Source organism: Coptis chinensis, chromosome 6 (genome assembly GCF_015680905.1).
Source record: "Coptis chinensis isolate HL-2020 chromosome 6, ASM1568090v1, whole genome shotgun sequence".
NCBI lineage: Eukaryota > Viridiplantae > Streptophyta > Magnoliopsida > Ranunculales > Ranunculaceae > Coptis > Coptis chinensis.
Window position 1 is genome coordinate 36,031,897 of NC_141461.1, and position 72,089 is coordinate 36,103,985.

At 35.7% G+C, this 72,089-nt stretch overlaps 4 protein-coding genes and 4 long non-coding RNA genes across 8 annotated transcripts in view; 4 read left to right on the plus strand and 4 right to left on the minus strand.

The window, feature by feature from the left end:
• The window catches only part of LOC147492764 (uncharacterized), a 2,469-nt gene extending 2,256 nt beyond the window's left edge, over window positions 1-213 (plus strand). The window contains exon 3 of the long non-coding RNA XR_015198744.1: window positions 1-213. This exon is cut by the window's left edge and continues 4 nt beyond it. This is a non-coding gene — a long non-coding RNA (uncharacterized LOC147492764).
• Window positions 214-3,832: 3,619 nt separating this feature from the next.
• LOC147492765 (Pentatricopeptide repeat (PPR) superfamily protein) lies at window positions 3,833-6,505 on the plus strand. The gene has a single exon (XM_086566520.1). The coding sequence runs from the start codon at window positions 3,982-3,984 to the stop codon at window positions 6,067-6,069; it is 2,088 nt and encodes a 695-aa protein (XP_086422646.1). The 5' UTR covers window positions 3,833-3,981; the 3' UTR covers window positions 6,070-6,505.
• Window positions 6,506-14,871: 8,366 nt separating this feature from the next.
• On the minus strand, window positions 14,872-21,924 carry LOC147492766 (choline-phosphate cytidylyltransferase 1-like). The gene is given in 11 exon segments (XM_086565215.1): window positions 14,872-15,263; window positions 15,355-15,465; window positions 17,775-17,855; window positions 17,954-18,109; window positions 18,222-18,264; window positions 18,459-18,554; window positions 18,685-18,721; window positions 18,724-18,797; window positions 19,336-19,490; window positions 21,337-21,409; window positions 21,792-21,924. Coding segments are annotated over 9 exon segments (900 nt in total). The 5' UTR covers window positions 19,476-19,490; window positions 21,337-21,409; window positions 21,792-21,924; the 3' UTR covers window positions 14,872-15,101.
• Window positions 21,925-28,165: 6,241 nt separating this feature from the next.
• On the minus strand, window positions 28,166-28,688 carry LOC147492767 (uncharacterized). Its single transcript, XR_015197666.1, has 3 exons — window positions 28,495-28,688; window positions 28,265-28,419; window positions 28,166-28,188 (listed from the first exon to the last, which is right to left on the minus strand). It is a non-coding gene; the product is annotated as an uncharacterized LOC147492767 (long non-coding RNA).
• Window positions 28,689-28,719: 31 nt separating this feature from the next.
• Window positions 28,720-29,489, minus strand: LOC147492768 (replication factor A protein 1-like). Its single transcript, XM_086567637.1, has 4 exons — window positions 29,225-29,489; window positions 29,084-29,159; window positions 28,893-29,011; window positions 28,720-28,796 (listed from the first exon to the last, which is right to left on the minus strand). Exons 1-4 carry the CDS (start codon window positions 29,457-29,459, stop codon window positions 28,720-28,722), a joined length of 507 nt encoding a protein of 168 aa, XP_086423763.1. The 5' UTR covers window positions 29,460-29,489.
• Window positions 29,490-35,513: 6,024 nt separating this feature from the next.
• Window positions 35,514-36,428, minus strand: LOC147492769 (uncharacterized). The gene has a single exon (XM_086567638.1). It carries the CDS (start codon window positions 36,426-36,428, stop codon window positions 35,514-35,516), a length of 915 nt encoding a protein of 304 aa, XP_086423764.1.
• Window positions 36,429-42,747: 6,319 nt separating this feature from the next.
• On the plus strand, window positions 42,748-44,242 carry LOC147492770 (uncharacterized). The gene is made up of 4 exons (XR_015200120.1): window positions 42,748-42,811; window positions 42,905-43,123; window positions 43,550-43,714; window positions 43,845-44,242. It is a non-coding gene; the product is annotated as an uncharacterized LOC147492770 (long non-coding RNA).
• A 15,277-nt stretch (window positions 44,243-59,519) lies between these two features.
• LOC147492771 (uncharacterized) lies at window positions 59,520-62,104 on the plus strand. The gene is made up of 3 exons (XR_015198137.1): window positions 59,520-59,642; window positions 59,790-59,840; window positions 62,037-62,104. It is a non-coding gene; the product is annotated as an uncharacterized LOC147492771 (long non-coding RNA).
• The last annotated feature ends 9,985 nt before the right edge of the window (window positions 62,105-72,089 follow it).

Consider the following 72,089-nt stretch of genomic DNA (forward strand, 5'->3'; position numbering starts at 1 on the left):
AAAGGGACTTTTCTGATGATATCATCCCAAAATCATTCCCTGATGCTTGCAACTACTGAAGGTGCTAGTTCTATACAAATGACGTGAGAGTTTGAGTTTAAAGACAAGTCCCATTGATTTGGAAAGCAGTGTGTATTTCATTCGTGACAAGTCCTATTTATGAAAGATGTTTTGGTGATGTTATTTTAATAAAAGGTTATATGATTGGATGTACTTGTGAGATTAATTTCTTGTTTATGTTATAGACGATTGTAGAATACCCAATAAGTGGGGGCATCTTTATGCAGGTTCAGTAGTCTCCCAAAAAGGGTGGTTTTGGGGGAAATTATTTTTTTTACATATGAAATAATTTTGTAATGGTGGAAAACCGTAACTAAGCTTTGAAATGAGTAACACTTACGAAGCAGCAAAACCGTTACCAAAAGAAAATTAATCGTTACAAATTTTATAAATCAGTAACACAAAAAAGCGTTACTGAGGTTAGAAAAGAGTAACACAAAAAAGCGTTACTAATTTTATAAAACCGTTACTAATGTTAGAAAAGAGTAACACAAAAAAAAACGTTACTAACTTTATAAAACTGTTACTGAAGAGTAATACAATTGAGCAAAAAAAACCGTTAGCAAATATTTTAAGTTACGGAAAAAACCGTTAGCAAAATAATACTTTGTAACAATTTTAAACCGTTACAAATATTTGTAACAGATTACCCACGCCCAAACTGTTACGGATAAAAAGCGTTACAAATATTTTTTGTAACGGTTTTTGACTGTTAGTAATAGCCTATTATGGTATAGTGGAAGAAAGTTTTTAATAAAGTGATAGTTGAGGAATTTGGAGATTTTTGTTGTTAAGTTTATCCTGTTATGATGTGGGTTTTAGGTTTTGACATATGTTGTATCACCCCGTCATAGCCTAGGTTTTTAGACAATTGAATATAGTGATGTTTGAGATATTTATATTTCAAATATTCATTATTTTAATTGTTTAGAAAATCGGGCTGTGACAGAACTCTTCCTTGCACATGTAAAAATGTTTGGGTTAAAGAGGATGTGATTATGCTAAGAACACTTTGATGGTTTAATGAATAAACGTGCAGTGCATTCTTTCCAGATCGATTGCATTCTCATTATACTGTTTATCATCTCATATGTATGTCAGTAGGGTTGACTGGTTCACTCACATGAACAGTCACTTCCATTTTAAACAGTGGGAGTTTAGCTTGACAAGTCATTAAATCTTATGGGAAGGGTGGACCTAGTGCCGAGTTATGCCCCTTCTTATAATTGGATAAGAAGAAACAGGTTTCATAGAGAAGATTCTGTCTAAACCTACAAACGGTTGTTGCCAAGTGGGAGCAAAGTATCCTTGGAATTGTCATTAGGGATGACAACACTTGCATGGTATGAGTGGACATACAGATATCTATTGTTGAGTAAACAAATTAGATACTCTTGCCATGACATGTTTTCACACAACATGTGTATAGTTGACCACCTGAGAGCAAGAAAATAAATATCCCTAAAAATTCTTGTTATGTGAGCTTTATTGATATGTTTTTTGTTTAAGACATATCGAATGGTACCCTCCTTGAACTTTTGACCTTGTCAAGAAAATAAGAGGACTACTCGTAACTTTGGTTTGCTCCCCACAAGCTCTTACTAAAAGGCTGACTGGATGCATCTTGGGAAGTTGGTAGAACTCGACGACAATGACTTGCGTGCAAAGGGTAAAAGAACTGAAGGTTTATCACACAATCACTGGGATTCTACCTGGCCAGGACAATTGATGATAATTGTGAATCATGTGATACGTTTTTTGATTTTATGGTGTGCATGGACTCATAGGGATGAGTGCTATTTGTTAAAGTGATGAAACAAATAGATCTTGGGGTATACACACACTCTTCGGATATTAGGTTTCCGGATTCGTCTTCTTTAAGATCACTTTCATGGTAGATCATTGTGTCGTGCTTTTCATTGCGACTTGCTACTTCACAGATATCATAATACGTGTGCTAGGGTCACACGAACCATTTGCCGTGTGAGACACACAAATGGTCGAAAGCATTCTACTTAAATGCTTCTCTTAGAAACCTTCTTGGCCGTTGTTGGCGAGTGGGAGATGTTGGAAATAAGGTTTGGATAAACGCCACCGGGATAAGGATAAACCACCAAGATAAGGATAACCACGAAGTATTAGGATGAGTGTAGGACTCTATCCTATATCGATATTAGATGAGTATAGGACTCTATCCTATCCAATATTGAGGAGGTGGGAGAGCTCTATAAATAGACCCCCCACCCCTCACATATTGATCATCCTAACAAAGAAAAGCTCTCTCTCCTTTAATGGTGGCCTCCAACATTTTCTAAAGAAGAAGCTAGTAATTTGTGGAGATTCCATAGGTGGTAACCTCCCTAGCCATTGTCGGTTCTTGGTTCGTGAACAAAGGTTGCTTCCCGTTCATGGTTGGAACTTGACTTCAGCTAAGTTGAGAAGAAGAAGATCTTGAGTGTACCAAGAACATCATCTTCTCCTGTGGATCAAAGCTTGGAACTTCAAATTGAAAGCTGTGACCAAGGTACGATCTTCTGTTTCCGCTGCACTATTTTCTGCATGTGATATAGTGTAATTATACATATCGTAGGAATCATGCATGAGAGATCGGTAAAAACCCTACAGATGGAATGTTTGAAGGAGACTAAAAACTCTATAACAAAGTTTATCTTAGTCTCGTTGATATTCCCACTAATAGAGAAATCAGATTCGAGATAATCGAAACACTTTGACAAATTAAGCGGCTCAGCCCCTCCAATATTTTCTTTAACACGTTATAAAGTATAAACCAAAATAAAATAACAAAAAAACATGTTAGAAATTTTGTTAAGAACATAGAGATGAAAAAAAAAAGGCTTTGAATCATGTATTTTATCGGTTTAGAGTTTCACTTACAAATTCTCGGCATAAAAACTTGAAAATCAATAGTAAAATGTATAACATCCCGTCCACATCTGTGATTTTCTCCCAACTTCAACTTTAAACAACTCAACTTTGGTTTTTTTATTGCCTTCATACTACAATTCAATACTTCGAATTAAGAACTTAACATGGTGATTATGATACTCCTCACATTTTGGCTTCTCCTTTTAATTTCACATTGATTTTTTTTTCTTAAGGGATTTTAATATAATTTCTTAATTGCAACAAACATGCATCCACATTGCTAGGATTTTTCTTGAAAATGTGGCTTTATTGGTTTCTTCATTGAGATTATCATTTTTAATTGCCCATATTACAAAACATCCAATATTTGTTATTTTTAGTTATTTGTTTTATTTTTGTATAAAACAAGTAGTGACAATAAGAAAGGAACCATAAAAAGAAATATTACGAAAAAAAATCAACTGACAACAAATATTGTAAATGGACATAAATTCACTTGGCGTGAACTTTTTAGATGTCTAATGCGTGATTTTGGGACTGCTCGGCTGAAGGAGATTTTGCATTTCAATTATAGAAAAGCTTCCACCAAAACTCTAACTCCTCCGCCACCACCTCCAAAAGCTATACCACAACTCTCCAAATCCTCTCTACCCTAATCTGCAAATGTTTAATTTGCGATAAGTAAGTCTTATGCGTAACATAATGGATAATATAAAATACATGTGAAGTAAACACGATTGCTAACAAAGTTTTTAATTAGGGTGATGATATTAGCACTTGCTATTATGCACTAGACCCATTTTATTATTAAACCCACTAACTAAAAATGTGCACCCACTTTGATCAAGACTTCTCTCTCTCACTCTCTACTATTGGCTATTGGCTATCGGCTATCATTAACAGACACATGCTCCAGATCCGCGAAAAATTCCACCGACATTTCAAATCTATCGTCTACAAAAACGATATCTCAAATTTCCCAGTCTTTCATCGGTATAAATGTCGAGATTTTGAACTAACAAAAATTATATATCCATGTCCTTGTTTTCATGCACAACACTTGTTCAAAACTGCACTTCAATAACTTCACTAACAAAAGCCCGCCAACTTCACGCCCTCCTCATTTTAACCACCACATTTCAAACTCCATACATCAACAACAATCTTATTTCCATGTATGCAAAATGTGGGTCACTTGTAGATTCTCGTAATGTATTTGATCATATGCCTGAAAGAAACATTATTTCATACAATGCAATCATTTCAGCTTATTCTAAACAACCCCAACAAGCTATTTATGCTTTTGAACTGTTACCCAAGTTGTTACTTGAAGAACACAGGCCAAATAATACTACTTTGTCAAATTTGGTTCAAGCAGCTTATTCTGTTGGAGATATGTTAATGGGATCAGCTTTGCATTCTATGGTTGTAAAGTATGGTTTTTGTAATGATATTGTTGTTCAGACTTCTTTACTTGGTATGTACTCGAGTTGTGGGAATTTGGAATATGGTGTACAAGTGTTTAATGGTATGGTTGTTAAAGATGCTATTGCTTGGAATTCTGTGATATTTGGAAGCATGAAGAATGATAGGATAAGACAAGGGCTTACATTTTTTTCTAATATGGTAAGGGCTGGTTTTGGGCCAACCCAGTTTACTTATACGATGATCTTGAATGCTTGTAGTAGATTGAGATATTATATTAGTGGACAAGTTATTCATGCCCAAGTGATAAAAAACAATGAACCACCTGATACGCCGTTGCAAAATGCACTTGTTGATATGTATTCGAGTTGTGGTGATAATGAGGCTGCATATTTAGTATTTAGGAAGATCGAGTTCCCAGACTTGGTCTCATGGAATTCAGTTATAGCTGGGTATATGGAGAATAGTGATGGAGAGACGGCAATGTCTGTGTTCATCCAATTATGCCAAATGGCTGTAATAAAGCCAGATGAATATACTTTTGCGACCACCATTTCTGCAGTCCGAGACTTACCATCTTTGGATTATGGTAGCCCCCTTCATGCCCATGTTGAGAAAGCCGGATTCGGGAGTAGTATTTTTGTAGGAAGTACACTAATATCTATGTATTTGAAACATGGGGAGATAGATTCTGCAGAAAAACTTTTGAATTCAATAACGGAGAAGGATGTGATTGTTTGGACAGAAATGATATCGGGTATTTCGAAATTAGGTGATAGTGAAAATGCACTCAAGTACTTCTACCAAGTGCTAGCAGAAGGCCACAAGGTTGACAGCTTTGTTTTAAGCTGTGTTCTGAGTTCATGTGCTGATCTTGCAAGTCTAAAGCAAGGAGAAATGATTCATTCACAGGCAGTAAAAACAGGATATGAGGAGGATATGTGTGTTTGTGGGAGTCTGGTGGATATGTATGTAAAAACGGGTAACCTTCCTGCAGCTGAATTAATATTCTTCATGGTTCCAGATCCAGATTTGAAGTGCTGGAATTCATTACTTGGAGGATACAGTAACCATGGCAAAGCAGAGGAGGCTATCAACTTATTTGATGAGATCTTAAAACAAGGTTTGAGACCAGATCAAGTTACTTTCATCTCTATGCTCTCAGCTTGCAGCCACTGCGGCCTAGTTGAAGGAGGAAAGTTCTTTTGGAATTACATGAAGAGAGAGGGTTTAGAGCCTGGGCTAAAGCACTACTCGTGCATGGTAAGCCTGCTTAGTCGAGCCGGATTATTGCAGGAGGCAAAAATTTTGATTGATGAATCCCCATGTGGCAAAGATTCTCTTGATTTATGGAGAACCCTACTAAGCTCATGCATAACATATCGAACTCTGGAACTCGGAGTCTATGCAGCAGAGCAAGTACTAACTATGGATGCGGAAGATACTGCAACTCTTGTAATGCTTTCAAATCTTTATGCTGGTTTAAGGGAATGGGATGCTGTTAGGGAAATGAGAAGGAAGGTCAGATCAATGATGTTGGAAAAGGATCCTGGGCTTAGTTGGATTGACATTATGAGTGAGATTCATGTTTTTGCATCGGATGATCAATCTCATCCACAACTTGTTGATGCCCAATTCGAGTTACAAAGATTGTCAGGGAACATGATCAAATCAGAAGCACCTGAACTTTACGCATAATGCCTGTTGGACTTCTCCTACAATGCCCATTGAGGCTGTAGACCATGCAAGGGGGTGGGAAAATTTTGATATAAGAATTTGATTGAATCTGAAGTACAAGACGTGATTTAAACTTTTGGGTTTCCTCGTCTCAAACAAGCTGTCCCGCTCCAACCTTCGTTAAATATGAAAGCAATTCAGAGTAGATAAACAAATATGCTTAGACTCTACTAAGCAGTGCAGATTGCGAAAGGTGTTGTTGAACCTCCATGGTACAGTAGTGTGTCTATTGGGATGAAAGTTGCTGAATTAGAGCATTGTAGCTTTAGCCATTGTTATAGGGAAACTAATCGTGCTGTGGATTACCTTGCTAAGATTTTGCTGGACATCAATTTGGTGTTGTACTTAAAAAATAATAATTTTCTGTTGTGCCTAAGGATATCAATTTTTGATGTCTTAAATCATCCCATTTAAAGCTGGGTCAGACTAAAGTTGCCCAACTTGGGCTAGTTTTTGCTGTTGCCGGACCATCAACGTGGTGTTATATTTTGGAACTCTTAACACTATGCTTTTTAAATTTCATTGTTTTTAAGGATTGAAATAAATATATTTAATAAAAAATTCAAAATAAAATATTAGCTGTGTCCCGTGTGTCTGATATTTTAGAGCTTGCCGTGTCCGAACTGTCGTACCCGTGTCCAAACCAGACACTTGTACCTGTACCCATGCAACAGGCGTGGCATCACACCCTTGAGTATAATGAGGTGTCGCCAGTGCCTGTGCTTTTAACTGCATAGTGAGTTCCATTTAAGCAACTTAATGATTATGATTATTGTTGGATTGTCATCGTTTATTTGTGATTTGGATGATGCAAATCAGAAAAAGACTCATTTTCAGTAAAAGTGTGGTAGATTTGCCAAATTGAAGGAATGCTGATTTGCAATAGAGGATAGTTGAATGAAGGTGCTGTTGCAGTTTTTGAAAATCAGAGGAATGGAATGGTTAGAACTGGTGAAGTATGGTAAAGATGCTTGATAAATGGAGAGTATATGCGAAGGGCGAGGCAGATGCTTAAATGAGTCACTGCAAGTGTAAAGACATCAGAGAGGCATCCGTGCTCAACTTTGGAATGCCACGACACATCAATAATCCATTTCTCAATGGTGCAACAAGTAAAAGATGGACATGGCACAACAACAATCAGAATTCAGCCTAGGTTTTTGGAAAATTTAATGAGTCTTGGACAGATGATAATAGTGTTGTAAGGTTCCTAAAAAAGAGTATCAAATTCATGTGTAGTACTGTAGTACTGTGTGGAGAATGGATCCTTCTCTTTGTTGGGGAAGCAACTTTGCTTCTTCACTGATAGTTTACAGTCCAACTTAGGCTGTGTTGATGCAGAACTAAGATTCCAAGACAATTCGTTGATCCCTTGAAAACCAAAATTCTGTATTTGTAATGAACAAATGGCTGCTATATATATATTTTTTGTAATTTATGCAAACCAGGAGCCAAAACTGATATGCTGGATTTGGATGCAATCTTGATAATTTGGAGGTAATGTTCTGATTCTAACACAGTTTAGCAACTGTTTACCATCCACGCTATGTACATCAATACGTATCTCATGACACCCAACAACATAGTCCAACTGGTCAAGAAGGTCGTTGGTGCACCTACCCGCCATGAGTTCTCTCAACTTGGAGTCTCATGATGTGGGATCTGTTCCTAACAGGCATGGGTGGTGCCCTCCAGGCTGGGTATGGGTGATCCGTTCCAACCACCCAAGAACACACATACCCCTTTGGCGGTCAGTAAGGCTGCGGCCGTCGAACTCAAAATATAAGAGCGGAAACACGTACTTAGAAATACAAGGATTCCCTTAACTAGACGTTTACTTTTAATTGTTTTTGGTCAGTGTTTCAAGGACTGAAAAAGTGAAAAACAATAAGTTTTTTTTTGGTGCAAATCATACTATTTTATATATATCAATCTTAAGCAACCCACCCTCACACCCATAAAGGAACACAATTTGTATCAACCATACAATTCGAAGATCGAGTTACCTAGCTCCGATAGGCCCAAGCAGCTAGGGAGTCTGCATCCCCATTGAAAGCCCTACTAATCCATTTAAACTCTACAGAGCTACTAACAGGTACTAGAGAGGTAATATAGTTTGTCATGGCTTCCCATTCCCATCGACATAGGTGACCTTGTAGTGATCTGATCACCTCCTTGTTATCGCCTATACACACAAAATGTGGCTTCCCAAGCCTCCTTGTTAAAGAAAAACCGAAACCTTTTGCTTTCGGCTCGATCACCGCTCTCAGTAGTTCTAAATCTTCTGACAGCTGCCCCAATGACGCATCCTTCACTGTCCGATGCTACTGCCCCAGCTCCTGCCCATCCCAATTCCCTGTGAAAAGATGCATCAAAGCTTATTATAATACTATCATTTGGAATAAGGGGAAAAAGTTCCTCAAAACTATGTTTAAGTATAGCTGAGCTAAGATTCGGGGTGAGATGTTCTTCTCTGAAGGCCTTGTAGCACTTGTCTGCCTGTCTGCTGCTTTCCCTGAGAATTCTTTCTCTGTTGGCTTTTCTGTTCTCAAATTTGAGCTCATTTCTGGAAGTCCATATGTGATATAGAATAAAAGCCATGTGTATCCCAGCCAGCGCTTGATCTTTGGCCTTACTGCAGCTCCACAAGATCAGCATATCCAATCTCTGTCTTAGAAGGAAGATCTTTGTGGTGTCCCGGCCCTAGTATAGAGCTATACCACCACGTTCTTGTCCATTCACAAGTGAATAGCGGATGTTCAAATTTGTTTCCAACTCCCTTAAGCAAAATGGACATGATAAATCCCTTTTATCTTTCTTTTACGCGAATGTCTCCCATTGGAAGCATATGCATGTATAGCTTCCATAGGAACATCTGAATAAAAGCCGGTAGTAGTGGGGATTTCCACACCTGGGTGAGGGAGTGGGAGTTTGAACTTGAACTTTGTCCCAACTTCGGCCTCCGGTTTTAAGGAACCTATATCTTTTGATTTAGCGGTTAGGTGCCCATACTTGTCCCCATTCCACTTCATCTTGTACCAAGGCTTGCTCAGTCTAACTTTGATAGTCGGGGATGTGGTTGCTTTCGGGTAAGGATCAAAATGATTCCTTATCTTAGTTTCATCCCACCCACTTTTATCACTCAAGAACGACTCGAGACTACCTTGTTCGCAAACTAGGGTTTTCCACCCTGATTCTTCCAGGTTCTTGGTTTATTCTTACATTTTAGCCATGGGTCTTTGAAGCGAGAAGTTGTTTCCCCATTCCCAATCCCCATATTAAGCCCCCACTAATGGCATTGAAGGCTTTGTGTATGCCTTTCCAAAAGTAGGAGGCTTTGTCGTGGGTTTGTCTACATCTCCGATCCGCTTCTTCCCATATATCTTTGAACAAGGTTCTTGTCCATAAGGAAGAAACATCGTTGGTGACCTTCCATGGTAGCTTTGCAAGGATAGCCATATTCATGTCCCTAGCCTTCCTTAACCCCAAACCTCCAACTTGTTTTGGTTGACGGATAGAGTCCCACCCTTTGGTATGGACACTTTTGTTTGTTCCTTCCCGGACCACTGAAATCTCTACATGCTCATCAATCTTATTGCAAGTAGCCACGGGGAGCGAGATAAGTTGACATAGCATATAGGGGTATGGTGCGAGCCTTTGCTGGATAAGAGTTGTTCTCCCGGCTTGGGATAACACCTTTGCTTTCCAACCTTTTATCTTGGTATGAATCTTGTCTACGGGTAGTCAAAGTCCTCGGACTTTTTCTTGATAGCATAATAGGCACTCCCGGATATTTTTCTTTTGGAGAATTTTCGATTTTCCAATACCTCTTGAGTTTCATCTTTTGTCTATAGTTGACATTCCTACTGAAGAAGACACTAGACTTTTCATAATTTATTTTTTGCCCTGAGGCAGCACAGTAATCATCCAGAATTTTCTTCAGATTTCCACTCTCTACCACATTTGCTTTAGTGAAGAGGATCAAGTCATCTGCATATAGCAGATGAGTGAGAGCAGGGGAATGTCTTTTGATTTTAATCCCATGAACCCTTTCCTCTTGTTCAGCCTTGGCCACCATTCTAGATAAAGCTTCTGAGACCAAAATGAACAAATATGGGGATATGGGATCCCTTTTGCCTAACTCTTTTCGAGGGGTGAACTTCTCCAGAGGGGACCCATTGAGCATGACTTTGAATGAGACAGTAGATACACACTGGTATATCATATGTCTCCATTTCTCATTGAATCCAAGTTTTTCAAAGATTTTGTCTACAAAGCCCCATTCCACCCTGTCATAGGCCTTGGCCATGTCAAGCTTAAGAGCAATCCAACCCTCTCTCTTAGATTTCATGTTTTTCATGTTGTGAAAAACCTCACAAGCCAGGCCAACATTATCCCCAATGCTTCTGCCCTTGATAAAAGCCCCTTGGAATGGGGATATGATGTTGTTAATCAGACCTTTCAGTCTGTTGGCCAGAATTTTGGAGATAATCTTGTACCCAAAGTTACAGAGGCTAATAGGCCTGAATTTAAAAGCATGGTCTGGGTTAGCAACCTTTGGAATCAAAGCTATAAAGGTCTCATTTACCTCTGGGTTCAGGGATCCCAGGTTAAAGAAATCCTGAACAAAATCAACCACAGTTGGCCCTATGGTATCCCAGCACTTCTGATAAAAAATGCCTTGGAACCCATCAGGTCCAGGGGACTTAAGGCTCCCCATCTTTTTGACCACAGTCCAAATCTCCTCAGAAGTAGGAATAGCAGTGAGCCTTTCATTTTCAGTAGGGGTAACATAAGGTTGAAACAAATTAAGGATATCCTCATTTGTCCCAGGTTGATCAGAGGTGAAAATCTCCTTAAAGTATTGATTAAGAGAGGTTCCCACCTCTATTCTTCCTTCCTGCCATTCCCCCTCATTATTCCTTATCTTTTCGATATTATTTTTCCTTCTTCTGTATATGGTGGATAAGTGAAAAAACTTTGTGTTTCTCCCACCATCTTTAAGCCAGGTATTAGATGACTTTTGTTTCCAAAAGTCTTCTTCTTTAATATACCAGTCCTGGAGCTCCTCTTTAAGCTTCTTAGCCTTGGTATAGTTTCCTATCTTGAAAGGCTTTGGATGAACAATTGAGCTTAGCTTGGGTAGCCTTTATATTAGTGAAGATATTCCCAAACACATGCTTATTCCAAAGTGAGATCCTTCCTAGTCTTACTCATCTTATTTATAAATGTTCTATCGGGAAGATCGGCCTTTATCGAATTCCAAGCTTTCTCAATAACGATAAGCATCCCTCATTTTTGAGCCACATATCAAAAACTTAAAAGGTCTAGGCAAACTTTCAACTTTATTAGCAGATTTATAAACAGAGAAATATGGTCGAGGTAGCATTAGCCCAGTCCACGATCACGGGCATTAGGAAAGCGACTAGCCACTCGAGGTGTAGCCAAGGCTCGATCAAGCCTTTCCAAGATATGATCTTGAATCCTCCTATTGTTGCTCCAAGTGTATTTAGGGCCCTTGAACCCTAAATCCACAAAATTGAATCGATAATAAGGCCATTGAACTCCTCCATGCTTTTTGTGATTTTACTTCTTCCCCCTATTTTCTCATCTAGACTAGCAATGGCATTAAAATCCCCAAACAGAATCCAAGGTCCTGGGATCAAAGGGGCTAATCCCCTTAGCTCATTCCAAACTTTATTCCTATTATGAGCAATAGGTTCTCCATACACAAAAGAAAAAAACCAAGGCTCCTTATGGAAATAATTGACAATTTTACCTGTAACTTGGTGTCGTGAAGCTCCAAGAATTTCTAGATCGACTCCTTCTCTCCACAAGACTGCTAGACCTCCACTCCTTCCTAGCGCAGGAACAGCAAAAGACCCACTCATCTTCAGTTGTTTACTCAGTTTCTTTATTCCTTCTTGACTTGCTTTAGTTTCAGACAAACACATAATATCAACTTGAACTTCCCAACGGGTCCTTTAGTTGTTGAACCGCTGTGGTGGTACCTATCCCCGGCGGTTCGGTGCTTGGATCGTCATGGAGATAGAGGCGGTGTGGGGGGACCACCAGCGAGCCCGAGGGGAGAAATAATGGACCCTCATTTGTTTATGTTATCCTCACTTCCTTTCTTGCTGTAGTCTTGCGTATTGCTGCTCCCCTCCATTACTAGAGCCTTCCCACCTTGTTCTGATGCTTCGCTTTCTTTATCTTGAATCTGTCTGATCACTGTAGAATCATCCATAGCCAGAGGTATGGGTTGGTCATCAAACCCTTCACAGTCGTCCTCTAGGCCAGCCATATCTTGGGCCTCATAATTGATAACTTCTTGATCTGGGTGTTCTAGTCCAGCCTCAAACCGTCAAATCATCCTTCATGTCTTCAGAATCTTCTGTATCCACCTCTTCATCCGAAGTCGACTCGTGTCTTCTTCATTTGTTGTAGACGGTTCTGAGGAGGTATTCATGCCCTCCTCCTCAGTCCCCCCTTGTTCACTTTGGGATTCACTTTCGACCAATGGATATTGGAACAATTGGCGTTCCTATTGGGATAAGTCTATCTCCTTCCCCTCTATTTCTCATTTCATCCGCTTGTATCTTTGCCTTTTTGATCTCTTCACAGCCTCTAGAATGCTCCTTCTCCGCCATTTATACTTTCGCCCTCACGGACCATGGGTTGATAAATTTCTCTTGCTAGACTTCCTTTTTTTTTTCCGGTATTCCTTACTCCATTAGACTCCTCTTCCTTTTCTTCGGCTCTGTTATTGCATTTAAACCGATCGTGGCCTCCTCTTTTGCTTTATGCCTCGAGATACCTTTGTCTTGAAACCTCGTCCACGCGTCGCTTTGCTTTGGAATAGGAACTCTGCTTTCTGCTCTCGCACGCTGGATATCTCCTCTTTCTCATACTAGATCTCCTTGGTTTTGCTGAGCTTTTCCTTGGAAATGTTGATTGTAGGTGTTGTGGTGGGTTTTGAGGGCGGCGCATCCTACTACCTTCATCATGCTTGATTTGACTATATTGTGCTCCAGGTTGGACACATTGATACTTGGTCTCGATCTTATCTTGTATTGCATCCTCTCTCCCACCTTCTTCCCTATTTAAAGCATCATTATTGCGGTCAGGCCCATTACGTTTTTGTTCATGTAGCCCATGTTATTTTGTTGCCTTTCAAACACCACCAGCTGGCCTTTGCCTTTTTCTTGCCCAGGCCCCAACAGCCCTATCTCGCCTTTCTCTGGCCCATGTCCTTTGGGCCTAGCTATCCTTTCTATCAGAGGGGGAGGTGGGGGTCCAGAATGCTGAATTCTATCCGTTGTAATTACGTCCAGCTGTGTGCTAGCCGTTGTGATTTCAAATCCTGTTTCCTCGGGTCAACATCTTGAGTATTGGCGTTTTTGTCTCTATTAGCCGGATTTTTCCGGGCGTGGCAGTGTTCCATCTGTCTTGTCTAGCTCTCAGCCCGTACCCTTTTCCTCCGTTAGCCGGAGACGCCGGCATTTCTTCCACTCTTAGCTTCTGCGGCTCTCCTACTATGACGACCCTTTGTTTCCCAGTAAATGCTATGCCATTGAAGAATTGTGGGGCTTTCGGTTGGTATGAGAAAAAGGTTTGATGACTCTTTGGGGTTCCTCCGTTTTTGATATATCATATCTATATTGTGCCCTAATCGCGGCTTGATTATATTGGTCGTGTCCTATGATGCTTGCGAAGTAGCGAAGATTTCAAGCTTCTCATACTTGAATCGACTACGGCCCCCCCTGTTTCGGTTTGATGTTCTGCTCCTTTGTTAGACGTTCTTTAATGTCCATTTCTATCTTCACTCTAGCAACAGGTTGGTTAAATTCTGGAGGGCATGAGAGATCGACTTCACATACTTCCCCAAGTTCTGCTCCAATCTTCCGTACATTAGCTTGATTTATGCGTACCTTTGGAAGGTCCCATATTTGTACCCAAAACTTAACAAAATCAAAATTATAATCCTCCATCCGGTGACTTCCCCTCCACTCCTTAATTGATAGGATGTACCCATATATGTTCCATGGCCCGTTTTCCAGAGTACATGTGCTCGTTCTTTTTCCTCTTCAAACGTAATTTGGATATGATCTCTATCCACCATTTCCAAGCAGATTTCATTCTTTGTTTGCCATAGTCTATGCATCGCACTTAGGTCTTCTAGTCAGTAGTTTGTGCCCTCCATATATCTTACCCACAAGAGTGAGCGGTCCATTTACTTGGTGCGGACCATTTATACAATCCAGTTCAATCACCCTTTGTGCTTTCTTCCTGAAGAATAGATTAAACATGTTCTGCTTTGAAGCTCCTCTATTCTCTTGTTTCCTTCGATTATCATATCGTATCTTGGTGTTGTTCCACGCTAGATTCCATAGATGCTTTCCCAAGCTGATAAAGTTAGATGTAGAAAAAGGATCAGGGGTTCTCCTGCTTCCTATATGAGAAGTGAACTTAGGACGGCTAAGAGGTTACACACTGTAGGATAGATGAAAGAGAAGAGTTAAGAGAGAAGCTCTGTTTTCGCCCACAGGAGAGGCCATAAAGTTTAATGACTTTTACATGGGATGTTGAAAAAAAAAAAAAAAAAAAAAACAATAAGTCCATTATGAAATTTAGGATCAATAAGGTAAAAGGGAGAAGATATTGAACACAACTTTTACAGATTCATAATTATCGATTCTTGATTAATGCCATATTTTGGTTGAAAAGTGAAATCATTGGAAAACCATAGACAGGGTGAAGAAAAGTGGGAAATTTGGTGTTTCAGATTTCAAATAGTTGAGTTTCAGAAAATTTCACTAAAATACAGAGGCTGTATAGTAGTAACTGTAAAGATGAAGCGCCAATAACTAACAATAACCAATTTCACTCTCGCAACCCTGACATATATGAACGTCATTACCTATCTATCAAATCCAAACATACAACAGCTGTTTCATGCCAACTGTATCAAAAGAACACATCGAGCACCTTATCTATTTTTCTTCCTCATCGTCATAGTATTCTTCATCTTCGTCGTAGTATTCTTCATCTTCATCGTAGTATTCTTCGTAATCCATTTCATCACCATCCTGCAACAATCCTCCCGAATTTTGACCCTTTAGCCTCTCTTGGATTCTATCCCTAATAGCCGTTCCCTGGTAAATGCGCAAGGGGTATCAAGAGAAATGACAATAAGATATGGAATGCTATTAAATATGCTAAAAACCAAAGTGCCAAACCACTCACCATTTTATGACAACCTTCCTCAAACATTCCTAGGAAACCAACAATCCAACGATCTGCATTTTCCACCCACTCATTACGATGCATACCAGCCGTTTTTGCAACAGTCTGGATCTGCAATATCTTGATAAAATAAAGCACTTCAATCTCAACTGCTATCTAAATAAGGAATAGTAAAAAGTACCCAATGTCCTTCTGTTAGTGGGGAAATGCAACATTAAGGACCTTCATTCAGATAACGGATACATTAAACACAATAACATGGATTACTGCACGACCTCCGAGACTTTCCAACCACAAGCAAACGCTAACTAAATATGAAGTAACGGTATTTTAGCCCTTTGAATGTGGTCTCACACTTGGCTCGACTAAACTCGCCCCAATCTATCATATATGCACATGGCTGGAACACAGAGACAGACAACGATACATTTAGTTCCAACGGCCAAGCCTGTCCATGCAACAAAGATTCCCATTTACTTTCTCTTTAGTCAGTTGCAAAAATAGCTCACTTAGTGGCTCTAATAAAAGACTTGTTTAAGGTATGGGCTAACTGATTTGCACATTAGCATCCTCACTGAGCTAAGTGATTGATATGTAGTAAGGCACTGGGTGTTTTTATTTTATTTTTCCAGCCGAAGTCAACTTTAAAAATGGCAAGTCCAGCCATAGGCGGGCCAAATAGCTAGTACTTGAAAACATCTTCTCGCATGGCTCAAATTTATCATAAACAAAACCCCAAAATACAAGTCTTCAACATAAATAACATGAAAAAAACAGAAATGATAAAAAATAATGCAATAAATACTAGATAGAGGGTGTAGCGATGGTCTATGGTCTGCGGCAAGAGACAAGGCTTTCAACATGAAGTCGGAAAACATATTCCAAAGCGTTAGGTCAAGATTCAAAAATTTCAACTGATGCGCTGTACATCATAACTATAGTACTCATTTCCCCATCGGCTATCTCGTTTTAGGATCAAGAATCTACCATTTTTAAGAACACCAACAATATAGGGAAAGTCCAATTTTCCAGAAAATTTGTCACGATATACTGTAAGACTAATAGTGTATTGTTTATCCTATTCTCCTGTGCACAAGTCTTTCAAGACCCATATATCCAACTGGCGACCTCGTGCCCAAAAGTTGGGCACCACAACAGAAGGACAACCTTCAATTTCGTGTAAAACTTCCGCTCTTAACAAGCAATTATTTTGGAATTCCGACTTGTAAAATTTCTCCTCAACAGTATCAAAAGAAACTGTATGAACAGACCCTCTAATGGAAAATATAATATGAAACACTCCTTTAATAGAAACGCAACCACGTTCTGACGGGGACCACTTACCTACGCACTCAAAAGGTGAAGCAACCCATTTCCACGCACTGGAACCCACAGCAAGCATTTCACATCCAAACCATCCAGTTTTGTGAATAACAATTGAGATTATTTTATATTCCTCACTGCAATCAAAGTATGTGGTTCCACGTACAATATCCAATTTTTTACTTCTTTGAGTACAAGGAGGCAGTTTGAGCAGCTGACCAGTAACAGGATTGGCAATGCTTAGATTTCCAGTAGCACATATATCTTCTAGCAATACTAAACCATTGCAAGTACCTCTCACAAATTTTTTCCTTCTTATACTTAAATTACGAATGGAAACCTTTTCATTCATAATATGTACAAAATCAGGATCAACATGCATGCGCCCCCATTTACTGTGTAGGGGGAGACTGGTTGGTATGGCCATCAAACCAAGTTTTGACTGACGAAGGTGGGCATCAATAAATAGGAACTGCCAAATAAGTTGTACCACTGTTTGCAATCAAACCTCAATTTGTTAATTTTGCAAGCGCGAATCCCCCTGAAAATTTCAAAGATGATATTGCCCTCAAGATATGGCATAACCAAATTGCTCCTTTTATCGCAGATTGTCTCTTCAAGACTTTTCCTGCATTCCATCATCACCAAGTTTTCCTCCATTACCGAACTTCGATTTTGAGATTGCCGGAAAATTATTTAGGGTTTAGAAAAACCCTGAAACGAAAGCGATTTGATCTTTCTTAAAATGGCGTTTGTTGTCTCTCTTTACTGAGCACAGGGCGTTTGTTGTCTCTCTTTTTTTTAACTTTCTTAAAATGGGTACAGATTTGTTAAAATTATAAGTGCATACGGATTCACTAGCTCCGACTTAGATTAGATCTTTCTAAAAACTGGAAGTGAATGATGAGTGGAACAGCAATGACTGCCTGTGTATTAATTCTAAAACGCCTACTGTATCAGATCTCCTTTAAATATTTTAATTAACCATGAAAGTAAAGGAGTCACAAAATTTATTTCTTATTACGGGAATGACTCAGATATCTATCTCTGCCTCATTAAAACTTATCAGTAAGTTCCTCATACCGAAATATACATACCTTTTCTCCAACTTTTTCTTGGTGTTCCTTTGCTTTGTCACGCAGCTTCTTTAAGCTCATGTTCACCCTCAGTCGTTTTTCCTTTTATAAACATAGACGAATAATGTTAATTCCCAAATATAGGAGTAAAATAATAAAAAAGAGCTGCACGAACAAATAACATGGGACAAAGATCATGCCTTCACATAGCTAACACCAAGATCTTTCCTTGTATAACCACGGTCCAAGTTACGCATGACATACTGGTTATAATCTTTCAGCATCCTCATAATGATATCTGAAGTAGAGATTCCCTCTGTCCTTTGAGTTTCCTTAAACTTCCCGATGGATTTGACCTGAATTATAGAACTCGCATAACGTAGTCACATAAGTAATTTGGGGAAACAGATAGATAACTCAAGTAAAACCAGATAAAGTGACCAAGGCCAGCTAACCAACTGAACTTACAAACTCGTAGACATCTTTTCCAGCGCCACTTGCATCGGCATAGCTGTATAAAGTATGGAGTGAAGATAAAATAATTAACTATACTTAAATGTGGTCAATGAATCACTATTAAGTAAACACACACACACACAGATGAATCACTGTTACTAGAAGAAAATGTGCATTAAAAAATGGCACTTCAAAGGATTCTATCATATAGTGCATCAATACAAATATCTATAATTGGCTGAACCTTACGGAAGAGAGTCGTGGGCTACATAATCAATCTTGTGCTTGTCAAGAAACTCCTGTGAGAGGACCCATGGGGCATCCGGAATAACTTCGTCAACCCACCTAAATAGACAAACAAAACAAACATTTAGTGCTTCAATAATCTATATAGTTTTCCTCTCCAAAAAAAGACAGAACCCACCTAACATAAAGAATCTCAACATATATTAGAACAAGAAACAAAAAGGCCAACCTGCAGTGGCGAAGAGATTCATAAGCTTCGTCTTGGTCATAACCGTTTTTCCTTTATATCTGTGGGTGGTTTCATCATTGCAACATCCAACTAGCAGATATGTGTTTGGAAACCTATAGTTCATCAGCAATGTGTGATTTAGAACTTGATCAATCAAATGCATAAATACAAGGCGCCCATTATTTACAAAAAAAAGGGTATATCTAACAATTCAACAGAAAATACCAACAAAGTAATATACACAGGATTTCATAATAGCTAGTAAACATCATGGAAATAAATAGGACATCCCCCTCCTCCTCTTTTTGTCAAAACAAAGGTAACAATGATATAAATGATAAATATACTAACATCTCTACAGATAGCAATGAACCATTTACTTGATTTCCAAAACATCACACAATGACATAACAACACCCCTCACTAATATTGGATCTTTTTTCTTAAAAACAAAACATATACAGATAATGCAGAAACGAATCAACTAAAAAAAAACATTCAAGCATAAACATTACAAGTCCCAAATCAACCAAACCAACCAATCTACACAATAATAAACAAACTTCATCTCTTATATCAAGTAAAACAACCAATACACAAAGAAAAAACAAAATTTTACTCAAAATTGGAAAACAAGGAACGAAATATTACGATTTTTTTGCTTGTTCAAGAGAACGAGCATGACCAAAGTGGAAAAGATCGTATATCCCATCTGCATAAACACGGACTGGCCTGTCTGTTGGTGGATCCAGTACAGCTACAGTGTTCTTCTTCTTCTCCACATCCCCCATCTGTTTTTCTTCTATCTCCAATCACAAAACAAACAAATAAAAGTTAGGTTTTTCAGAAAAATAAAGCGATATATTCCAAAATCTACCGTCTCTCTGAATTTGAACAGAATTTTTGATTTTTGGGCTAACCGAAATGTCACACAATTCAAAATCATGAACTGGTATTGAGGGTATATTTGGGAATAAAATATACACGTGTCGTTTAAAGACTTTCTTTCCAAGGTTCGCAAATTTTAAGACCTGTCTTTGTGACAGTGTCATAGTTGGTTACTATTGCATGGATGATGTTCTGACACAAATCTCGAAGACTCTTAGTGATTACGACAATTACTCCTCTCGTACTTCGAGATCTGTATGCAATAAGTGTAAGCTAAGCAGGACACCAAACAACTTTGTGTTTCCTTGAAGAGTAGTTTCTTTGACAAATCAAATAGAGAAAGGCATTATGATGACTGTACATATTGAGATTGATATTAGGCAAGTTATGTTCTTGTTTTGTGAGTGTATTGGATCGATTTAAATAATTACCTGTATATTTTTCACAATATGCTAAAGTTTCACTTGGCGTTGTGGACTGTTTTCAACTGACACCTTTCTTTTCTCTTTTACTATTTGTTTTTCAAGTGACACGAGGGAACAACTTCAGCATTTCTTATTTGAACTAAAACGGTGGAAATAGTGTCTATCTAGGGTTCATTCGAGAGCCAAGGTGATTCAGAATTTACTAGCAAAAGTGGTATTCTAAAATTATTCAAACAATGAAATATTAACACGTAAGTACAGACTTCAAGATTTACTAGCAAAAGTGCCATTCCATGGTTGATCAAACGATACAAATTAATGCTTAAGTACACATTTTGAAGACATTATTGTTTATTTACTCTTCATAAATCTACAAGCAACCAACTCTGGTACAACAAATTAAAAAAGACGTAAGTAAACTTATATATCCAAGAAAACAAAGCTAAAACACATTTACATAAGCAATGCATGTGAAAATATATTTAACAAGTCAAACCTATGGACCTAGGATGTAAAAACACCACTACAATCTGCCACATTTGGTCAAGTTTCCAACGTTTTACAGTCTATAATATTCTGCCCATGGCCAAAAGCTTAAAATGGTACCAATAAGATAAATCAGATAAGAAGAAAAAACCAACCAAGAACCAATAGTTTTATTTAAACAATATGGCTGAAAGATAGAAACAATGGGAAATTAAGAACAATAAGCAATTATATTATATAGAATACTCGCTACAAGTTAACAAGCACTTGTTGGTATCTAAGTATGGTTTTAAGATATTACACTGACTCCATCATATGGGATTTTAATTAATGACACCAACTTAACAGTTAACACATTCTTCTTATAAGCGAAGCATGGGCTTCAGATATTGTGTTGACCTGATTGAGTGAAAATAGTGATACAATTTAGTTAATTCCAAGGCAATCATAGTGTAAACAACAAATCCGACAGTGTGTAACCCAAGGACAAGTATACAACAATATGAGATTTCAATGCTGGTGGACTCAAAGGTCCAAGTAAACTCGGACCAAAGATAGAAAAGTCAACACAAATTTAATGTCGAGAAAACTTATAAATAAATTAAGCTTCTCTGTTGCAGAATATGATCACAATACAATTTTCAATGCATATGAGATGAGATCCTACAACATAGATATCAGACTAAAACAGCAATGAGAAAGTAGAGTATACTCTGGCATCTCAATAAAAATTCAGTCACTCACAATGTCAGTGCAACAGCAGCAGCTGGTACGGGAACATTTTTCAATAAATTTTAACACAAACAAATTTATAAGTAGGGACATGGCATCCTCAATTCATATGAGAGCTTACCTAGGAAGATAAAATGAAGTAGATTTTGAAGGCAAGATCTGTCCGAGAGCTGATCAGTTGTTCAAAATTACTGCTGCAACCATGAGTAGACAATTTAGGGTGTTTCAAGGTGAGAAGTCGTAAATTCATTCTACGAATGTGTAAGAACGTGTATACAATATGGATGAAACAATAGATAGTTCAAGTACAGTATTAACCCAGTAAATATTTGAGATCCACACGCGCGTTATGATGAATATAAATAAGACAGCCTTAAATGATATAGTTAAACCAAGAAAAAGTGAAGTGCAATAGCATTATAAAGTTGGCATCAAATGACATGTTCTACTAATGAAAGCCAAACAAGATGATATTATAAGCATTTGAAAAGAAACAAAATGAATAATTACTTTAAACAATTGAAACAAATTCAAATTCAAATTAAAGCAAGAGAGAGAGAGAGAGAGTTAGTTTACCGCGAGGAATGGTAAGACGACCGGTGGGAATGGGGTGGCGGAAGATAATGAAATGGGTTTTGTCTATTTTTGTTGTTTTGTTGTGGAGCGCCAATAATAATAAAACTAGGCCCGCCCATTAAAAGCCCAATAAAAACACCACCAAGATTCACGTTTTTAGTATATACTAGTTTTCGAACCCGTCCTACGAACGGGTGCCGTTATATGAAGCTATTTTTTTTCTTATGATTTGAAAAAAACATATATTTTTATTTTTGCTTTAATGTATAAGTAAAAAAAATATATTAATATTATATTTATCTATTAACTTTTACTTATGATAAATTAGAGATCATACTAAAATCTATTTTATTTTCAAAAACTTAGTGATAGCGAAAAGACAAACTATATACTCGTAGTTGTCTATCAGCTCAAACACTTGTCTATACATACAGTTTTCGATTTCTTGTTTTTTTTTTAGCTTAATTCAATGCATTTGCATACAATTTTCAATTTTCCATTAATTATTCTTTGAGGTTAATTCAATGCATTTGCATCCAATTTTCAGTGAATTATTTTTTGAGAATAATTCAATGTATTTATATCTAATTTTCTGTTACTTATTCTTTGAGGTTAGTTCAACACATTTTCATCCAGTTTTATGATTTCTTGTTAATTATTCTTTGAGGTCAGTTAAATGCAATTTCATAAAGTTTCCAATTTTCCAGTAATTATTCTTTGAGGTTAGTTCCATGCAGTTGCAACCAATTTTTGATTTATTGTTAATTATTTTTAGATTAATTCCTTACATTTGTATCAATTTCCAATTTCGTTAATTGATGCATATGCATCATATTTTTAATTTCATTTTAATTATTGTTTGAGCTTAATTCGATGTAGTTGCATCCGGCTTTTCGATTCTATTAATTATTCTATGAGGTCGGTTCAATGCATTTGTATCCCGTTTTCAATTTTTTCGTTAATTCGTTGTATTTGTGATTATGCATCTAGTTTCGATTTTATGTTAGTTAATGATTCTTTGAGGTTAGCTTCGATGTCATTACATCCAATTTCTGATTTTTTTAGTTAATTATTATTTGAGGTTAGTTCGATGTATTTGCATTAGGTTTTGATTTCCGTTAATAATTTGTTGAGGTTAGTTCTATGCATTTGTATCCAGGTTCCAATTTTCCATTAATTGTTCTTTGAGATTAGTTCTATGTATTTGTATCAGTTTTAGATTTTTTAGTTAATTATTCTTTGAGGTTAGTTGATGTATTGGCATCCGGTTTTCGATTTACCATTAATTATTCTTTTGAGGCTAGTTCAATATGTTTTATCCATTTTTCTATTTCTCGTTAATTATTCTTTGAGGTCAGTTCCATGCATTTGCATCCAGTTTCTGATTTCCCGTTAATTATTCGTTGTGTTTAGGTCAATGCATTTGCATTAATGTTCTAATTTCCATTAATTATTTTTTGAGGTTAGTTCGTTACATTTGCATCAAATTTCTTGATTTCTCTTTAATAATTTTTTGAGGTTAGTTTGATAAATTTGTTTTGATTCGATTTAGGTTGGTTCAATCAGGTTGCATCTAGTTTCTGATTTTATGTTAATTATTATTTGATATTAGCTCAATGCATTTGTATCCAATTTCGATTCTCCGTGTGAATTATTCTTTGAAGTTAGTTCAATGCATTTTGCATACTGGTTTGTTAGTTATGGTGAAATTTATTGGAATTGGTGAAATTTATTAACGATATGATTGGATAAAATTGAACTAAATTGAAGACTTAATTTTGAATAAACAACGCATTTTGCTTGACCAAGTAACTTAATTTAAAATTGAGTTGGTTAGAAGCTTACGTCGAATAAATAATGCATCGATTAAACATGTTGATGTGTTAATTCCTTTGATTTGTATTTGTGTTTAATTTTTCTGCTTGTAAACTTTCAGCCCCTAAGCCCGACTTTACATGTTGTTTTGTACTAATGTAAAATATCAAAACAAACCTTAATCCAAAAATATAATTTTGATTTAGCACCACCTGTGTTTTCCTCCTCCATCTACATCCAAAAATTTAATATGGATATGTTATCTTTGCTTGGCATTTTTTTTTTTTTTGATATCGAACACAATATAACTTAAAGTTGTAGAATTGTAAAAGTGGCGTGCTTATATTATAAATTTAAACTAAAAATTAACTGACTCTATAGTGACAAACTTTCATAAATAAGAAGCGTTAAACCTTGGCCATTAAAAAATACTATGTGACCAACATAATAAAGTTTTGGTATTAAAGTACTAATCCTCATGGTTTTCTTTTTCTTTATTATGGAACTCTCAATGCCTTTCATTCCTTTAATTTTTCTTGAGATAATATATTTTATCTTTGTTGTGTTTATCATCAACTAAACAATCTAGCATAATATTTTTGAGGATGTCGAGTTGATTCTTTTTTCTCTTCAACTTCAATTCTTTTCTTCATAAGTTCTTTGAAATTGAAGTCTTCAATTTCTATATCACGTTCATCCTTTATAAACGTATTGCGTGAAAAGCTGCTTTGAATCTTACGCTTTTTGCCTTGAGAATATGTTGGGCTTCCATCAATTTCTTTAACTATGGCGTCTTCCTTTGTTAAAGAATAAGTCTTTTGGTAACTTTAATGTCACGGTGCTTTTGAATCGTCCGCTCTCTAATTACGTATTTCAGAAATTTGGATCTTGTTGAATGTTAAGTCCAGCTTCTAGAATTTCCTTTAGCATTTTTTTTTTTACATAAGCTGTAATTTTCATCGCCATTATCTGCAATATACATAATAAAATGAAGTCAATAAACAATTGTAAATAATAGAGAAGAGGAAGAAAATAGGCTACCCGGTTTTTCGATATGTGTAGTTTTTTTTTTTTTTAGGTTAATAGATTATGTTTTACTAAGTGATTGGAAGTTCAATTTTCATAGGTTTTAGTTTAAGTATTTGTCTTAAATTTTGATATTTTTTGGAACAGTGGGCTTCTCCTTTTTGCAACCTCCACTTTATCGGGGCATGGATTATGACACGTGTTGGGTATTTTAAAATTTTGATTTTGAATCTTATAGTGTGGGCCGTGCAAAAGCGTGTGAGGGTCGTTGTTGCATTTTTGAAAGGGCATAACACCATACACACCACAATAGGCGGTCAAACTTGGTAAATGAATCGTTAACTAACGATAGAGTTACCTAAAGCTAAGAACGTAAAACTTTGGGTCCAATGCAAATACCCATATTATTGGGACGACCTAAAACTAAATAACTTTATTTTAAATTAGATTTTTTTTTTTTTTTTTTTTAATTAGGTAGAAGCTATTGGGTTTAGAAACCTATAAGTATACTATTACTTGTTGGGCTGGGCCCAACAAATTATAACTTATGTTTTAGCAGTGCGGTACCAATTCAAATTTGAATTGGTACCTCTTTTCCGACGGTGATATGTAGCCATCTTTCTCCTGCTTTTTAGTCGGAAAAGGCGCCTTAGAATAGCGAATAGCTCGAAAGACCGGGGAAGGTATACACCTTTTAGTCCCCACCCGTAAACACCATATAGGCACAAAGAATACCAGCGGGGAAGTAGATTCAGAGGTTGAATCCGTCTTGTCATATCTCTTCCTCCATTATCTCTCTTTGTCTAAAGCTTGAATGAGGGTGAACCCTTAACCGTGGGGTTAATCGACTCAAGCAAGGAACCGGTCCCCTCATTATGGCGGCTTCCTTTCAAACTAAATTGTCAAACGCAGACCCCCAATAGACCCCCATTGCTCTTGTTACATTAGCTCTCATCTTATTTTTCCAAAAGAAGTAAAGATGGTACGCTTCTTGATGGGGATTTCGTGTTTGGTGTTTTTATTCTTAGCATCGGGGAGCAATGAGTGCAGCTCAAAGAAAGTCGTTCATGTTACATTTAACGGGAACTATGTGCCCACATGGGCTTTTGATCACATTAAGTACTTCAATGGTGGTAATGAGATTCACTCCTCGTTGACAAATACACTGCTGGTAAGACTGTAAGAGCAATACTCAATTATGTTTCTGTTTTTGTTGGGAAAACCCGAGTGTCTTGATAGTGTTTAACTTGGATCATTATGTATCAGTCTTGGGTTTCGATCAAAGGGGTCTTACTTGTTTGGACACTTCAGGTATGCAAATTAAGATGGTATCACTGTGATGAGACATGGTGATCGGTTAGGCCCGAAGATCCACTTTGGAAATCAACAGCCAGAAGCGACCATGGGATGCCTCATCCGGACCACGAGGTAAAGCTAGAGCTTTTCGCCATAGGAAAACAATTCAAGGACAATCTTCAAAGACCAATCCGCGAGTTATTGTATCGCCTTTCTTGCGTTGCGTGCATAAACGGCTTCACAGATTGTATCGGCACTATGTACCGTCGACAAAAGCATAAACTACATGGGCGTCGATAATGAGGTAAAGGTAACGATCGAGTATGGATTGTGTGAGGTCTTCAATAGAAGAAACTTGGCGGGGCTCTGAACCGCGGGAAAAGCGTCGATTTAATGTCTCCGGAGCTTGAAGCTATGTTCCCGGATGGGACGGTGGAAACAATGGAACCTATATATACAGTTGCGGATTGGCATGAAGCGACTGAATCTGCAATGCCTTCTATGTAAGTGGTTCTGTTCACCAAAAGTTCTTGTTCACTTAATCACTTGGGAAGTATTCCAAATTTCTTATATTTCTGCAAATGTGCAGAAATGATGTTAAACTATCATCTCAAAACTCAAAGCATGATGAGATAGATTTTGAGTTCTTGGGAAACGAGGACAGGCCAGCCCTACATTTCTGAGGCGAATGTCTTCCACGGGGAGAAAAGGGAGATTTCGGATGTAGTCTACTTAAGAAAGGTTTCACACGGAATGATTGCACAGGTTAGTATTTTTTTTTCGCATTATTAATTTGCTTTATTGATTATAATTTCTTAATTAGTGTTTAATTTGCATTGTATGTTCTAGAAAAGTATATAATCGAAGTAATGTCGAGCATTATTTTTGGCCTCGGTTATTTGGTGGTACACTTGTTAGAATGTTTTTATTGAATTGTCGCGGTTGTGTAATATACTTGTATATTATGTTATGTCAACAAAATGCAAATGATTGGAAAAGAGAGTTGCATTATTGTTGTTAGAAACACTTTGAGAAAGGGTTGCCGTTAGGGAATGGTTTGGGTTTGAGTGTGGCGAGTCTTTGCCGTTCGCTGTATGTAGCGATCAATGAGATTTTTGGTGGGAGAGTGGTTTGGGGTCGAGTCTGGCGAGAGTCTTGCTGCTGCGGCTTTATCCGTTAATGAGATTTTTGGTGGAAGAGTGGTTTGGGCTCTAGTGGTGTGAGTCTTTGCTTTGTGAATGAGATTTTTGGTTGGAGAGATGTTTGGGGTTTAGTGGTGCGAGTCTTTTCTTTTTGAGTTGTAGAATGAATGAGATTTTTGGTGGGAGGTTAACTGTTCTCGATCTTGTTCATCTTTGGGTTGGATTGAAAGCGTCGGTTTTGTGTTATCATACTCATGTTCAGTATTTTCGGTTTCACCTACTACTACTAATCAAGTCAATATCTCCGATAATATGGTGGTGGTGGGTTGGGTGGTGGTCCCTGTCTTTCGTTCGTATCGAGGGGTTGATAATGGCTCTTCTTGTGAGACCTTCATGGCACTACTTCATGGCATCACGGCAATTGCAAGATGTAGGACTTTGCATTACACAAACTTGGACAAATAAATTATCATAAAGATTTCAACTTAAACTTCGAAATTTCAGATTGAATTAATGAATTAAAGTAAATTAATCCAAAGACACTACTAAATACCTCAAATAGTTTAAAACCTAAACATCATTAATGTCTCTCAAAGTATGAGGATGTTGTTGATGAAATATGAATAAATCCTAATAGAATTCCTAGTAATCTTCCATTCTAAAGAGATATTTTTCATCCTTTGATCTCTTTGTTGTACTCATTTTCCTCTGTTTTTGAATCTTTACGGGGTTTTTTTGATGGACGATTTTCTTCAATGAGTCTTCATCGTCTTCTAATATATCCCTAACTTATTGAAAATGAAGGAACTTTTCTTTTATACTATACTCATTCAGCTTAACTTTGAAAATATACTCCTTCCCCGCATTCTTTTCAAGCTTTTCCTTAATTTCTTCAGTACTTTTTCCCTGCTTTTTGACAAAATAAATGTAGGTACGGTTCAATTACAAACTTTGTATCATTCTATAAAATAATTTTTCGTATTTAGTCATGTACTTGCCTCAGAAGTCAGCTCCATTATTTTTTGGATAGGAAACTCGACTATTTTCTGCGCTTTTTACCAAAGGCGACAAAAGTCGTTTGATCTCCCTCTCATCTTATGCATAGTTTAAGTAGGTACCTGTTGATGTTTTAAAGTTGGAATTAGTAATGAATTATAAAACTGAAGATGTAGTATTTATTAGTGATTCCTTTACCTGTCTTGTGGAGTCTTGTATGTTGTTTCACAATTAGTGCAAAAAGGTTCCGATCCTTTGTCAACATGCTTATAAGTGCAGTTCTCGCATGATTTGTAGCTCCACTGGTTTCCAAATATCTTCACAAACTTTGCCCTGCAAGTGAATTGCTTTCCCTGCAAAAAATATGTTTATTAGTTCAGTTTTTATTAATTTCATCACGGTATTATTTAGGCATTTACTTGGTATACCTGATTGTGTGTTTCTTTTCCTAGTGAAATTAGCTCCGAAATTGAGACTCTGTCTTGATTCATTAGTTCCTTCATTGAAGTAGGCTCGTCTGTCACTGCTTGTTCAATTTGAACTCTTGTATTTCTAATTTGATATCTACGAAAAACAAATTAGGGATAAGTCATATTTGTTAATGCTTTTGTGAGGAATAGTAATGCTTTTGTTAACGAATATCACTTTTTTCATCATCGGTCGACGTGGCCAAAATGTTCCAAATTCAAGTACAACTTTGTTGCAGATGTTAAACAAAGTTTGTATTCCTCTGTAAAATATGAAAATTCAAAACATTAGATTTGTACTTACTTCCATTATATATGTTTAACAGTCTATATAACTGATGATTAAGAATTGTACTTACTTCCAATCATTTTCAGGTATAATGATGTGATGATGAGCATCATATCTTCTTCTTGATTGCTGATATTTGCCAGTCTATCGGAGTTGTCACCCCATAAGGCTATAGTAAGCTCACTTCCCCTGATTACGTATTTACATAGTTAGCTGTGTAAGAAATTAAGTTAAAAACTAATTTATGTAGATTTTGTTTACCTTTCGTTTTGTATTGTGATTTCCCTAAATCCTTGAGGTTTCTTTGGCCCGACTCTGATAAGTTTTCCTATGAAATCTGATTTGTAGACATTGTTAGAAATTAGTTATAATAAACAATATTGGTATGTATAAAGAACTCACCTTTGGTATGAAAAACTGAGATATCCTTTGTTTTCATAAGATCTTCAAATTCTACGAACGAAAAATTATATCTGTTGAATGTCGTCCCAATTTCTTTCGAAGGAGATACTATAGTATCTTTTGTGAAAGAAATAGTGTACTTAGATCTTACTGGACGATATCTTCCGGTTGTTTCTTTGACTTCAAATTTATCAATTACAAATATGTCTCCTTCTATCAGTTTCTTTTCAAACATGTGTTGGATTCCTGGTGAAATCTTTGCATGAATTTGATTATTTTGCACAATGTAATATAAGTGGATTAAAATTCAAAAATTATTTTGATATAAAAGAAGTAATTTTCTTAGTCTGTTCTACCTTTTTCGTCAAGCGGCTGACATGTGTAGACCATATGATTGTGTCTTGTCTGTAGATTAATGACTTCCCACGATACGCTTATCGTGCTTTCGAACCTTCCAAACTGTCCGGATTTTGTCGTTTACCTCATCGAAAAAATTGAATTTTCAGTCATAATGTTACATTATGGTATATCCGGCTATTAGAATTACAATTGTTATCACAATTATGATGAATATACAACCGTTTTGCTATGTATGCATGGACCGCGGATGTATTATTACGCTGAGTTCATGGATTGAAATAACAACAGTTTACTAATACTATTAAAAATCTAATAAGATTGAAAAAGAAATTATTGTCATGTGTACCTTTTCTCTGTAGTAGTAGCTCTATAGTTTTCTGCAAATTATATTAATCGGTTGTCTTGTATTTATAAGTTCGAAGGTGTTGTTCTAGTTTTAGAAGTATACCGCTTTGGACTTGTACCGTATGTATAAGTTTAATTAGGCAATACTTATCTAAATTTGAAACTGAAGCGTAGGTAGAAGTTGAATTAAGGAATACTTCTCTGAATTAGAAATGGATAAGTATATAAAATAGAATTAATTTTAGTATGGTAAAGGCGGACCAATCCAAGTTTGGCCCATTATATAGTGCAAATCTAAGCGAGTTAACAACAATTTAAACTTGTACAGAGATTAAGCTAGAACGACTCAAACTCTAGGTGCTCTTGGTGTTTTTAAACTTCGGGGACACTTGGCCTCCTCTTCTTTGGCGAGGCCATTACCATTCGGCTTGATTTTATCACGAAAGTTTCATTTCTTGTGCATGGTGGAAAACCAATTCTTGAGTTCGCCGATGTTACGTGTTTCACTTTTTGTTTGTATGGTTCCCGCGTGCATCCGCAAATCTGATTGTAGGAATTGTATTTGTTTTGTCTTGTCACACTCATAGTAAACACAAAGAATAAGAGACTAAGAAGTCTACGTAACAAAGATGCATAAATGTAAACAAAAACTGTAGTATCTAAGTTTCAAAAAGCCCCTTTGACTATTAGTCACGAAAGATCATATATATTCTTGTTGAGGCCGTTCATTGCTCGAGGGACGCCGCCGCTATTCTTTTTAATGATTGATAGAGTTGGGACTGAGGGCGAATCTGGACTCGATAGTTTAGTCCTCCACTCCAAATTATTCCACCAATCGGGTCTCCTACAATGAATTGCAATCGGTTCGGCAACTATCTGATTGAAGTTGTAGTCTCCTTAGACTTAGGCACTTATACATGACTTCATTCACTTGATGGAAGGGAAATGCAAAGGCACTTTTACATAGGCAAAATGCAGTTTTCACCCTTGAACTTGGCGTTTTATCACTTATCCCCAAACTTCACTTTAGACTTGTAAAAGCGTATCCGACTTTGTAAAACTTCACTTGGACTTGTAAAACGTATCCGACTCCATTTTCAGCGTAGGAGGATATTGGCCTAGTCCTTTTCGTTAAAGCAGAATACGCTAACAATGGGTGCTCTCCCATGGAAGGAATCAACTCTTCCTTCGTCTATTGATGCTTTCGACCCTTGTATATGGTTCTACCTTGGCGTCTTTGTGATTCGGGCTTCAAGAGAATTATTTTTAAGATTAAGAACTTGAAGGCTAGACATTTGGTAGAGGATTTCTAGCTATTCTCGATTATATTGTTGTTATGGAGATCGAGGTGCTTTCGAGTTCATTTCAGTCGCTAAGATTTTGAGGTTAGGGAGCTGAAAACGCATTTTGACCTAATGCAAGTATCTTTGTTTCTAATGCAAAGTTTCTTTGGAACCTCATCGGACAATCTGTTGGAAGAGACGTCTTCATAAGACGCACTGAGTGTAGGTTGCACCTCTTCAACTCTAGTAAACTGAAGTTTCCAGCGAGGGCAATAAATAAGATGATGATCTACTCCACTCTCTTCGTTTGCAGATGGGACACCAAACGTAATTCTTGCCCAACTGCCACAGGTTGGATGACATTTTGATAACCAATCCAAAAATATCGAGTCAAGCCATTCGTCGTAAAACACGTAGTTCTTCATCAAGCGTTCTCAATATCTAGCCTGTAGTTTTTTTGCATATGCATATTATTATTTATTGAGATGTTTTGTCCGACATTGTAATTGTTAAGACACGCATAATTTTTATCGTTTAGAAACTGATGTTGAGGAGGTTTATTGCGACAGGTCTAACAATAGTAGTCGATAAATTTTTGAGATCGTCTTAGGAATGGTACCTAAAAAGTTGTTGTTTGATAACATAAGTATCATGACGGAAGTTGTATCTCCCATGTTTCTAGACAATTTGCCAGAGAAATAATTTCTTGACAAAGCAAGTATTGACAATTTGAGAGACTAAAACAGAGGAGGTGGCAGAGAAGCTGTGAGCTTGTTATCTGATAGAATTATAGTTTCGATATTGTGTTCAGCAAGCCATTCATGGAAGTTTCCATTGAGCTCATTCTCGCTTAGATCAACGGGTTCGACGACATGACCTCAAAGATAACTGAGACAACATGCACTTTGGAGCTACATTAGCATTGTTGGTCCAAGTAAGGTTGTTTCCTCCAAGGTTGAAAACCCTCAGTTTGCCGAAACACGTTTCCCAGTTGACTTCCCCCAATCATCCAAGCTTGATTTCTCAAGCACTTCAACTGTGTTCCAAAGACTTCCATTTGCTCTACTGCAATATTCAGCTTGTCTTTTGGGAAAGAGAGACGATGGGTTAGTTGGATCAGCAACTTTCATGTTGTTGGTTTGGTTTAGGTGGATTGTGATATGTGGGAGATCGAGGGGAGTGCGATGACGTTGTCTTCATTGGCCAAATGAGATGGAGTTGTAAATGGACATTGCGTAAGGACCAGAGGTATAGAAAGGAACATGTTGAGAACCAAAGGTATGTGCAACCTCAACACTAAAACCCTAGAACATATCGAGATGACACATCTGAGGAGGTATTCCATCATTGGATTCTTTCATTTGAGACATCGGGCGTCGAAAAGAAGACTCAAGAAGTGATTCAGCAAGCGTGATAGAATTGACCAATTGCCAATAGGTTGGAGAGAGCATCGGTGTTTTGAGCATTTTGAGGAAGTGAAGAGTGATGAGATGAGAGTTGGAAGGACAACTCTTGGAAGCGAATGGTTGGGTAAGAGCTAAAAGCGTAATTAAACCGAGGGCGTTCTTGGAGTCTTTGACTATAGTGATGGTGAGTGAAGGAATTCGAGAGGCTAGAAGTCGTGCTAGATCAAGGAATGGATTCAGATGGCCTTGTGCCATGAATGGGAAGACTGGAAGAGCAATACATTTCTGGCACAACCACTCTCACTCATCTTCCTACCTTTCTTTTTTTTTTTTTTTGCTAAGTGATGATACTAAACTTACACACTTGTACTCTCACTCATCTTCCTACCTTTCTCCATTACACACTTGTATTCTATAATCGATGTGTCCAATACGTTTTTTTATGAGTATTCTCCAGCTGTGGTAGTCAATCTATTTTGGCATTGTGTACTTTAACATTGTCATCTTCATTAAGTAAACCCGGTCGACCCCTCTTATCTTCTTTTTAATTAATTTAGTGGAATACCAGCAGCTTCATAGTTACATTGCACATTTACACACCACTTACTAAAGGACACTTTTATTGGTAATTTGTATATTAAAGCTTCTAGACAAATAGCTGGAGCAAAGTTGGAACTGCTAGAAGTTTAAGATTGTTATATGGATATTGGCGAGCGAGCTTCCAAAGAGTAGACCCTTGGTTTAAAGTCCCTTTAAACAATCGTAATTAAAGTCAAAACAGAAAATATCGCTGACTGTAATTGCCCGAGTTCATGAGCATGAATACAGAAAATATCCACAACCACGTCTCTGAGAATGGGGTTTTTCTCAATGCTCGAATCTAATATGTTTACTCCTCCTACCATTAATGAAGCTTGTACATCAGAAAAAAACTCAGCTAGAGGTAGGAGCCTATGCCTTCCAAATTCTTTTTAATCTCTCGCGAAAGCGTGAATGCGTTAAGGCGGTGAGTCGATTAGGAATCTTCTCCGCCTGTTTGTGAGTGCTCATATCTTGGTTGCTGGAGCTCCAAATGAAAGTCGAAGTTAGATCGTTTTCAAGCTTACTTAGGGAAGAGTGTAGTTTTTCCATCTCTAGCATGCGAGGGGACGGACCTTACAACACGGTTGTTAAGCTCTGCTGATCCTCCAATAACCGATGATGAGAAGCGAAATAAAATTAGAAGGACAAAGAAAGATAGAACTAAATACATGCATAACAATAGTAAATAGGGAAAAGCGAAAAGTCTCACCCCGATAAGCATCGGCTATGTGGGTGGAAAAGCTGTGATGCATCCCTGAATTGGGTGAAGTGCACTTAATGTCGGTTGGGGCCGAGAGCTCCATGAACTAACCCAAGAGTAGCGTCATCCATGAAAGTAGATTGGTCAGCTTGAAACCTCTCCAATCTTTGCTCCGGTTGCCTCTCCTCCGCTGGCGTGGCTGGAAAGGCATAAGAACAGAATCTTTCTTTTGTGGCCACCTTTGCTCCCTCGATAAGCTTTGCAACCAATGTTATTTCTTCTCTTGTTTGTCGGATATGCTCATAGGATCGGTTATCAACACTTTAACTTTCTAGAAGTCGATAATACCTCGGTTCGGGTGGAGTTCGCGGTGATCCAAAGACTGTGCGCTAACTTGGTAAGGGTGAGGTAATTAAACCTATAATCCATTCTTTACACTCGTTGCGTACTAAATAGAAGATTGTGTTGAGTGTAGGCTCGATGTCGCTCCAATAACCTGCTATGAGAAACGGAAAAAATCGGGAAGGACAAAGAAAGATAGAACTAAATACATGCATAACAATAGTAAATAGGAAAACAGAAAGCCTCACCCCTGATAAGCATCTGGCTATGTGGGTGTAAAGATGTGATGCATCCCTGTATTGGGTGAAGTACGCAATGTCGCATCCCCCTTTCACTTGGATCCAGAAGTCGGTAATACCTCAGTTCTGGTCAGTTGCAGGTGATCCAAAGACTGGTGCGCGACTTGGTAAGGGTGAGGTAATTAAACCTATAATCCATTCTTTACACTCTGTTCTGTACTAAATAGAAGATTGTGTTTAGTGTAGACTGCAGTCGATCCAATATCCTGCGATGAGAAACGAAAAAAAATCAGAAGGACAAAGAAAGATAGAACTAAATACATGCATAACAATAACCGAGCTCGATGAACTAACCCAAGAGCAGCGTCATCCATTAAAGTAGATTGGTCAGCTTGTAACCTCTCCAACTGCTGCTCCGGTTCACTCTCCAACTGCTGCTGTGGCTGGAAAGGCATTGAAACAGAATCCTTCTTTTGTCCTCAATACCCTTTGCAACCAATGTTCTTTCTTCTCTTGTTTGTCGGATATGCTCGTAGCATCGGTTTCCAACACTTTAACTTTCTTGAATGTATCAGTCCTAGCATCCCCCTTTCGCTTGGATCCAGAAGTCGATAATACCTCATTTCCAGTCAGTTGCAGGTGATCCAAAGACTGGTGAGCGACTTGGTAAGGGTGAGGTAATTAAACCTATAATCCATTCTTTACACTCTGTTCTGTACTAAATAGAAGATATTACCTGAGGAAGGAAGAAAGGAAACTTCGGCCCTAAATAGAAGATATTACCCGAGGAAGGAAGAAAGGAAACATTCGGTCTTTAACTTTATTAGGCTTATCGGATGGATAGGATTGACTTAGGGTACATAGGTGATGAACTTATACAGAGATCGACACAAACCAACATAATTAGAGCTGTGTCAGGTCCATTTTAATATAAAAAATATAATAGTCATTAGTTTTAGAAAATACCTTTAGTGTTAAAACCTTCAGATGGAATTGAACACTTCTTTATAGACAATGTTTTGTGTGTGTCCTTCAGGCTCGTTCCCATTCCTTTTGATCAAAAACTTCAGTCCCTCTCATGATGTTGTTCTTGAAACTGCAACATATAACTGTCCATGCGTGAAAACTGGTGTTGGCAAATATATTCCAACTTTTTTGAAAGTTTGTCCTTGGCTTTTGTTTATGGTCATAGCAAAACAAACTTTTTGAGGAATTGCTTCCTTCGAATACAAATGGCCATTTTGTATCGCTTGGTGACAATACTGTTCTTGGAATGAAAACTGGATCTCCTACTTTGTTCCCTGTAATAATATTTGCATATATCACTTTCGAAGCCAATTTTGTGACGATCATCCTAGTACCATTGCATAGTCCTTGACTCTGATTAATGTTTCTCATTAACATAATAGGAACACCAACTTTTAAATCCAGTTTGTGGTTTGGTATGCCGGAAAATTCAAGAGTGTTTAAGAATTCTGTCGGGTATAGAACATCTTGTTCAGCATGTTTACCTTCAATTGGACTTAGTGAGTCTGCACTTAAGTATGTCTTCAGTTCTGTCGGGAGTTCTGAAATTATTGTAGAATTAATTTCATCAACCGTTTCGTTCCTCGGGGCTAGAATGCTTCTTTCTTTGAGATACTGAACATCTGTATATTTGTTGACCAAATCCGGATATATGCATGACACAATATCTTCTCTTTGGGTCATCACTCGGGGAATAAGCAAGTCTTCGTGAATTTTGATCCAAGTTGATTCCACTTCATCACTCAATCTAGAAAAAAGGTGATTTCCATCTCCAAGGTCTAAAACCCATTTGCTAAACTCTTCAATAGAGTTTGTTGTAGTTGAGTCTATATTTCCAATCTTGATCGCATGTTCTCGGTTAAGTGAAAAACTTTGCGGTTTTCCATAATTTTGACTTGTTGATAGAAGCATCAACAACATTAGTTCTTGTGCCTCTTGGAATGGGTGGTAATATTTGCGAAATCTCCTCCCATTAGGAATGTTTTACCACCAAATTCTTTGCCTTGTGATTTAAAAAGGTCCTCCGATTAATACGGTTCTGACCTCAAATCCATGTCTATGAGTCATTGGTGCTTCGTCCCACACTATTAGATCATTTCGCCTGATAAGGTTGTGTAATAATGTCCCTTGAGAGATGTCACAATTGGTGTTTTCATCGGTCGGAATAACAATTTTAAACCTAGAGTGAAGCTGTCCTTCCACGGAAGTAGGAGCAAACTATCCCGCACGACCTTAATTTGCAAGAACAATTTTTCCTTCGGACCGAAGTTTAGAAATTATTGTTTTGTAAAGATATGTTTTGCCGGTTCCTCCAAGATCCATTACCACGAAAAAACACCTCGATTGAGACCTGAAGCGCATCATTAACGAGTTGAATACCTCCATTTGCTTAACATTCATTCCGTTTTAAGAATCTCATATTCTTTTCGCAACTCATTGCAGTCGTAGTCTAATTCTTCAGCAATCAATTTGTTTTCTGTGGAGATCCTTGAAGACATATCAAATTTCGGGAAATCAGGAATGTTTGTGAGAGATAATCCTTTTTCAGCCATAATTTGTTCAATTTCACAGAGAGTCTCATTTCTAATCTGTTCTTCAGTGAGTTGGAGATTCTCATTATTGTTTTTCTTTCTGTATCGAAACAAAATATCATCTCCGAGGTGCTTTTGATGTTTCTCAAAAAGTTTATCAGGATAAGTCACCCCACAAAGCAGTATCAAAGTGACGAACAATTGTCTTAAAGATTTTGGAAGTTGCCAATGGCTTGCTTCTTCCATAGCATCATCCCATTCGCTGTCGTCCTCTAGTAGTCCATGCTCCTTGATAGAAGAATTTAACAAAATGATACATTAGAATTTGAATATACAAAATATAAATTAGTCGGTAATTTCAATTTTTGATTTTGATACAGTAAATATCTTTGATAGTAATTTTTTTTGTCTTGAGTCTTTTTCTTATTAGAGGTGATTTACTCCAATTCTTTTATATTCTATTCTCAATGTAATCTTGATATTCTGCCTTCCTCTTTTTGTAGTTCAAGAATATTGGGCTGGGAATGTAGATGATGACGCACCATTTGGGGGGTGCTTGAGGATCATAATAACCCAATATCAGAAGATTTGGAAAATCACATGCTGGGTGATAATAACGATTGTATTAAAAATTTAAACTGGTAAGTGAATGCCTCTTTATCTTTCCGAGGGCAATCCTATAAAAACTATATATTTGATACTTGATGGTTACTTTTTCCAGTTTTTGAACCTTAATGTCTCAAACAGCAGGATGTCGTCATCAAGTTAGAAATTGTCAGGTTTGTATCTATCATATAAAGTGAACTTTAGCTATCATAAAAGCATCTATTTCTGGACTCAATAATATAAATGAAAGCTTATCTTAGTGTGATATGAACGTAGGCTCTATGCATTACTTTCCTTTAAGTGATGCTAATAAGGGGTGTCGCAGTTCTTGGATGCCTATGCTCCAGAGCATCGCTGAGGCGCTATAAGCTGTTGAACTAACTTTTCATATCCATTATTTTGTAGGAATTAACAATCCCATTCTTTTGTATATATGCCCTAGTGCCTATAAAGATAACTATTTATCATTGATCGCATCCCTGAGGAGCTATAAGTCGTTGAACTAACTTTTCATATCCATTATTTTAGTAGAAATTAACAATCCCATTCTTTTGTATCTATGCCCTAGTGCCTCGACATCCCAAGAACTGTTCTATATTATTTTCTTCTAGATTACGATTGAGCGGTTTGCTTCTCTGAAATGCCAAACATATCATAGCTTTGGAGCTCCAGCTACATGAGCTTCAATGAGCAACCAAGCCTCAGACCAATCATTGTTGGATATGTATGATTCACCGAGTTGTTTTTCTACTCTTATCATAGATAGTTACACCTAACAACTCATGTCTCTAACAGTGAAAAATCCATATGGAGGAAGGACTAAATGGATTTTCTCTCAACATCCAAGCTAAGTCCGAAAAATCAGGTATTGACCTTTGCTACTTGATTAAATATTGGCATATAGCTCAATTGGGGTTGTGTTGAGGATCTGAAATTGTGGATGCTAGTTTGAAATTTCTATTTTTCATTCAAAATATTAAGCTTCCTAAGCTGCAGTGAAAGCATGTGGATGAACATTGCTAAAAGACGAATATTGTAGGAGTAGAAGTCAATATTAGGTCTATTTTAATGCATTTACAACATATTTATCCAGTCCTTATTGTTTTTAATTTATAGATTATGTACAACATATTTATGTTAGAAACCAATATAAACTAAAGATAAAATGTCATTAAAAACATACCTGACATGCAGCTTTGAAAGTTAGATAAACTTTTCCATTAACAGTTCGAATATCTTCATAATTCAAAAGGGCCTTTGACAATATTCAAACAATAGCCTCAAATAGAATCTTTTCTCGATGTGGGATGTCGTGAGTACACACGTCCAATTTTCTTCCCTTTTTTCCTTGGCTTCCACTTCTTTTCTTTTTATTCCATACAAATTTAGTAGGAAAATCAACATACGTAAGATTCCCGGCTAATGCGGATACTCAACATTTCTTCGTAAACCACTCCGTGAACTTTGTTTTTGAAGCATTTTTCCGATTTATTACATCTTTTGGATAATCTCTTTCACTATAATAAACCAAATGCTGACCTTCAAGATGGAATGGTAACCTTTCAGCGCCTGGACTTACGTATTGAATATCAAATTTCAATAGTCTCCAAACCGCTTCGAAGCGGATAAGAAACGACAGTCTAAGAAATTTGCAACTTCATCAACATCCTTTACTATTTGATGATTCTTTTGTGGTTTATGCGTAACCAAGTTTTCAACAATAATTGCAGTAGCTCTGTCCCTTCCCTTGTTAATGTATTTGAAAAGGTACTTGATTGATCCGGCCTTGTTGCAATGTTCGACATTAATATGAGCTTGGTACTTTACTATCAAATCTACATTGTGTGGAACAACCCATCGTTATCAACTTCTATTTTCTTTTTCATTGCCTTCCGATTGTTATTCGCCTCCTGTAAATTGTGAATTCATTGTCATCAATAGTTGTCTCTTCACTAAAAGGTTTTGGATAGAACTTAGTACACTTCTTCTCTTCCATGCAAGGGGAAGCCGAGTTTTCATCACCACCACGGTCCATGAATCATGAATTCTACAAACCGATTCATATGCAATTTTGTCCTCAATTGGGTGGGGTAACTTCAGCAGATATGAGCTTATTGATTTGAGAAGGAGTAGTAGGCTTCGGCGTTGTCCAAAAAGAGTAAAATGTGAGCATGTGGTAAACCTCTCTTACGGAATTCAATAGTGTATAATCTTTTGCAAAACATTAAAAAATTATATCAAAGTAAAATGTTATTTTGTATAAATTACTTATTAAAAAACATTAAATCTAGGATACCGCCCAAGCTTTTCCAAATCGTTTTTGCTTTTGTAAGTCTGTCATCGGTTCATGCAATTTAATCTCAAAACTCTTGCAACAATATCGGAAAATCATCGGGTTTATAACCCGGGAGCTACCATGTCTATACATCTTTGAATTTCGGCCATTTGGGGTTGCAAGTAAAAGTAATGAAAAGATCTGGTGCACCAGTGTGTCTGCATATTGCAATGGCATCTTGATAGTTTTGTATCATATAACGGGGTCCTCCTGTGAAAGATGAAGGAAGAACTAATCGTTTCCCTACACAACCGGGGCTTTCGTCACTGTGAATAGCAAAGCATCTACTAATCCTTGATACAATTCTGCACGAATTGTTTCTTGATTATTTCGAACCCATTCCATTCTACTTTGTTCAGTAGCTGTATAAGAATCTACACAAAACTGTTGTCTTAACTTCTTTCCACGAACCACAGTTTGGCCTTCATTGTGTCTCAGTTGCAATCTAAAAGCATAAAATTCTCTCATGCTAATATTTTTTCTTTTTCCAACTACTTTATTGTTTCTATATGGAATGTCAATTCTATATCCATCTTCAGCATGGGGGAACAAAAGTGGATATTGCATTGCCATGAAACTTGGAAGTAATTCATTGATTCTCTTCAATCCAAATCCTTTCTTGTCGACAATAACATCTACGTGCTCATTAAATTCATCACCATTACCAACAATTAAACCAAAGAACAACCTCGTTGATGATGGTAAATTATAAAGTCTTCCATCTTTTTGTCTTCTATTAATCGGTTTTATCGATGTGCGCTACATGACATTCTTTAAATCTATCTCTTGCCATTCTCAGTAAGTCTCGGTGAGTTTGTTGGTAACATTCAACATATCTATCGATCCTTGAACAATGCTAGGATCTAACTTCGTCTCTTGCCCTCTTCTTTACAATTTTCTTCCGAGTGAGTTCAACTTTGTGTGAGACTTCATTTTACGTATCATGTATGTACAACTGTGCAAACCTTGGGCCGGACTCTTACGGTGGAAGCAAAGTTCCTATTTTATGGTGATTTTGTCCTTTTATTTTATAAACAAAGGGCCCCCTTCCATCGTTAATTGAACTCTGTACTGCACCACCAGTGGATGTGAACGCAAACATGGAGTTGTAGATGCTGATGTTTTCCATGTAATTTGAAGATTTTTGTCCACCTTTGCAATCCAATAGATTTCTCAAAAATTCAGGAGTTTCTTTTAGAAGAGGCAATTGAACCTTGCCGTTCTGACAACATATTGAGAATTTAGGATTCGTAGGTTTTTTGATCATATCATTCCTTTCTTCATACCAGACAATAGCTCCACAATGAGAACATATTGAAGTTGGACAACCAATATCTAAAGGCTCAAAACAACTTCCTGCAAAACAATTATTAGATTATTTTATTGCATAGGCTAAAATAGCAATACGGTATAATTTAGTGTCAGAACACTTACTTGTATGTGAAACTTCCAAATCACAAATACGTGGTACTTCTGGATTCAAATCATTGACATCGTCATCTTCAGAATCAGTCCCACTAATCTGTGAGAGGTAATCGTCGTCATTTATATCAACATCATCCATTTGATATGAATGGAACTGATTTGGAGAAATACCAAGTCTCTTATTTCTTAATATTTGACTTCGTTTAAACCGTCGTTCTCTAGCTCTTTCTTTAGTAATAACTGTTTAAAAAATTTAATCAGTCACAAATAATAAACTAAAAGGTAAATTATGTGATATTTTGATCATACCTCTGTTTTTTTTTGGATTAATCTTGCCAGATGGATTTATTTTCGTCTTCTTTCCAGCCTTTTCCTTCGTTCTTTGTACAAAAAAAATTACTTGATCAAAGCAGAGTCGCAGACCCAATAAATGCGAGGAACAATTTGTTTAATCTTCAAAATAGACAGGGCAACTAATTTGATTACATAGACAACAAAAGGTAGAGTTTACTTCCAAGCTTTAGAATTCGGTCTATAAAAGCATACATACGCCCGGCTTGTTTGGTTCTTCTCCGGGCATGTGACCATATTTTTTGTTTTCTTTTCAAATTAGTTCTCTTGTTCTTGAACCAATTATTTATTTGTTTTTCAGAAATAGGACCATGTTGTATGAGATCATTGGTAATATTTTGTATTCTATCTTTACATGGATTCTGGTCTCTCCATCAAAGATTTCATTCAAAAATCTTTTTTGAATTGGTTTTGGTGTCCAACGCTTCATGATAGACATGGAGGAAGAGAGGGATAAAGATGAATGTGATGAAGATTTATTGTAAACTGCGTGAATTGGAGATGAAGATTTCTAAGTTTTTAAACTTCTTACGGTGGAAGAGTTTAGGAAAAAGTGGACACTATATAAGTGCAAATTGGGTGTGTTTAGGAAATTCACGTAGTACTCTAGGAAATATTATTTCTCGTTTTTTTTATAGCAGTTTGGTTTGGTTTGGTTAGGACCAAGTAAGTTTTTATCGCATCAATCATCCTTTCTTATTTTATCGCTTTCTCTTCCGGGCAATCATCCTTTCTTATTTTATCGCTTTCTTATTGAAACAAACATCAAAAACCACACCTGAAAGCATGACATGTTGCTTGATCACAGATGAGCAGTGCAATTCAAGACCAGGTTAAGGTATAAAGTTTTGCTTACACTTTTTCAATTCAAGGCATATGATTCTAGGTTTAAGGTATAAAGTTTTGCTTATCTCTCACTTTTTTCAATTTTTTGTGAAAGCTCCTACCATATGCTTGCTTTTCATTTTAGCAACCACCTGCATATGATTCTAGGTATGAATCCAGATTATACGGAGTTTAAATTTACACAAATCAGGGCTCACCCCTCGCACAAAGTGAGCACGATTCATTTACATGTGAAATGTCAATCTGATTGTTTGTTTTTAGTGAATATAATTGAACTTTATTTTTTGAAAAATGTTATGCAGATATTCCATAAACGCATGCCACCAGAAGCAGTAATTCTGGTGTCAAGATTCCTTCAGAACTCTCCAAAAGTTCGAAATGGTTTCAAGTTTGAAAAGGCATTTGGGTTGTGAAGAGAATCTCTGTCTTAAATGTTGTTGGGCTTAGTGAAGAGGATTAGGCAGCCCTTGGTACAAAGCAAAACTACCTGTTCTATATGATTACCTTCAAAGTCATTATTGGTACGCTTATTTATGCAATGATTTATTATTTTTTCTTTCTTTTATCTGTTTGTCACTTTTCACGTAAAATTTTTTTTTGTAGGTTTTTAAGAATGTATGAAATATTTTGATTTTGCAATACCTTGTATAAATATATATGAGAAATCGATCCGTTTTTTGCAGATAAAAGTAAATCACTATTTTCGTGATTTGTAAATCGATGTTTGTGTGTTATTATGATCGTTTGAAGTCAACTATAAAAGAATTGGTATGAGTGTTAAACATCGGGGTGTAGGTTTCTTAAGATATTTCCAGCTCAAGCTTACTACCCAACTTTCTTTTTGCTTCCCAATATTGTCTCGGCACTTTTTGCGATTGTACATTACGCAAAGTTACAGTTCTTTATTTGTAATTGATAACATGTGTTTCTTTCTCCATATATGACAGGTCAAAGGTGAACCAAAAATATCATACATTTGCTCACGCTATTATCTGTGGGTTATGTCCTTGCTGAAAAATGTTATGCAGATATTCCATAAACACATGCCACCAGAAGCAGTAGTTCTGGTGTCGAGACTCCTTCAGTACTCTCCAAAACTTTGGTGTACTCCTGTGCGTCATTATTCTATCTTCATTGTTTCTTTCCAGATATCAGAGTTCATCGAGTTAAATTTTCTACAGTTGGTTAATTTCTTCATTTCATTTATGATGAAATTAGCTATTTTAAAATATGTTGATGCAGTTAGATGCCTGTGTCCATCCATTTTTTGATGAACTTCGTGATCCAAACACTCGTCTCCCTAGTGGGCGTCCCTTACCACCTCTGTTCAACTTTAAACCCCAAGGTTCTTTCTGCCTATGATCGTGTGAGTTAGATTGTTTTCAAGCTTACTCAGGGAAGAGTGTAATTTTTCTATCTCGATGGTCGTGTGACTAAAAGTTAATATTCATGAATACATGTTAGTTGGTCAACATCGTAATGGAATTTAGAAATTTTAGGCTGTGAGCTACTTCAAAAATATCTTCGTGTAATTTTAAAGTCAATGATGTAGAATTGTGGGATGTGAATTGGCAAGGGGTCGTGTAGTCATTGACATTGAAATACCTAAATAAGTTTTAAGATTGTTGTCGGAGAGCCATATCTTTACTTTAAAGACGATTGATTTTCAGTTGGCATGACAGTTATTTTCGGCCATAACGCATCGAGAGTTCTCTATTTTGCCATATCACCTGATGGTCAGGTAATTTAGTAAGTCTTTCTCCCTTCTCTTATCCTTCTTTTACATTATCTTTATATTTTTTTTTCTTGGATGAGGTTTAGTCAAGCTTCACCTCATTTTTTGTATTTTTTTTTCGGGGCTTTAAGATTTTTATGTTCAACTATCTTCCTCTTTCGGACCATTGTCCTTTGAGCGGAGATGAAACACTTAGGTTTTGGAATGTGTTCCCTTCTCCAAAGTTTCAGGTAAATTCAGTGAACTGTATATGTATATTGCATACACATACCATATTACATTTAGTATTTTTGTCCCAAAAAATTCTCCTAGGACATATTTTAATAAAAAAATGGATTAAGTTAAAATTCTTCAAATATGAATAAGCGGGACCATATAAAAGAAACGCTACAAATATTCCGAAATAAGCTATACTGACGGAAAAAATGGAATTTCTAACAAATTCATACCAATCAAAATAATTGTTAGAATTTGAATGTAAAAAGTTTCATTCTAGCCCGAATGATTCCCTCGTCTGAGAATCGCCCCTTTTAATTCATAAGAATAAGGATGAGCAGATCGAAGTCGTGTTGTCAATGGATTTCCTTTTCGCTAGAAAAGCGGGGATGGGGGCCGTAGAATGCCTTTCCCCTGTCGAGAAAAGCGTGAAGAATTGCCATTTTATGAGCTTGTAAGGCCTGTTGAAGTCCCAGGGATAACTGTTTGCTATTGCTATAAGGGGCTTTCGCCTTTAGGTATGCAATCTTGTGTGGTCCAAGAATGTCAATGAACTTGTCAGCACCCATGGCTACACCCAAAATCAAATAATAGTTTGGAGATATCCAACTATGTCAAAGGTACTCGATTTTTTGTCCCTTGAGCTTTTGAAACAACTAAAAGTTTATGTTGTATGCGACTTCTTGTACTAATATATCCTCCATTTAGGTTGGCGACACTTATCGCCATCGTCTGAGAGTTCTCTATCTTGCCATATCACCTGATGGTCAAGTAATTTAGTAACTCTTTCACCCTTCTCTTATCCTTCTTTTACATTATCTTTATATCTTTTTTTCTTGGATGAGGTTTAGTCAAGCTTCACCTCATTTTTTGTATTTTTTTTTCGGGGCTTTAAGATTTTTATGTTCAACTATCTTCCTCTTTCGGACCATTGTCCTTTGGGCGCGGAGATGAAACACTTAGGTTTTGGAATGTGTTCCTTCTCCAAAGTTTCGTAAATTCAGTTGAATCAGTATATGTATATTGCATACACATACCATAGAGAGCCTATGGTTATGGTGCGCAAGCAAAGATGAATCTGGTCGGGGACTCTGCCTATTTGTAGTGGAATGAGTAAGGTTGCAGCTACCCCATCCTGTAGAAAAATAATTGTTAGAATTTGAATGTAAAAGTTTCATTCTAGTCGAAACGATTCCCTCGTCGAGAACCGCCATTCACGCATCTAAAGCGGAAGAAGGCGGTGAGTTAGCCTACCCTACTATACAATTGAGTAGGGGTTATAGTAGGCGAGCGAGTTAGCGAAGACGCTTAGGCTAATAGAATCAATAAGAGAGTCCGTGCGTAGCAAAGGTTAAGGGAATTTTGTTTCGATAATCAAATTACCCCAGCGAAGAGTTCTTTACTTGAAGACTTCAAGATGATAAATATTTGCAGGACCTATGAACTGATGGAACAGATGCTTAAAGTATACACCTACAGGGAAGGTGCAAGACCCGTCTTCAACCAATCAGAAACCAAGGTAAGCAATTTGGTGCTTAAGGATAGACATTGAAAAAAGTTTTTGATAAGATAGGCGGCTTTCCAGGGAAATCGTCAGTGAACACTCCACTTATATTGAAGAAATGTGCTTGCAGGAGCGAAGTCTTTGGCATGATAAAGCTAATGTTGTTAACACTTGCCACTACTCTGCTCCCATTAGAACATGTAGAACAGGGGTTGATGCCAAGGCCAATTGCGAAGAAAAGGGAGTGATCCACGTTGAGGGAACTTTGGCGGGATATTTCTTTGAATTTAGGCTACGGAGCAAGTTCATGAAATTTGTCGCAACGGGGTGGCATTTTGAGGAGTGGGATTGGTGAGGGTGGTTGGGGATGATGTAGCAAGGGTGCCGGAGTATTGAGCTGTGGCTGTATGCTGTCACATTGTCGACAGCAATAGGAGAGTCCATGAAAGGGGAGACGGTTACCAAATACTTGCCGGGACCACTATTAGCGATAAGAAGAAGAACATTAGTGGTCCGACCCGAGTAACTAATATGGTGTGGAGTCTTGAAAGGGCTTAGTGTAGATTGCGCCTACTTCAACTCATTGTTAATTTATGTCCGGGCGATCTTAAAGAAGAGCTCTTCATTAAGTGCGGCGTTGATAATCTGAAGCATGTATGTTTTACCGATCTCTACTTGCAAAGAAAACCCTCCTACAATCGATTGAAACTTGAGAGTTAGGGAAAATAGAACTTCGAAAAACAGCCGAACTTACACCAATTTTTCATAACTCGCGACCCAATAGTCCGGATGCTTATTTGTATTTTGATTACCTGGTTGTGAAGATCCCTTTAAGGAACAACTTGAGAGTGGACCTGGTTGGCCATTAATTGTGTGTGCATCGAGAGACATTTGGTGCGAACCCAACTTCATGCTTTGATTGATCAGCCAAAGACGCATTAATCGCATTTCGTTTTGTTAACATTCGGTTGAACTTGAACCATGACGGACTTGCGGTTATAAGCGAGTCACATTTTGCATTCAAATATTTCATTTGTAAAAGTCGACTACCCTCTCGAGTCACAAAGATGTAGTTTAACTTTGGACAGACGGATTTTCATGTACCTTCTTTCGAGTTCTTTGGAAAGTAGGCGGGTGGAGCTGATCATTTTCTGGTTGCTTGTCATGATTGGGTACACTTCTCGTGCCTCCTTGATTTAAATTTCACCATTTTTTTAGTTGAGACTCCAATTTCTTGTGTAGTCTAATAAATTGTGTATTTTCCAGATCCGCATGAAATGGTGCGACATATGAGTAGGTGCATTAGAGCACTCTCTACAAAGTTCGATGTTAATGAAGGCTTTGTAATTGGCAATGCTGATGTAGTTGGACAAATGAAGGTGCTATGTGTCATTGTGTTGTGAGAAATTTAAATGGCTATTTATAGAAGCAGAGATGAGAGCTGGAGAAATTTAATCAGAACACCTTCTCTATTATATTGGCAAATTCGAATTTCTTGATTTAATAAAGGTCTCTTTACTACGAAATCTTGTGTCTTAACTACCACTTATTTTGTCTCTATTACACATCAGCTCACCATTAACTGTTTTTCAAGACCAACTTTGAAATGGGTAAAACAAAAGCAATGCAAATAAAGTACAATCACACTTAAGTTACATTACATGCTCAAGGTCAGTTATGACTTTCTTCCCGGTTCAAACCTTCCCATGTAAGCAGGGATGGCAATAAAGCCCTGTTTCGGTAAGAACCTGTAACTACTTCTTTGGCACACATAGGTGATGAACTTATACAGAGATCAGCAAAGAGAGAGTCACATTCCGGAATAGCAATAAGGGCCCCATCTCCATCATCATCACCATCACCATCACCATCAACAGCTCAAACTGCTGAGTCATAAATACCCCATTATCTATAGACTGGATAATGGGTCTATAGATCACGTGACAATACATTGAAATCAGTCACCTTCATCTTAATGTCTGGAACAGTAGCTTTTCAAGGTATACATTAAGACAATCATATTCTGTGCTCCGGAGGTCATCAAGATCCATCTCAACAATTGCAGCCAAGAGAGAATTCAGATGAGCATCTCGCAGTGGCAAGGTATGAATTATATGTCTTACAACATAGTCTCTTGCTTTAGCAAGAGTTGCAGATGATAGGTCCGTCAGACCCTGGTGTTCCAGAGTAAGAAGTAGAATCAGCAAAGGTTTAGAAAGATCATAAATGAAGATCCACAATCAACGCCTGAATCTGAAATGATGCCATAACTGGGAAAAGAAGGAACGGATTTCATTTCATAAAGCCGCATCAAGTTCCTCTACTGAGCCTTGGTAATCATATGAGCTTCTCAGGCGATTGAACACCTACATCTTGTTTACAAACATAACACACTATTAAGAAAGAGTAAAGATAAGTCCGTTGCAGTTGCTTACATCGGATAACAATGCAATGATAAGAGACAACAGAAGTGAGTAGTAGTAAACAATTATTTGTAAAACCGTAAAAGATGTAATGAATTGAGTATCAAAAAGAAGAATAAAACCTAAAGTTCAATTTTTAAATACCCCATTATCTATAGACTGGATAATGGGTCTATAGATCACGTGACAATACATTGAAATCAGTCACCTTCATCTTAATGTCTGGAACAGTAGCTTTTCAAGGTATACATTAAGACAATCATATTCTGTGCTCCGGAGGTCATCAAGATCCATCTCAACAATTGCAGCCAAGAGAGAATTCAGATGAGCATCTCGCAGGTGGCAAGGTATGAATTATATGTCTTACAACATAGTCTCTTGCTTTTTAGCAAGAGTTGCGAGATGATAGGTCCGTCCGGACCACGGTGTTCGAGTAAGAAGTAGAATCAGCAAAGGTTTAGAAAGATCATAAATGAAGATCCACAATCAACGCTGTAACTGAAATGATGCCGGGGGGAAAGAAGGAACGGATTTCATTTCGGTAAAAAGCCGCATCAAGTTCCTCTCGGAGCCTTGGTAATCATATGAGCTTCTCGGCGATCGAACACCTACATCTTGTTTACAAACATAACACACTATTAAGAAAGAGTAAAGATAAGTCCGTTGCGGTTGCTTACATCGGATAACAATGCAATGATAAGAGACAATGTGAAGTGAGTAGTAGTAAACAATTATTTGTAAAACCGTAAAAGATGTAATGAATTGAGTATCAAAAAAGAAGAATAAAACCTAAAGTTCAATTTTTTACACCTATTGCAACTAAAAATCTTGTATTCACATAAACCAATGCATTAATAAAAGATAAGGGTGTGCTTACATTTTCAAAAAAGAGGCCCCACCGAATGGCTTTCTTGATATTTGAAGAATCCCAAGTAGCTAAATGACCAGATGATTGATACCCAGATGATAAAATTATGATATCTACATACCCTTTTATCGATTCAAAACATCTTGAAACTAATGTGCGGGTGAGACCAACCCATTCCCCTTTCACTTCCTTCTTCCACAATCCCCCGCCTCTTTTTTCCCGCCTTATATATCCATCCCCGACCACCCCCACCACAGACATCAGGATAGAGCGGTTCACGTTCGCGTTCCCTCACACGTGCAGATTGAAATACGAATCAAACATAAAAATGTCAAAAATGAGGATGAACATAACTTTCGGGCGACATGTGTCCGATATAGGATGACCAGGGTAAGACATTAACACTTACATTCTGGAGTGCCTTGGCGACTTGGCTTCTAAAAAGCGGTCAAAACTGTAAGTATGCCTTCTCGAAGTTGCTATCAAACCTCCCGAGGGGTGAACAAATGGATCTTGGTCGTCGTCCTACACAACCGAAATCTTTGTAGTAACTCCAACATCACTTTCACTACTCACACTTGGCATTCTTCCATTAGCCACATGCCCGCCTTCAAGTTCTTTGAGACTTTCCATACATAACAATTTGTGAAAAACCTTCAAGCAAAGCAACCCATTACATCTAGAGCAATACAAATTCTTCCTAGCTTGCTCAATAACGTCTGCTTATCAATCTTTAAAATTGATGATGTTTCCCTTCGTTTATTTTTCACATTCAGTAAGTAAGCCGTGGATCATTAAACTTTGGCGAAAAATAACATGCTAACCATCAACACTTTGTAGTTATAGGCTTATCGACTTATCGCACATAACCAAGTTGTTAAACTTTCGAACATACTCGGTCGTAATTTCCTTTGAAGTTAATAATTCCTACTAAGTGTGAACTCACTTAACAATGAAAGCTACACAAACAATCGGAGGACTTCAATTAGATCATACATAGTCTGAACTACTCAAAATCAGTACCATCATATCATAAGCTCTATTCTTTATGTGCTCCCACATTGTCACTTATTTTTTACCAGATAATCAACGAAACAGAAAACAATCATTTTCCCTGACGCCAAACTAATCTTCAAATACTCACTCACATAGATCTTTCTAATACATGCCACGAAAGCCTTTCAGAATTCAAACTTACTTACTTGAATCAATTATATATCAAATCAAACTCATAAGTACAGTAACAACAACGATCGCTGATTTGGAGTTGAAAAAGAAGTTGTTCTCCAACTGTTAGAATCATTAATGAAGAATTTGAATTTGGGTTTAACTACATCACAATATCAGAAAATTAATTCCAATATCCAATCCAATTAATTCAATCTAAAAAACACACAACAATTAAATATAGTATACCTTCTGAGCTGATCAAAACCAATATCATCCCGATGCTTAGACCAGATTCGTTACTTTCGAAATCATGTTGTCGAATAAGCGGTCAGTATATTTGGATCAACACCGGTCGGATGGGTATTCCCAAATACCTTCTTGCATACAAAGTCTGGCAAGTATGCAAAGCACAACTTTCTCGGTTCCATGCCCTCTCTGCCGTAGTTAGTCGCTCCTTGGCTTATCCATCCCCGACCACCCCACCACGGGCATCGGGATAGAAGCGGAGTTCACGTTAAGCGTTCCCTCACACGCACCGTTGAATACCTGAATCAAACATAAAAATGTCAAAAAATGAGGATGACCATAACTCAAACGACATGTGTCTGATAGGATGACCATGGTAAGACATTAACACTTACATTCTGAAGTGCCTTGAGCGACTTGGCTTCTAAAAAGCAGTCCAAAAGTGTAAGTATGCCTTCTCGAGTTGCTATCAAAACTCCCCGGGGGTGAACAGATGGATCTTGGGTGTCGTCCTCACAAACTGAAATCTTTGTAGTAACTCCAACATAGAGAATAACCTCTTAACTCAGCAATGAAGTAAGTTGAGCCCTTACTGTCCAATATCCTTCTGACTTGCAACAAATCTCCAGATGACTCCACGAAATATATCCTCATCGAATGAAATCTATTGTGAGGAATTTGAAATTGATGCGAAGCTGGATTCATGACCAATAAGTTACAAAACAGAGATCTTAAGTGAAATCGATTTGAATTAAGATATATAACCTTCGATAGAAAATTGTAACAAAGGCGTTAGTAGATGGTAAAGTTATTACCCTTGAAAGCGATGATCGAAACCCGGTGGAAGCCCCGGTTATAAGAAATCCTCCTTTGCTTGTTCGTTGAGAGTAATACAAAATTGCATGCGGTTGAGGGAAGGAAAGGTAAAAGACATTTATGTATGAGGGTTTCCTAAGATGAAAGCACCGATCACTGATCTTGCGCTTTTTTATCTTTTGCTCTCCTATTTTTTCGTCAAAAGTTTTTGAAACTTCCGGTTTTTCACTCTAATAAATTTTAGTAATTAGTTGTATGACGTGGACACTCTCTAAAGGCTCTAAAAATAGAGCCAAGAGGATTGAGCTATAATATATATCTAAGGATACTAGATTTTGGACCCGGACATACGCCCGGGATCTATTAAATATTTTGTGTGCTGAAAATGCTTTACAAAATATCTCACACAAATTTTCGAAACATAATATATTTTTATTTAAAATAAACCGAAATATGTTAATAACCAACGATTATGGTGCATAAGTATTTGGAAACTAATTAAGGAATCAAATTGAGATAGCCTCTTCACTTTGTGGTTTAGGATATTAATATGTAATTTTCAAATAGAATTATCTTAAACTCGATCTAGCTTATATAATAGTTTTATTATATTTATGGTGATTTAGCGGCAAATTTTCGAATCAGAATATATTTTTATTAAAAATAAACCGAAATACGTTAATGAGCAACGATTATGGTGTATAAGTACTTGGAAACTAATTGATCAAATTGAGATAGCCCATTCACTTTGTGGTTTAGGATATTAATCCATAATTTTCAAATAGAATTATATTAAACTCGATCTAACTTTTATAATAGTTTTCTTATATTTATGGTGATTTAGCGGCAAATTTTTGAATCAGAATATATTTTTATTGAAAATAAACCGAAATACGTTAATGAGCAACGATTATGGTGCATAAGTACTTGAAAACTAAGGGATCAAATTGAGATAGCCTATTCACTTTGTGGTTTAGAATATTAATCTGTAATTTTCAAATAGAATTATTTTAAACTCGATCTAGCTTGTATAATAGTTTGATTATATTTATGGTGATTTAGCGGTAAATCATCACCGTTCGGCTTACGTACTAATGTATACAAATCACTAAAACAGATTGATTGTTTCTATATCCTCAAAGAATACACTACTCCCACTTGAAAAGATTTATCATATGCGTGTCCTCTGAAGCGGGTGTCGTTATATTAAATTATTCTAAAAATATTAGCAACTATGCATAGTTATGAGATATGAAAATTATATTAATTACTCATTTAAATTTCTTGCACCACTCTCTATAAAAGGAAGCACCAAACCTTGATAAAACTATTGATTTTTTTTTTTTTATTGTTAGGTTTAATAATAGAAGTTTGATTGAAGTTTTGTGAGAATGTCTAATGTGGCGAAGATAATATTGAAGCTACTTGAATAGCAAAGGTATTCCCAATCACAATAAAAGAATTATAATAAACACTACTTAAAATGCAAAACTATATTTGTCGAGACATTTATTCCCCATACATAAAATACAAATATGTTTTCGAGTTATTAGTTCAATGCATTTGCATCAAGTTTCTGATTTTCCATTAATTATTCTTTAAGGTTAGTTTAATGTAGTACGTTGCATCCCATTTCTAATTTCTCATTAATTATTCTTTGAGGTTAGTACAATGCAGTTTCATCAAGTTTTCGATTTCCCATTAATTATTATTTGAGGTTAGTTCAGTGCAATTACATCCACTTTATGATTTCCCGTTAGTTATTCATTAAGGTTAATTCAGTACGTACAGTTGCATCCAGTTTTCGATGTTTCGTTAATTAGTCTTTGAGATTAGTTCATTGCATTTGCATCTAGGTTCCAATCTCCCGTTAATTACTCTTTGAGGTTAGTTCAATATATTTGCATCCAGTTTTTGATTTTCCGTTAATTGTTTTTCTAGGTTAGTTCGATAGTTTACAATTTCTATACAGTTTGCATACATGTAAGAGTCTGTTTGTATAAACTCACTTTCGTTTTGGGTTCCTAATTACTTGTAATTACTCATATGAGAAGGCTAAAAAAGTTGATATTTATGCTTTGAGGTCAATGCGATGCAGTTACATCCGACTTCCGATTTCTAGTTAACCATTTTTTTATGTTATTTCAATGCATTTGCATCCAATTTTTGATTTTCCATTAGTTAATATCTAATTTTAGTTTAATGCAATTGCATCCAGTTTTTGGTTTTCCGTTAATTATTCTTTGAGGTTAGTTCAATGCAGTTACATATAATTTTCGATTTTATGTTAATTGTTCTTTGAGGTTAGTTCAATGCATTTGCATCAAGTTTATGATTTCCTGTTAATTATTTTTTGAGGTTAGTTCAATGCAGTTACATCAAATTTATAATTTTCCGTTAATTATTCATTTAGGTTAGTTCAGTATAGTTTCATCCATTTTTTAATGTTTAATTAATTAGTCTTTAAGATTAGTTCATTGCATTTGGATCCAGTTTCCGATTTCTCGTTAATAACTCTTTAAGGTTAGTTTAATACATCTGCATCTAGTTTATGATTATTTATGTTTTGAGGTTAGTTCGATATAATTATATTTGGTTTCTGATTTCCCGTTAACTATTCTTTGGGGTTATTTCAATGCATTTGCAATTAGTTTTCGATTTCCCACCAATTATTCTATGAGGTTAGTTCAATGCAGTTACATTCGATTTTTGATTTTATGTTAATTATTTTTTGAGTTAAGTTCAATGGATTTGTATCCAGTTTTCAGTTTTCCATTCATTATTATTTGAAGTTTGTTTGATGTATTTGCATACCGTTTCCGATTTTCAGTTAAATATTTTTCAAGGATTTGCATTCAATTTCTAATTTTCCGTTAGTTACTATCTGTCGTTAGTTTAATGCAATTTGCATAAAGTTTATGATTTCCCGTTAATTACTCCTTGAGCTCAGTTATGTATTTGAATCCAGTTTCCGATTTCCTTATAATTATCCAATGTGGTATGTAATACCAACTTCTACTGATCCATTTGTAGTGTCCTTGCAAACATGGCATAAAAAGTAAATTATGCTTAATTTACTATGTGGGATCATCGAAAATTATCCAGTTTTCGATTTCTCGTTAATTATTATTTAAATTATGCATGACTCACTATGTGGAATCTTCAAAGATTATCTACGAACGGGTGTTGTTATATTAATTATTCTAAAAAATATTTGCAAATATGCATAACTATTATATATTAATATTATATTGATCACTCAACCAAATTTCTTATAACATGAAAACCTCACTCTTCATTAAAAAAAAAATAACTCACCTTTGATAAAATCCTTCAACTTCATTTTTTTTTGTTTAATAATAGAAGTTTGATTGAAGTTTTGTGAGATTGCCTAATAAGGCGAAGTTCATATATATTGAAGCTACTTGAGAGATAAGATAAACATTATTTTAAATGCAAAACTATACTTATCGAGACATTCCCACAACATATAACCCAACTATGTTTTGAGGTTAGTTTAATGCATTTGCATCTAGTTTTTATTTTTTAGTTATTTATATTTTAAGGTTAGTTCAATGCGGTTGCATCAAATTTTCAATTCCGTTATTTATTTTTTGAGATCAGTTCAATGCGGTTTGCATCCAGGTTTCTGATTTATCGTTAATTATTCTTTTCGGTTAGTTCAATACATTTGCATCAAATTCCCAATTTTCTATTAATTGTTCTTTGAGGTAAGTTCAATGCATTTGCATCCAGTTTCTGATTTTTGGTTAATTATTATGTTAGATTAGTTTAATATATTTGCATATAGTTTCTGATTTCTCGTATTTATTATTTGATAAAGTTGCATTTGCATCTAGTTTCCGATTTCCCGTTAATTATTGTTTGAGGTTAGTTCAATGAGTTTGCATCCAGTTTCCGATTTTCCGTTAATTATTTATTGAGATTTTGCATCCAATATATTTTTTGAGATTAGTTCAATGCAGTTGCATCCGGTTTCCAATTTCCCATTAATTAGTTTTTAAGATTAGTTCCACACATTTGCATTATGTTCCCAATTTATAATTAATTTTTCTTTGAGGTTAGTTCAATGCAGTTGCATCCAGTTTTCGATTTCCCGTTAATTTAATCTTTGAGGGTGAGCTCAATGCATTTGCATTCAGTTTCTGATTTTTCGACAATAATTTTTTGATGTATTTGTATCTAAGTTTTGATTTTCCATTAATTATTCTTTGAGGTTAGTTTAATACAGTTGTATCCGTATTCCGATTTTCTATTAATTACTTTTTAAGATTAGTTTAATGCTTGCATTTGCATTCAGTTTCCGATTTCCTGTTAAATATTATTTGAGGTTAGTTCGATGCATTTGCATCCAGTTTTCCGTTCCCCATTAATTGTTTTTTGTCGTTAGTTTCATTCAGTATTATATATATTTTAAAATATTTGTCATTATTGCTTTGATGTAATTTTTTTTTTATTTTCTATTATATATTTTGTGTAATTGTTTTTAACTATGTTTTGAGGCCATGTTAAGGATATATTCGAAATAAGTCGGTGTTTTATCATAGATACTAAAATTGTATGATTTGTAATAGAAAATTAGTTTATACAAATCACCTATTTTTTAGCAATTTTTTTTTATTTGATCAAATATAAATTAGTTTCTACAAATCACCTATTTTTTAGCAATTTTTTTTATTTGATCAAATATATAAGAATTGGAACACTAAAAGTGTTTTATTCGTAGTAATAGAAAATTACCTTATACAAATTACCTATTTTTTTAGTATTTTTTTTTATTTGATCAAATATATAAGAATTAAAAATACACTCAAACTCTCCAAATATAGGAATTAAAAATACACTCAAACTCTCCAAAGATGTTCCATGTGCGTGGGATTGTAGGCTATTAAAAAATACTATCTTTCATATTAGAGTGTCACATATGATAGAAAAAAAGCTAACTCTCATATTAGAGTGACACATAGGAGAGAGAAAATTCTCCTTTAAAGGTCTCTGCTTTAGTATATAGATAGTAGATATATATATATATACCCTCTTCAATTAAGGAAGCGTTTCTAGAGTGTCTACGTGTCAAGGCTAATTAAGAAAAAATAGGAGATAAAATAAGAAACAAATATTTATCTTTATCGTTAGATATATATTATAAGTATACCCTCACAAAGACTCCAATTTTTTTAAAACTCTATTACTAAATATAAAAGCAGTTTTTTCTAAACTCTATTACTAAATATAAAAAGTATGATATAAATAAATAAACAATCCCATCTAGAGTTTTACATACTCTCTAACTTTTTTCTAAACACTATATCTAATTATGAAAAAAACAATCACATCTAGAGTTTCACAAAATCTTCAACTTTTCCTAAACAATATAGCTAATTAAGAAAAAAAAAAAGTAAACAAAAACTAAATTGCTAAAAAACAATAATTTCCACAAAAACGATTTTTCTAAAACCCTTTTGATTTGATTAAGCCATCTTTTGTGTGATTTAGACATTTATTCATAGTTAAGGATTCAAAAAATCACAATTACGACCACAATAATTATGACATATTCCAATTATATATATATATATATATATATATATATATATATATATATATATATTAATTATACCCTCACCAATCTATTTTTTGGAACACTCGCAGGGACTCCAGTTTTTTCTAAACTCTATTACTACTTATAAAAAAGTAGAATATAAATAAGAAAACAATCCCATATAAAGTTCCATATAGTCTCTAACTTTTTCTAAACACTATAACTAATTACGAAAAACCAATTCCACCTAGAGTTTCACAAAAACAATCCTATCTAGAGTTTCATAGAGTCTCTAACTTTTTCCAAAAAATATAGCTAATTACAAAAAAAAAAAATATGAGACAAAAAACTAAATTGCTAAAAACAATAGTTTCCACTTTAAAAAACAATTTTCCTAAAACCCTTTCGATTTGATCGTCATCCACAATGGGATTTCAACATTTATTCATAATTAAAGATTCCAAAAAATCACAATTCCGGGTCACAATAATTACGGCAGAGATTCCAATTAAATTTATAAATTTATAAATTTTCAACACTATATATATATATATATTTATATCAACAATATATATATATATATATATATATATATATATATATATATATATATATATATATATATATATATATAATTTTCAGTTAAAGTGGACGTTGGGCTTAAATAAATTATATACCAAATCAAAACAAATTACATGTGAAAAATTAAATTATACAAAAATAACATCACAAAATATATAATAGAAAAAATGGAAAAAAAATAACGGCAAAGCAATAATGACAAATATTTCAAAACATATATAATACTGAATGAAACTAACATCAAATAACAATTAATGAGGAACCAAAAACTAGATTCAAATGCATCGAACTAACCTCAAATAATATTTAACCAGAAATCGGAAACTGGATGCAAATGTAAGCATTAAACTAATCTTAAAAAGTAATTAATAGAAAATCGGAATATGGATACAACTGCATTAAACTAACCTTAAAGAATAATTAACGGGAAATCAAAACTTGGATGCAAATACATCAAACTAATATAAAAGAAATAATTGTCGGGAAATCGGGAACTGGATGCAAATGCATTGAACTAACCTCAAAGCACTACAAAAAAAAAAGGCTTCTTGCCGTGAGTCTTTTGTCACGGTCATCAATTGTTGAGGCTAAAAGAACCTTTTGTGGTAGCCATCTTCGGTTGAGGCAAAATATGGTGTTTGGCCACGGCTTGTCAGCATTCGCAGCCAAATCTCTGAGCCAGTTTCTCACAACGGGTATAGGCTTCCCGCTGCTACAAGTTCACTTCTAGCCTCAGAAGGAAATTGGGCGCGGCAAAATATATATATTTTTAATTGGTTATAATATATGAATACATTTATAAATGAATCTAAAATGAATAAAAAAGACCCGCGGCTTTATTTGGTTATCCCGCCCATGTTTTCGTTATCTTGCCGCTCAGTATCGAACAAAAAAATTGAAAAATAAAATAGATTGTGTTTTCATTCTCGCCGCCCAAGTTTTTAAGGGTTTTATCTCTCTCTCACCAGTATCAAAGAGAACATGGGCGGCTAAAGTAAAACCCAATTTCTACCATTTCTCTTTCTAATTGACCATATATAGTGAAACCCATTTCCCACCTTACTAAAATCTCCATCCAAAAAAAGTAAATTTTTTTCCTAAGGCTAATTTTTTTCGTAAGATACTCTTTTTAAATCTTCTTCTTCTTCATTAAATTTTGATGAAGTACAAGAACATGATAGTGTTCAGAGTTTTAAGTTGGAAGAAGATTTATCTTTCTGGAAAGATCATAATGTGCAGGTATATACTTCATTTATTAGGGTTTACTTTATTTGTTGGTTAATGTATATAATTTTGGTGTGCAAGCTTAGAGTTACTATCCTGTAATACTGTTTAGTGATAAATTTGTTGTTTTTTTATTGATATTATGTACAGGTTATCATTAGAATACGTCCTCTAAGCAATTCTGAAATATCAATACAAGGCCTTGAAGAAATGTGTTAGACATGATAGTAGTCGAACAATTACTTGGAGTGGGCCTCCCGAGTCTCGTTTTTTACATTCGATCATGTGGCTGATGAGAATGTTACACAGGTTAAGTCTGTTATTCACTTATATGCATTTTGATATTGTAAGTTTTGTAACAAGAAAGCCTATTCAAAGTTGTAGGATTGCCTATGGTGGAGAATTGAATGGGTGGCTATAACAGTTGCATGGTTGCCTATGGACAAGTTACTTTCCACATTACCTTTTGTCATTGCATTGTTCTTTAAGGATCGGGCTGCTTCCCTTTCCTTGGGTAACTTTTTTTCATTTTGAAACTAGTACATATTATTTACTAAAGCTTGCTTTTTGCAGACTGGTAGTGGAAAGACCCACACAATGTTGGGAGACATTGAGGGAGGCACTCGAAGACATAGTGTTAATTGTGGGATGACTCCTAGAGTTTTTGAGCATCTGTTTTCAAGAATACAAAAAGTAGGTTTTTTTAACATAAGCTTCGTATCTGTCTTGGTCATCTAGTTATGCATGTTAGGTTAACATTGTTTGCCTCATGCTGTTATTTATTTATTTATTGAGAAAACCTGTTTTTAATGAACATTATGCTTGAATTGTGTGTCTCAGGAGAAAGAGTCTCGTAGAGATGAAAAGCTGAAATACACATGTAAATTTAAGGTAAATGTTATGACCCTGAATTTACCTATGGCTAATTTGTTAGTTACTTATAGGATTTGGTTTAATTTAATATTTTGCAAGTCTTATGGACAATCTATCCCCCACATTTGTAGAAAAAAATCAGTTCCACACCAAAAAGTAAATGGTCGAACATCAACGCAGTTATATAATTGAGAGCTAAACATCAACGCAATTAGACTATGTAGTATTGCTTTGAGGTTTTTGACTTCATTGTTATGATTTTATTAACTTGATAATCAACTAAAGTGGATAAAGAAGTTATAGGCTGTAAGATGATCCCATTCTTGCTTTTAAAGAAGCTCACTTACATTAAGTATGGCCTAGCTTGTAACCAGTTTTAGAGTTAAGTATGGCTATATTGAATGACTTGAGTTTTGTTGAAACGAGGGTTTTTAGTTGGTATTTTAGCTCTAAAATTGAGAGCTGCGAATGCAATGTTTGAACTGATTGCAACTCATGTTTTTTATTATTTATAATTTGCTACTACATGTGAGTTATATCTTGTCGTTTATGGTTGGTTCAACTATTTGTTAATTTAAACAAATGAATGATGTTAATTTAGCATAAATGTTTCCAAGTAGATTTATTTGCTTGAGATTAGCTTAGTGTGTGCGCCAGTGCCTACTTAGTTTAATTTACATTATATTATGTGACTTTGGTTTTAGATTAGGATATGTTCTTAAGTAGGTTTTAAGTGTCACCTGGGGAGAGTAAGAGGTAAGAGGTACATACACCTCGTGTTTGTGCATTCAAAAAGGGATTATTGGTTCTCTTTTAATCTTATTTGCGGGGATCGGAAAAAAGGGAGACCAGGAAAGGTATTCGGCTCATGGAGAGAGTGCAACCTTACAATTGGAAGCACTATGAATAAGAGGAGGGAGGAACCCAACACGAGCTTGATAAAAAAGCAAGGATAATATACACTTAATTAGAGGTTTTTAGATAATTAAGGAGGGGAGAAAAAAGGCCCGAACACAGTTCACTTTAACTAGATGTCTTTTTCACCTATTGGGAATGCTACTGGGCGTGGAAAAGGTGGAGTTTATATTTGTTGCCCCTCTTCAATCAACTATAGTTCCTTGGTTGTTGACACATGAATGGAAAGGGAAATGACTCCTTTCTTCTCCTAGACCATGGTTGATTCATGAACTATTTTTGGGCTTAATTATCATAGAGTTTGATTGACAACGAAATTTTAGTTAAAACATGAAAAAGTTAGTTTTTGGAATGTAGTTTCCAACGAATCAAACCATGTTAGATTTATTTTGAAAGGTGGGCTGTTCACACTCAATTGCCCGCGTCATTTGAGCATATTAATTGAAATCTAATCACCAACGTGAACTGGTTTGATATTTTCTTGCTTTCCTTGTTTTGTTTAGATGTTCAAGGGTCAGGTAATTAGTTACTTTAATATATCCATTGTCTTGTTTACTACTTGTATTAGAAGGTAGAACAGTGTGGTAGTTTGCATTGGGCAGTGCACTGGACTGGTTTTGAGCTAACTTTTGACATAGCTACTGTCCAAATTAGGTTCAGCTACCTACATTAAAAAGATAGTACTTTATGTCAGTTTTATAATGAATCTAGTTTCGTTGCATTTGGATATCGAAGTCGAAAGTTGTACTTAGTCGAAGATAGACTAGTCTAACTGAATTTTCTACTCGTTTTGCTTTTAATTGATGAGTGTGAATTAAGCTGTATCATGTAAATGTCCCAGTACTATATACTACGTGCCTTAAATTATTTTTGTATCATCTTTACTAACGTCATAACATTTTAGAGTACATTCCATCAAAGGAAACCAACATGTTAAGTTTTCAGAGAGAATGATAGAGAGAACTAAAGAGATCGGTTTCGGGGCGCTACATTATTTAAATGTAAATTTTAGAACTCGTGCATTAAAATTTTATATTTAAACAATTTCAATCAAAGTATGAGATAACAAATATGAGGATTGAGCCAACAATGTTTTAGTGTCATATCCGTATGCTAGTTACCAAGGATATAGTAGGCGTGGTTCTTATTGTTGTGTGTGCATGACCATATGCCGTCTTATTTTATAATTCTTCAATCTTAATTTTTTGGCCTATTACTATTGGATCTTGGTACTTAGTCTCTTCTCAGGTTGGTTCATTCAATCTCGTATAACAGTTGGATTTTGGTTGTATTTCTCAGGTTTGGCATCAATATCGACATCAACAAAGTAATGGGATTTTGGCTGTATTTTATATCTTCTCCGGTTGGTTCAATAAATGTTTCTTTCTATGCACGTTTATTCAAGATTCTACATTTTTTAGCCGAATGCAATCTTCTAATCCTTAGTTGAATGCCATCTTGTAAATTTTGGTTAGACATTTTCTAATTGACCATATCATGTTGGATATAGGTGCACTTGTTTTCTAGTACTCGTCCAAGTTTAGTAACATATTATTTATTTTCTCTTTTTTTTTTCTACGCCATACAAAGGTGTTGGGGAATGCTTAAGCATAACAATCAAGGAAGAAAGGTTTGGGCCATTGTGGAGAGGAAACATTGCAAATGTGATTCATTACTTCCCTACTCAGGTGATATTTTTTTTCTAATCAGATTTTACGTAACGTACATTAACAAAATTATTTTATATCTTGGGTGCTACGTACTAACAGAGTTTCTGTAATTTGCACTAGGCCTTAAACTTTGCATTTAAGGATTACTTCAAGAGGCTCTTTAACTTCAAGAAAAGACCGAGATGGCTACTGGAAACGATTTTCTTATTTCATAGTACATTTTTTCTTTTCTTTGTACCAATTTATTATTTGTTGATCAAATAACATTTTGTACTTGGCGAAGCCACATTCAATTAAATAGAAAAATGTGGGATTTCATTGTTATTGTTGGAATTATTTTGACGCACCTTATACTTGTTTGTTTTTGGTTGGTTTATGCTCCCCACCCACCCAAAAAAATATAAATAAAAAAAAAAAATAATAATTAGGAAAAAAAAAACACTTTTAGCAGCGGCCAAGTTGTGGCAAAAGGTTTACTTGATTTGAATGCTTTAATAGCTTTTTGCAATGGGACCGTGGCAAAAGGTTTTCCCTCCAATAAAAATAACAATACTGCATTAAATAGAAAATACATTTTGTAACTAATGCTTCCGCTGCAAGAAGTTAAACATTTAGTCTGCGGTCACTTTAGCTCGCAAAAAAGAACTCGCCACACCAAATACTCGCCACGGTCGCGGACAAAAAAGTTTTCCTCATGGCAAAAGGTTTTTTTCCGCGAATTTGGCACTTTTAGCCACAGGACCTGACCGTGGCAAAAAGTCTATTTTTTGGTAGTGAAGAAAAATTAATTATAAATTGGAAACATGATGCAAATGCGTGGAACTAATCTTAAAGAATAATTAACGGAAAATCGAAAACCGGATGCAACTGCACTGAACTAATCTTAAAAAATAAACTAGATGCAAATGCATTTAACTACCCTCAAGAAATAATTAACGGGAAATTGGAAATTGGATGCAAATTCATTGAACTAACCATAAACAATAATTAACGGAAAATCGAAAACTAAATGCAAATGCAACCTTATCAAATAATAAAACGAAATCGAAATCAGATACAAATGCATTAAACTAATCTCACATAATAATTAACAGGAAATCATAAAATGGATGCAAATGCATTGAGTTGACCTCAAAGAACAATTAATAGAGAATTGGAAATTGGATGCAAATGTATTGAACTAACTGCAAAGAATAATTAACGAGAATCAGAAATTGGATTCAACTGCATTGGACTAACCTCAAAATATAAATAACGGAAAATCAGAAACTGGATGCAAATACATTGAACTAACCTTAAAATATAGTTAGATTATATGTTGTGAGAATGTCTTAATAAGTATAGTTTTGCATTTAAAATTGTGTTTATCTTATCTCTTTCCGTATGACTGGTAACTCCTTATTATTCAAGTAGCTTCAATATATATGAACTTCACCTTATTAGGCAACCTCACAAAACTTCAATCAAATTTATATTATTAAACAACAAAATGAAGTTAAAGGGTTTTATCAAAGGTGAGTTTTTTTTTTTTAATGGAGAGTGAGGTTTTCACATTATAAGAAATTTGACGAAAGTGATCAATATAATATTAATATATAATAGTTATGCATATTTGCAAATATTTTTAGAATAATTAATATAATAACACCCGTCAGAGATAATATTTGCAGATTCCACATAGTGAGTCATGCATAATTTAAAGAATAATTAATGGGAAATCGAGAACTAGATAATCTTTGATGATCCCACATAGTAAATCAAACATAATTTATTTTTTATGTCATGTTTGCAAGGACACTACAGATGGATCAGTAGAAGTTGGTATTACATACTACATTGGATAATTAAAAGGAAACCGAAAATTGGATTCAAATACATAACTGAACTCAAAGAGTAATTAACAGGAAATCGAAAACTTTATGCAAATACAATAAACTAAACTTAAAAAGTAATTAACTAGAAATCGGAAACTTGATGTAATTGCATTAAACTAACATCAGAGAATAACTAACGGAAAATTAGAAATTGGATACAAATCCTTAAAAAATATTTAACAGAAAATCGTAAACGGTATGCAAATATATCAAACAAACCTCAAATAATAATAAATGGGAAATCATAAACTGTATGCAAATGCATTGAACTAAACTCAAAAAATAATTAACAGAAAATCAAAAATCGAATGCAAATGCATTGAACTAACCTCATAGAATAATTGGTGGGAAATCAGAAACTAAATGCAAATATGCATTAAAATAACCTCAAAGAATAGTTAACGGGAAATCAGAAACATGATGTAATTGCATCGAACTAACCTCATAGCATAAATAATCAGAAACTAGATGCAGATGTATTGAACTAACCTTAAAGAATTATTAACGGAAAATTAGAAACTAGATGCAATTGCAATGAACTAATCTCAAAGACTAATTAACAAAACATTGAAAAAGGGATGAAACTATAATGAACTAACCTAAATGAATAATTAACAGGAAATTATAAATTTGATCTAAATGCATTGAACTAACCTTAAAAAATAATTAACAGGAAATCATAAACTTGATGCAAATGCATTGAATTAACCTAAAAAACAATTAACATAAAATCGGAAATTAGATACAACTGTATTGAACTAACCTCAAATAATAATTAACGGAAAATTATAAACTGGATGCAACTGCATTAAACTAAAATAGATTAACTAACGGAAAATCAGAAATTGGATGCAAATGCATTGAAATAACCTCAAAGAATGGTGAATTGGAAATCGGAAGCCGGATGTAACTGTATCCACTACACCATAACAGGCTATTTGCAACGGCAAAAAAGCGTTGCTAATAATTTTTGCAACGCTTTTTAAGCGTTGCAAATATGGCGTCGGTAAAGTGTTGGAAGCGTTGCAAATAGAAATTTCCAACGCTTAAAAAGCGTTGCAAACAGAAATTCAAAGCGTTGCAAACAAAAATTTCCAACGCTTAAAAAGCGTTGCAAACAGAAATTCAAAGCGTTGCAAACAGAAATTTCCAACGCTTAAAAAGCGTTGCAAACAGAAATTCAAACCGTTGAAAACAGAAATTTCCAACGCTTTAAAAAGCGTTGCAAAACAGAAATTTCCATAATTTAAAATTCATTTGTAACGGTTATAAACCGTTGTTGATGGGTTGCTAATAAAAAATAATAATTTCTCATATTTTGTAGCGAGACCCACCTAAACCTACAATAACTAATGAATACAAGAATCCAATGAATACAAAAATGGTTTAGACAAATATATATATAGCTACAAATATATTTATCAATGATCCAGTCCCTTACCACCGTAAATTATCCGGTCGAAAGTACTTCGCTAATTGCAAATATCAAAAGCGGCCGGGTTTTCAAGCACGCCAAAAAGAAATTCTATTTTCACTAACAACAAGCGGTCATAATGCTAAAACCAAAATTCCAAGATTATAACAAGTATAGTTAACTATAGGTCGCGATACAAAACCCTTAAAGCCGTATCTTTATAAACGTCGGGATCTAAAGCTACTAATTACCACCAAGGCAAAGAACTATTTATATCCAGATGGACAATTGTTTGAAGCAATCAAGCCTAGCTTGCGGTGTTCGATATGGCTGTGTACAATAGTCCGCAAACCCCTCTTGACAAATCAATTCTTCTTGTTGCAGGCCCTGTTGCACAAAGAATGTTTATCGGGTTCAATTCTATAGTGTGAGTGGGATGCTAATATGATTATAGCAACACTGTGATATATTGAACGTGGCATCATTAACCACACTGCACGCAACTAATCTATTCTTATTACCAGTGGATACATGCTAGAAAGCAATCTAAAGGCTTCTCATTTCCATATTATGTTATTGAGAGCTTTAACATACCCTTCACAACTTCCTAAAAACATGCATGTGGCAAGAGAAAGTCAAACTATAATGAGATGCACGAAAACTTACAGATTCAACTAAATCATCTGTGTCCAGACCAAATACACAACTGGTTCCAGGCCCTTGTATCCTACTACCACACCTTGAGCAGTTGCACGCATCAGAGGATGAACTCGGCGTGGGATCACCATACCAGTCACTTCCCTATATATAAAAGTGAGTCAGGCAGTGCCAATAAAGCAAGTATGTAATAAGATAATTTCAGTTCCGCAATAAGGTCATTAAATCTAAATTAAATAACAAAGAAAAATGACCAACAACACCAAGGATCAACAAAAATGAGCCATGAACACAACGACGTGGATCAATCATATGCCATATCCCAACATTTACATAACACAGCCTTTTTCATTATCTTAAAAAGCTGAATCAGAGTAAGTCATGTATAAACAGAAACTTCTCTTGTGATTAACAACAAATAACCTCTATGCATAAGATAGTACACATTAACGCAAATCAACACACATGTTATCTAAAAGTAATTCATTCATTGATTTTTCCATTAAGAACCAAGTATGAAACAGAGCATTAGATGAAATTAAATCATATACATGAACACTACCCATGAACAATAGTACTAAAAGGCAGCTAAAAACAGAGAGATGGTGAGAAATACTTACAATAGCACACAAAATCTTACAGTTGATGCATATCATCCGAAAAAAATTTAAAAAAATACTTGACGATCAACAAAGATATGAACAAAGCTTTTACAAACCAATATTTCTTCCATATCAAAACAAGTAAAACCAAAATATTACCTTGATGTTATCAAAATGTCCTCCACGTAGATTCTTAAGCCCAGATTTAGCCATTCTTTCACCAAAACAAAGTTTTCGTTTTCAAAATGAAGAACAACAACTAAGAAAAACAAGACTAATAACACAATATCTCTTCAAGTCAATAAACATTACCTTGTAGTCAATATAATCATCATCCGCCCAAGTTCTTTGCTAGTCTTCATTTTTGTTTTTAAGGATAGAAGAAAACTATGAGGATATTGAAAACTTTAATGATATCGATGACGAGAATTTTGAAAAAGATTATACGGAAAAATGGGCCTAACAAAATGATAAACATGAAGTTGTGAATAAAAAACGCCTCCAATTAGAAGAAAGAAGATACGGTCATAAAGATGAACGAAAAGAAAATAAGAGATTGCCCACTACAAGATGAATAAGAGTTGATGAAGAGAAACAAGAAGAAGTTAAAAAGAAGTAGGAAGTAATGAGTATAGATACAAGGAAGATAAGAAGGTACCCAAAACGTTGATACAAGGTGTAATGCGGAGACCATTTTCTCATTAACACGAAATATATATATATCAATCAATAGAAAAATGACTTAACCAAATTCAAAAAAAAAAACTTAAACTTGCCTTATCGAAATTATTTGGTACGATTCATCGCTCCGAATTTTGAAGGTACCAAGTAGAAGCAATTGAGAGAGGTGAAGAAGAAGAAGCCCATAGGAAATCAATGATCAATGCAAATCCAAGAAGAGCGCCAATACTAAGAAGAGCACCAGTTTTGAGGAAATGCTACCGCTTTCCCGGTTGTTCTAGCCATTTATAGGTCTCTCGCAAATTGGCCCGTCCCAAAGTGTCACCGGTGGCAAGAAGAACACCCAAAGAAGCGAGGCACCCACAGCAACACCCAAGACACACCCCACCCAAAAAGTAAAGACCAAAGACACACTCCACCTAGCAAAGCAAAAGCACTCACACTCACACACCCATGCAACACAAGCATCACGCATCACCAAAGTCCACTTCATTACCAATACACCACCGCACCACCGCGTCCACCACCACACACCGCACCAACGGTCCACACACCGCAAAACCACCGGTCCACCACCATACTGCTTTGCAAACCACCGGTTCACACACTTTGCACCACCAGTCCACATAATTTTGTGGCATACTGCAAAAGGGCAAATCAGATCGGGGAGCCTACCGTGTCTAACCGGCCAATAGATCGTGAAAGCACTTTAACTATTTAATCATTAGTTAATTATAATCAAATGCTTTTAATTTGATATCAAGCTCGGTACCTCAAACGATCTCCTCCATTTGTAGTCTCTATTGCATCATCGGCCGTGGGTAACCAAGAAGCGGCAACTTAGATCCGATGCGAATTCAATACCGAGCATTCGCGTAATCGACATGCAAGTAATCACAAACCGAGCCACAGATTTACCGGAGGAATAAAGAGAAAGAAGAGAACCAATACCGGACTTCGAGACAAATACATTAGCATCCAACAAAGGCACATCCGAAGTTGCCTACTACTTTACTAAGAATGTAGAAACACTGAACTAATTTCCAACAAGTGAATTAAGCACTAAAAAAGTGATAGCATCATTAATTCATCATTCCATCACATGTACTGACTACAAAAGTTCCTGATGCAAACATCATTTCCTGTAAGACTAGGGGAATCAATTGGGAATCTGATGTCCAATGTCAAAGGTCGTTAAAATACCATATTACCAAATAATCACATTGAACCACATCATTCTACAATACCTCTTTTCCAATAAAATTTCTTCTCTACTCTCAAGTATCAAGACTTAACAAAAGTTTTAGGCCAAATCGAGAACAATATACTACAACCCGATGAATTAACGACACTCAAAAGACTTCAGTAAGGAATTCACCTCTATGCTTCCAGTTTTCATCTTCTTGTTCAAAGACTCAACTGGACGAGAACATACAACACCCTCAATACATACCACATATTCAAGCCTCAACTCATTTACAGCAGAATGGGGCCGAAATTCATCAGGAAGTGTAGTAACCTCAAAACAATCACTAAATTTACTTAAATATAAAATAATCTAGCTTGAAAACTGGCGAAAATAAAAAAGTGAAAACTCGCTGAACAATGCCGGTATGATCTCGATATTAACAAATGTAACACCACCATGAATTCTATGATCTCAAAACAAGTTGAATTGCAAAACCCAAAATCAACTAATAAAAAAATAACCAAATGGAGCGACCATTGTTTTTCAATTTTAGAGAAATTGAGAGAGAGAACCAAAGATTTAGGGATTGAGGAGGCGAAAATTAGGGATCTAACCATTCTTCTTTCTTTGATTGAAGAGTCGCTAAAATTAGGGATCTTGAGATAATGCGCGTGAGAGAGAGAGAGAGGAGAGAGAAAAAAATTATGTTTTATATTTCGATATTTTTTTGGTTCGATATTTTGGTTTCCCGCTGTTTTGCGTAAATTTTTAAGTTTGTAACACTTCTCCAACGCTTTTAAGCGTTGGCAATTAATTCGAAATTCACCCAAATAAAGCAACGCTTTACAACATTACCAACGCTTATTTAACGTTGGAAACTTACTAACGCTAAATAAGCGTTGCAAATCAAAAAAGGTGCGTGTTGCAAATATCCTATTATGGTGTAGTGATCGCACTGACCTCAAAGCATAAATAACTAGAAATTATAAACTATCGAACTAACCTAGAAAAATAATTAACGGGAAATCAGAAACTGGATGCAGATGTATTGAACAAATCACAAAGAGTAATTAACGAAACATCAAAAATTGGATGCAACTGTACTTAATTAACCTTAATAAATAACTAACGGAAAATTATAAAGTGGATGCAATTGCACTGAACTAACCTCAAATAATAATTAACGGAAATCAGAAACTTAATATACCGCATTGAACTAACCTCAAAGAATAATTAATGAGAAATTGAAACCGAATGCAACGCACTACATTGAACTAACCTCAAAGAATAATTAATGAAAAATCAGAAACTTGATGTAAATGCATTGAACTAATAACCCTAAAACATGTTTGTATTATATGTAGGGGGAATAAATGTCTCAACAAATATAGTTTTGCATTTTAAGTAGTGTTTATCATAATTTTTTTTATTATGATTAAGAATGTCATGCTATTCAAGTAGCTTCAATATTATCTTCGCTCATATTGGGCATTATCACAAAAAACTTCAATCAAACTTCTATTATTAAACCTAACAACAAAAAGAAGTCGATGAGTTTTATCAAGGTTTGTGCTTTCTTTTTTATAGAGAGTGGTGCAAAGAAATTTGAATGGTGATTGATATAATTTTCATATCTCATAGCTATGCATAGTTGCTAATATTTTTATAATAATTTAATATAACGCACCCGTTCGTAGGACCGGGTTTGAAAGCTAGTATATATATACGGTTTGTCTAGAGTGCCACCCTAATATTGCCACTCTAATCTCACACTTCTCCTCAGCCGTCCGATCCACCTCAAGATCCGATGATCTAACACTCCAAATTTCAACCAATCAAGTGGGGGTAAAAAGTCTTTTCGTTCTCATCTTCAAAAAAAAAAAAAAAAACAGATCTACAAAAAAAAAAGAGGGATCGACTAATCTGAGGGAACCTTCTTTTTCCAATTTTAACGAGCATGAGAAAGATCAGTTTCTGTTCTTAGATGCAAGTTCAACTAATCAGAATGAAAAGACATTATTGAATCACGAGTTCGACAATTCAGACCTTTACATGCAAACTAAAGTCCAAATGGGATAGTTCCAACAAAACAACCAACCTTGCTTTGCTTTTGGAGTGTCGTTACATCTCAATTACACCAGCAGCAAGCCAGAGAAGGGACAAGTATCATTTGGCAATTCAACTACCAGTTGCATCAATTCAAATTTAAACTTCTTTTGACTGTCTTTGTGGATAGAATTGATAGATATGTAATTAATATAGTGCACTTTTGGTTATGGTGCTTGCATATTGGAACGTTTTAATTGACACTTGGATTGTCATTATACCATAAAAACTTGAATTTTGATTTAATTTAGGTTGCTATGATTATAGTTATGATTGATACCCCTCGTTTAAAGACGGGCGACAATTTCGTGAACTCGCCAAAGTTCGGTGAAGTAAGATATTCGTGAACTCATCCGAGTTCGTGAACTCTATCGAGTTTTGAACTCCGAGTTCGTGAAGTAGCATATTCGGTGAACTCACGAGTTGATTGTGAAGTAGCATATTCGGTAAACTCGCCGAAGTTGGTGAAGTAGCATATTCGTGAACTCGCCGAGTTCGGTGAAATAGCATATTCGGTGAACTCTATCGAGTTAGGTGAAAGTAGCATATTCGTGAACTCTATCGAGTTCGTGAAGTAGCATATTCGGTAAACTAAACTCTACCGAGTTCGTGAAGTAGCATATTCGTGAACTATGTCAGAGTTCGGTGAAATAGCATATTCGGTGAACTCTATCAGAGTTCGGTGAAGTAGCATATTCGGTGAACTCTGTCAGAGTTTTGAATTCTGTCAGAGTTCGGTGAACTCTATCAGAGTTTTGAACTCTGTCAGAGTTCGGTAAAGTAGCATATTCGATGAACTCTGTCAGAGTTCGGTGAACTCTATCAGAGTTTTGAACTCTCTCAGAGTTCGGTGAACTCTGTCAGAGTTTTGAAGTAGCACATTCTTTGTTCAAATTGTTGCAATACCAACGTGAAAAAACAAATAACGAAATAAGGCGGTGTGCATGCCAATCTATATCTAAGGTGTGCATGCTATCTAGGCAAACTATACTCCTATATTAAATCCCCCCTCCACACACTAACAAAAAAAACCCAATCTAATTCAAGCATTAAATCGACTAGGAAAACTTTTGATGAACGACTCATGTAAAACTTTAAAGCCGCCATGGAGATAATGAACATCGAAAAAAGAAGCACATTTGTAAAACGAAAATAGTCG

Coding starts and splice junctions, on each gene's coding strand:
- LOC147492765 (XM_086566520.1), top strand. CDS start 3,982: ATGTCCTTGTTTTCATGCACAACACTTGTTCAAAACTGCACTTCAATA.
- LOC147492768 (XM_086567637.1), bottom strand. CDS start 29,459: ATGTTTGAAAAGAAACTGATAGAAGGAGACATATTTGTAATTGATAAA. Junction 29,012..29,083: donor ATCACAATACAAAACGAAAG/GTAAACAAAATC, acceptor ATACGTAATCAG/GGGAAGTGAGCTTACTATAG. Junction 28,797..28,892: donor ATACCTGAAAATGATTGGAA/GTAAGTACAATT, acceptor CATATTTTACAG/AGGAATACAAACTTTGTTTA.
- LOC147492769 (XM_086567638.1), bottom strand. CDS start 36,428: ATGTTGTTGATGCTTCTATCAACAAGTCAAAATTATGGAAAACCGCAA.